The sequence below is a fragment of the Spinacia oleracea genome, chromosome 5 (assembly GCF_020520425.1).
Source record: "Spinacia oleracea cultivar Varoflay chromosome 5, BTI_SOV_V1, whole genome shotgun sequence".
In the NCBI taxonomy this organism is placed as follows: domain Eukaryota; kingdom Viridiplantae; phylum Streptophyta; class Magnoliopsida; order Caryophyllales; family Amaranthaceae; genus Spinacia; species Spinacia oleracea.
In genome coordinates, this window is record NC_079491.1 from 116124091 (window position 1) to 116185038 (window position 60948).

The 60948-nt window shown below is 37.2% G+C and overlaps 4 protein-coding genes and 3 long non-coding RNA genes across 8 annotated transcripts in view; 6 read left to right on the plus strand and 1 right to left on the minus strand.

The window, feature by feature from the left end:
- The window catches only part of LOC110786217 (uncharacterized), a 2435-nt gene extending 1619 nt beyond the window's left edge, over nucleotides 1-816 (plus strand). For both annotated transcript variants that reach the window (XR_002532821.2, XR_008921816.1), the window contains one exon: nucleotides 593-816. This is a non-coding gene — a long non-coding RNA (uncharacterized lncRNA). The remainder of the gene's footprint in view (nucleotides 1-592) is intronic.
- A 9007-nt stretch (nucleotides 817-9823) lies between these two features.
- Nucleotides 9824-10882, minus strand: LOC130460661 (uncharacterized). Its single transcript, XR_008920609.1, has 4 exons — nucleotides 10835-10882; nucleotides 10596-10653; nucleotides 10081-10207; nucleotides 9824-9991 (listed from the first exon to the last, which is right to left on the minus strand). It is a non-coding gene; the product is annotated as an uncharacterized lncRNA (long non-coding RNA).
- Nucleotides 10883-12555: 1673 nt separating this feature from the next.
- On the plus strand, nucleotides 12556-13857 carry LOC110779031 (uncharacterized). The gene is made up of 2 exons (XM_021983563.1): nucleotides 12556-12663; nucleotides 13387-13857. The coding sequence occupies exons 1-2, from the start codon at nucleotides 12556-12558 to the stop codon at nucleotides 13855-13857; spliced, it is 579 nt and encodes a 192-aa protein (XP_021839255.1).
- Nucleotides 13858-14270: 413 nt separating this feature from the next.
- On the plus strand, nucleotides 14271-14866 carry LOC130461804 (NEP1-interacting protein-like 1). Its single transcript, XM_056830023.1, has 2 exons — nucleotides 14271-14334; nucleotides 14436-14866. The coding sequence occupies exons 1-2, from the start codon at nucleotides 14271-14273 to the stop codon at nucleotides 14864-14866; spliced, it is 495 nt and encodes a 164-aa protein (XP_056686001.1).
- Nucleotides 14867-32978: 18112 nt separating this feature from the next.
- LOC110805523 (uncharacterized RING finger protein C57A7.09-like) lies at nucleotides 32979-34073 on the plus strand. The gene has a single exon (XM_022011141.2). It carries the CDS (start codon nucleotides 33113-33115, stop codon nucleotides 33836-33838), a length of 726 nt encoding a protein of 241 aa, XP_021866833.2. The 5' UTR covers nucleotides 32979-33112; the 3' UTR covers nucleotides 33839-34073.
- Nucleotides 34074-50139: 16066 nt separating this feature from the next.
- Nucleotides 50140-56874, plus strand: LOC110805526 (uncharacterized). The gene is made up of 4 exons (XM_056830024.1): nucleotides 50140-50166; nucleotides 55456-55845; nucleotides 55951-56211; nucleotides 56304-56874. The coding sequence occupies exons 1-4, from the start codon at nucleotides 50140-50142 to the stop codon at nucleotides 56631-56633; spliced, it is 1008 nt and encodes a 335-aa protein (XP_056686002.1). The 3' UTR covers nucleotides 56634-56874.
- Nucleotides 56875-58765: 1891 nt separating this feature from the next.
- LOC130460636 (uncharacterized) lies at nucleotides 58766-59393 on the plus strand. The gene is made up of 3 exons (XR_008920526.1): nucleotides 58766-58810; nucleotides 58912-59010; nucleotides 59112-59393. It is a non-coding gene; the product is annotated as an uncharacterized lncRNA (long non-coding RNA).
- The last annotated feature ends 1555 nt before the right edge of the window (nucleotides 59394-60948 follow it).

Here is a 60948-nt window from a genome sequence, read left to right on the forward strand (position 1 = left end):
TACTTAATTCCAAGATAAAAACAGTTGTGAACAAAGGTGAATTGTCTGTCTTATGTAATGGTTGAGTCATAACGGAATCTCAATTTGTAAATCATGTAAAGTGAAACTGAATAGCAATAGCTTTAGACTGTGCACGTCTGAAGTGACGGACAAACAGGAGTTGGGGTTCATGGTGGTAGCCCATGGCCTTTTCTGGGACCGGATTGATCACCGTGTCCTATTTTTATTTAAACGTTCCTCGATATCGCAGGTCACTGAGGTTACGGAGTCGCGCCCGTACCTCGTCTTCCTTAGTGAAGACTTCTGGATGGTCAACTCGGTCCATTGTCTATTTCAACTAAAATAATATTATTGCTAAAAGTCTAGCCTAGTCTAGTCTGGTCAAGTATGGTCGTCAAACTATCATGTTTTATCTGCCCTTGTTTGTGTTCATTAGTATCATGTTAGGGTTGCTCGTTTAATAGAATCATGTTAGGATTATTATTGATTTAGTATGTAGTACTCAGCTTTGCTGATTACGTGCTTTTGCTTGTGCATGTTGATCATGGCTATGCCTTATTGATCCTGTGATGACCCAATCTTTGGTGAGCAGTCTCTAAGGATCAATAAGCATTGTCCATCTGCAGGTTTGAAGATGTTGCATCATTGGGATCGGGAATAGAGAGCTTGTATTTAGTTTTGATTTGCTAAGTTGACTTGGGTTTGTTTAATTGGACTTTAAACTGGTCGTACTATTTATATTTCCTTATTTTTTTGTTTATTGGTTTTTGGGATTAAACCTGTAATCGATTATTTATAAACCTAAAATTAGTTTTATGTTTTCCGCTGCAAAACTCTGAATAAGCCGTTACGTTTTCACACGGGCGATAATGCCTTGATAATTTTCTACGTTTTATATTAAAAGATTATTTTAGAAAAGAGAGAATTGTCGGGGTGTTACACAGATGGATGTCAAAACTGCTTTCTTAAACGGCGTTTTAACAGAAACTGTGTTTATGACACAGCCTGAAGGTTTTGAGGATCCAAAGAATGCTAAAAAGGTATGCAAGCTAAAGAAGTCAATCTACGGATTGAAGCAGGCATCCAGGAGCTGGAATATACGTTTTGATGAAGCAGTCAGTGACTTTGGTTTCATCAAGAACGCAGACGAATCTTGTGTATACAAGAAGTTCAGTGGGAGCAAAATTGCTTTCCTAGTATTATATGTCGACGACATATTACTTATCGGAAATGACATTCCTATGTTGAACTCTGTCAAGATTTGGCTTGGGAAATGTTTTTCGATGAAAGATCTAGGAGAAGCACAGTACATATTGGGCATCAAGATTTACAGAGATAGATCTAAAAAGATGATTGGACTTAGTCAAAGCACTTATATCAATAAGGTGCTTGATAGGTTCAAGATGGCGGACTCCAAGCAAGGCTACCTACCCATGTCTCATGGAATAACTCTAAGCAAGACTCAGTGCCCAAAAACACTTGATGAGCGTAGACGAATGAATGGGATTCCATATGCATAATTGATTGGTTCAATAATGTATGCTATGATATGTACACGCCCGGATGTTGCGTACGCACTCAGTGCTACGAGCAGATACCAGTCAGACCCAGGAGAGGCGCATTGGACAGCTGCCAAGAATATTCTGAAGTACCTGAAAAGGCACAAAGATGACTTCCTGGTCTATGGTGGAGAGGATGAATTAATTGTTAAAGGCTATACGGACGCAAGTTTCCTAACCGACAAAGATGATTTCAGATCACAGTCTGGGTTTGTCTTCTGCCTCAACGGGGGTGCAGTAAGCTGGAAAAGTGCTAAGCAAAGCACCATTGCGGATTCTACAACTGAAGCGGAGTACATTGCTGCACATGAAGCAGAAAAGGAAGCTATATGGCTAAGGAAGTTCATAGGTGAACTTGGTGTAGTCCCCTCCATTAAAGGACCAATAGCCCTGTATTGTGATAATAACGGAGCTATTGCACAGGCAAAGGAGCCTAGACACCACCAGAGAGTCAAGCATGTACTTCGTAGATTTCACCTTCTACGAGAGTTCGTTGAAAGAAAATAAGTCGAGATAAACAAGATTGGAACTGATGACAACATATCAGATCCATTGACTAAACCTCTGCCGCAGGCGAAGCACAACTCGCACACTGCAGCTATGGGAATCAAGCATATTGGAGAATGGCTTTGATATCCCTGTTTAATGTTTTAAAGTTTTAGAGTTTAAATCTTTGTAAAACATTATTGGTTAATCATTCACAATAAATGAAAAGAATTCATTTTTTCCATTTAATTTATGGTTTATTAAATGATGAGTGCCTTCAATTTGACGATGTATTCAAGATAGACTGTCAGGACCAGTCCTGTGACTAAGAAATGTCTATCAAGTGAACTTGAATGTCAAAGGTTGAAAATGGTCCCTATTCGGAGTTTTCTATAAAATTGGACGCATAGAAAACGTTAGACGACTAGAATGCAAGATGACTAGTAGTTCTGTTTCTTGAACTATGTGGACATGGCAATGTCATAATCATTTGCATAGATACTTACTTTGGGAAGACTAGTATCGGACAAGACCTATGAAACTTTACTGTAAGAGATGAAAATTTGTCATAAGTAAATTTCATTAAAATTATTAGACACTAAATCCTCAATACCTGAGTGATTTGAGATTACTTGTTTGAGAACTGGTTGCTTTGACGTTAACCAACCGTCGCACCGTAAAAGGAGGCTATAAAGGCAACGCTCAGGTAATCACCTATCAAACGAAGTCTAATCTCAAGATCGCAAGATTGGGATTGTCCTCCCATAAATCGGGATGAGATGCTTAAAAGTTGTACAAGGCCACTCGGAGAGCTAGAAACTGTGAAATGCATGGCCGTGCTCGGATGAATCATAGGCTATGATTATCTGTTTATTTGATCAGTTGAACTCTGAAACCGAGGAACACCTCTGGACATAATAAGGATGACAACTCTTACCTTATGTTCAAGAGCAAGCATCGAGCGACAAAGGAATTAGGAAATGCACACTTGTCCCTAAGGACAAGTGGGAGACTGAAGGAAATAATGCCCTTGGTCCAATTATGCATTCAATGTTAAGTCTAATAAATGCGGTTCAGTATTAATTAACAAGTTAATAATTCAGTGAGATCAAGTGAGCTGAATGCCTGACTAGAAGCCGCTTCAGTTCAAGTGGAATTAATTATATTAATCCAGAGCTTACTCTTGACTGAACCCGTAGGGTCACAAAAATAGTACGTAAACGGATCAAGTATTTAATGGCATTAAATACTCCATCTATGGATATTCGGAATCGACGGATCTTGGTTTCAGTGGGAGCTGAGATCGTCACAGGCAAGAAATGAATACTCCGGAAACGATGATATTGCCGGAAACGGAAATATGGATCGTATCGGAAATATAAATATTATCCAAGTCGTAGATGTTGCCGGAAACGGACACATGGTATGTATCGGAAAATATTATCGGAAATGGAAATATTGCCGGAATCGGAAATATTGCCGGAAACGGAAATATTGTCAGAATCGGAAATATTATCGGAATCGGAAAATAATTCCGGAAACGGAAATATTAAATATTTGTTCGAAACGGAAATTGATTCCGGAATCGGAAATATTAAATATTGTTCGTATCGGAAATGAATTCCGGAACCGGGAATTTAATCGGAATCGTATCGCACGAATAAACATCGGACGAGCTTGCTAGACGCAAGGCCTAGCACGAAGCTAGGCCCAACGCCTAGCAAAGCCCGCGCGCGACCAAAGCAAGCAAAGCCCAAACGCGAGAGCAAGGCCAGCAGGCGCGCGCCCCTCGTGGGCTACGAGCACTTGCTGGGCCTGGGCTCAGCGCGCGCGCGCGCATGGCGCCCCTCGTGGGCTGCTGCGCCTGCGTGTGTGTTTGTGCTTGCGTACGAAACCTTGATCGGTTAGGATTCGTATAAGATTGATTTCCTAAGTCTACTAGATAAATTAAGTGATTGAATTTTAGATTAATTCAGATTCACTAAATCGTTTCCTAGTAGGATTCTAATATCCGATACCCATGCCCTATAAATAGGTGATCAATGCTCACAATTTATATCGAGTATTCAAGTATTCAAAGTGATTTTTGAGAGCAAAAATTCAGTCATACAATTGCCTATATGTGCCGAAAATTCTAAGTACCTTAAGGGCGATCCTAGTTGGTCAAGCTTAAGGCGGATCCGGACGTGCTGTGGACTATCTACGGAGGGACGACACTTGGAGTCCTAAAGACTTGTTCTTGTTCGGTTCGGGCGCAGCTAGGGAAGGCACGCAACAAAGTGTATGCATCTAAACTATGCTAAATGATTATGTGTAAATAATATGCTTTCCTGGCTTTATGGTTTTTTCGCATGATTTATGAATTGTCATATGTATCAAAACCTCACATCTTTCCTATCCAAAGCCATATTCTTCTCAATCCCAAGCAGGCTCATATCGTGCTCAATCACCTTCATCCAAGTTTTCTTATGTCTTCCCCTACCCCTTGCAATTCTATCACTTTGTCACCCTTCTAGCCTCCTAACCGGGGCATCACTTGATCTTCTGCTTACGTGCCCAAACCAATGTTAAACGGTTTTCCATCATCTTAAACTCAATCGGAATTTCGGGTATTCGTTCCGAAAAATTCGGATATCCCAAAATTTCGGATGTCCCAAACTTCCGGACTGGATCCGGATCATCACATTTATCCGATCGGGAAATTTCGGATCGGACCAGATCATATATCCGAAAATTGAACACCCCTAATACATAGTATATGTTCTATTGTGTTATTACGTTAGATAATTAGGATACAATAATGACATAAGGCTATCCTAATTTCAATGTATTTTTCCTTTTTAAAAAAAAAGAGTTGACAAGTTGGATACTCGAACTCGATACTATACACAGTACATGTTCTACATTTCATTTGAATACAAAATGGCATGCAAACGTATATAAGAACTTTTATCTTGTTCCCAGATTTATTTGTACTTAGGTTAACTCATAATCGATTTTTTTTCTTATTGATCGGTTGTACTAAATCGTAAATAAACAAAACCGATAAAGTTAGTACAAAAAAAAGACATTTAATACATGTACCCAACTCTAAATATACTTCGTACTTAGGAGCAAGACTTATTAGATTAAGGTGTATGAGTTGAATGAGTACCTAAAATATATACAGTGATGTGTTTAGATTAAGGTCTCAATAAGACTATCGCCTTATGTTTTTTTTTTTTTTTTGGTGCGAATGAGCCAAACGGTGGAGATGAGAATCGATCTCAAGATCACCTGAATCGGGAGGGAAGCTCTAACCAACTGAGCTATCCCCCACTCTCAATTTCCCTTAATAAATATAGTTGACGAATTAGTGAAAAAAGAAATTATGATAATTAGTTAAAAAGAAGTAAAATGAAGTTTTGACTTTACTTAGCATGATCACGTTTGTTACAATACATATCAAAGTTTCATGACCTATTTCAAATAAATTACAAATTCACAAGAAAATATATAAAAGAAGATGAAATTGTATGAAGTATATTATTCGTGTATAGTGATTTAGTCATTTAGTAAATGAATAAGTTGTAGGCCATGACAAACGGATCAAAGACCCAGGATATGGTAAACCTAATTAACTAAGCCCAGCCCACTAATAATAGGTAGTTACTGTTCATAAGGAATAATAACATCTCCCACTTTTTAAAGGGTAGAGAGGTATGTTACTTCTATAGTTTAGACATGTTACCTTTTTTTACACGGAATAGTTTTAGGGGAGGTACATTTTTAGTTTAGGTATGTTACTTCTATAGTTTAGACATGTTACTTTTTTTTATTTATTTTAGAGGAGGTACTTTTTTAGTTTAGGTATGTTACTTCTATGGTTTAGATCTGTTACTTTTTTTTTTATAGTTTTAGGGGAGGTACGCTATTGGTTTCGCGCTCGTCACACCATCAAGTTAATGGTGTGACTGGTCTCACGGTAGACGCGCTGGTGGATGACAAAGAATCTGAATTATTGATTGAGATAGAGCATTAAGAAATTTCATTCGTTTCTCTTCACCATTATCTGCGTTAACATAATTTTCTCAATGAAACACACGATTACAAAGAAATCCATTTCAATTAAACATTTGAATCATTCGATTATCAAGACGAATCTCAAATTAAACCAGTAATTTACAACAAATCAAAAAAAGAGTAATTAAAATGGTATTATGAGGCTTTCATAGCGATTCACATTATTTCCTTTTAATAGCCCTAGGTTCTAGCAGCTTAAACCTGAAAATTCAGATGAAACAAATAACGACATTTTTTGTGTAGGACCGCCTTACCGGAAAGACTACTTTGGTTGCTTAACTAATTGGTTCCATTTCTTAACTAATTGGTTACATTTCTTAATTAATTGATTCAATTATTTAACTAATTAATTCTCTTGCTTAACTAATCGATTTCAGTGCTTAACTAATTAGTTCAAGTGCTTAACTAATTGGTTCCATTGCTTAACTTATATGACATCAAGGTGGTCTTTTGTATAAGACCGTCTTATAGAAAAGTTTGTAAACAAACTAAGCAATTAAATGGGCTATTACTTCAATATATGCATTGCGAAACAGGAATCGGGTTTCATTCACTCGGGGGAAATGAAGGTATCTGCGTAGGAGATCTTTTTTCTGTTATTCCGACGAAAATTGCCCCCCTATATTCCATGTTCTAAGTTTACACATTTTGGGTGAAGTATATCTAACAAGAACCAAGATCTGTTTGAAGATGTATGCTATTAGCTTGGATAGTTGAATTATTATTATTGATTTTTTGATTTTTTTATTGTGAGATATTTGGGACTTCTTAAACCATGTACGGAAGGAATTATGTCCTAAGATATTTCCATCAATTACTAAATACGAAGTATAAATAGAAAATATTATGGAGATAAATATTGTTAAATTAATAATTTATAATTATTTGCTAGAGAAAAACTATGATAGTATGCTATAATTGGATTCGGCCTACAACTAATTTAGTTTGATTCATATGAGGTCACACATCGAAGCATTATAAAATGAGCCCAAAAAGTCCTATGGCAACCGACCTACTAAGATAAACAAGGTTGGGCTTTGTTTTCCTATTAACCTAAAATTCTCACATTATAAGAGTTATAATGTCAGAGATTTTGGATAGACGTTCGTTCAATATATGACACAAAAAGGAAAAAACTCAAAACCCTAACCGATTATCTGAAATGCTGTTATTCCCAAACAAAGAAAGATATTGATTGTGATCGTTCTCTTCCGTACTAGCATATGTGAGATTCAATTGGTGCTTGTGGCCTAAGTAGAGGAGCAACAAGGGTTGTGAGATTCAATTTAGCACCTTTTTTTTAGAAGAAAAAAAAATGTGTTTAGTTTTCCTATCATCCCCATAAAACATGAAAGAAATTTAGCCCATAAGAAGTTGGAATTAACCGAGCTTATTCTTTAACAACCAAGATTAAACATCAATGATTTGTATATGGATTAAGAATAAATTAAAGTACAAATCTGAAAAAAGAAAAAAAAAAGAAAAAATCGCTGTTTAACATGACTTCAAATTTACAAAAAAAAAAAGTGTAGTACGAACATTAAAGGATATAACAATAAAAATGATAAAGTATCGTAATCTTATGGCCTATTTGGTATCTTGAATTTCATTTGAAATTTTGGAATTGGGCCAAATAACTTGTTTGTCTAGTTCAAGAATTTGGATTTATATTTGGCCCAAATCCAAGCTTTCCAAAAATAAGAACAAAATAAATCATTTGAAATTATAACTGAACACATGTCATTTGAAATTCCATATTTCTCTCCCCTTTCTCTCTCCTCTGCTTCACTGGTTCGTCTTTTCACCTATGCCATTTCTCTCTCCTCGACACCATTGCTAACCATCCAACAACCTCTCACCATCCTTAAATTCTCTTTCATCTCCATCCTTAGTTCTCTTTCTTTCTTCACACGTAGCTTGATTTTTTTTTATCTCCCTTCTCTTGCAATTTCTTTGCTGTTTAACAACTCCGTCGCCGCCGACGGCTACTGTTTCAAGATATCCGGCTTGATACTTATGTCCACCTCAAGATTCACGTGGAACTGTAAGAAATCGCAAGTAATAAGATCATTAGAAGAGTTAGGGTTTGATTTTCCCCCAAATTTGAACCTTGTTAACAATACGATTTTGATTATCCTTGTTGATTAATAAAATAATTTCATGAACTGGTTTGTTTAATTGTTGTTGATTAACAAAAATTTTGATTTTAATTCAAATCATGTGGATCTGATTTGGATGAGAGTGATTAAATTATTGAAAAGTGAAAAAGATAGAAAATAAAGAAAATAAAACAAGTTGGGCAAGAATACGCACAAACAAATTTATCTTCTTTGATTATCATGGTAGGATAATTAATAAAAACACAAGAGGTAATGTTTTGGATGTTCTAGTTTTATGAAATAAATAGTGAGCAGAGCTTTAGAACTAAACTTCTAGATTTCAATTGAAATTCTTTTAATTTCCAAACAACATGTTAACATTTGAAATCCTGGAATTGAAATTCTCATGTTTTTCAAACACAAAATTAGGAATTGAATTCCAACATTTCAATTCCAAAAATTGAATTCCATAATTTGAAATGAATTCCGTGTTCCAAACGCAACCTTAAGTGTTTTAAAAAGAGACCCCTTCAGAAATAAGAAGCATAGGGCTAAGAGAGAAAAAAAAATCTTCGAAGTTTCTGATTTCCATGCATTACATGTTAATAGTACATTTATAACACTAATTAGTAGTGATATGTTCCTCAAAAGAACAAAAAAAACTAATAATACTCCGTTGATATTCTGTAGTGATATTGATAATAAGATTAATATTAAATGTACTATGATAAGTTTTTATTTAATGAAACACTAGAGTTTAATTTTCAAATCACAAAATATCATACATACAAATGATTTTTTGAGTTTTATTCATACTCCTCTAAATTAATATTGATTAAACGATTTGTGTACATATAATTTGTTTTTATATAAAGTGATGATATATATTTACTAACTAGTCTTATATGCACGCGATGCGTGCGGGATTATATATAAAATTAAAAATTTAGTTAATACAACTAATTATAATAAATACTATGCAATAAAAATTGTTCAAAAACTAAACCAACAGAAAATGTCATGCTTTGCAAATTTGTGTTATTGAAGATATTGTATGGCTTTCTATTAACAACATTTTCCCTATGTAAAGGGGAAAAAAATATAATAATTTCTAGCTTAATATCTAAAAAGAAGGAAAACATCCTTTAATTCCTATTCAAGGAAATCTGCTAATCGCCCTTTCAAGCAAATTATTCACAGCTAGAGTGAATGCATCTTCAAATTTCTCCAACTTGGTGTTAGCAGTTGCATAAACCAACCTAGGCATCAACTCATTAATAATATACTTCCTCATTTGTTGCGTTTCTTTTCGAGGGATCTTCATAAGCCTCTCTATCACATTCACCCATGACAGCTTGACCTCGTCTTGGTCTATAAACACGAAATACTTCCAGGATAATGTGCCGTGAATGGATCAAACACAACAGGGATGCAACCAACAATGAGAGAATCAAACATGGACTTTCTCGTTGGACTGTCCCCTGGAGGCTGAAGGCAAAAATCCGATGCCATGAAAAGTTTCTCAACATGTACTGATTTAATACATGATTCTCCTATACAGTTTAAGAAGTTGCAGATTTTATTTGGAGCAGAAATGCATTGTTCAATGAGGATCGATCTTTCAAGTGTGAATTCATGGAGTAAACATGAAAAAGGTAAAAAACGGACTTACCGGTATACCCAAGGCCCAAGATTTAGCCGCAGCAGCTACTGCCTTATTCGAACCATTCATCCCTTGACCATCCTCACTATATCCTCCAAAGAAGTATGCACTAAGAAATCATCCTGCACCAAATTTCAACACTAATTACCCCGAAATCTAAACACTTTACATGGATAGTCAATAGCTCAACTGTTAATAAAATCTAACAAACCCGCGATGAATGGGTGACCAATACGCAACGTTTCAGCTTCGAAAACAGGAAATCATGGCTAAATCTTCCAATTGCAGCAAACAGAAGTATCGCCAATACATCCCCACCAGCTAATAACGCAACTTTCCTGAAATTTTAACAAAATAGTAAAGTATGCTGAGTTTTTTCGCAAAATAATCAACATAACCAATTAAATTCTAAGAACATATATATATGCACGCTTCTAATTCATAAAATAAGAGTAAATAAATTTAGTCAAAAACAGAAAAATCGAAATATGCACTGAGTGAGCAGAAATTAGAACGATAGAAACCCATCATGTGAAGATACGTATCGTGATAAAATGAGTAAGGTACAAAATCTCGATAATCCACAATTAGAAGGTGAATAAAGGTTTCAATATCGAATAGGTTAATTCCGATAAAAATTAACAGAGTAATTTAATAATAGAGATAAACCGATGTCTCTAGTCACTCCAAACCTCGGGTAATTGGGCACATAATTGAGTCATATACCTTCACCATCAGCAGGAACATAAGCTGAGCGCCTTGATTGGACTTGCTGATATGTCGGCTGAGAAATTAAAAACATAAGTAGCATTTAGACTTTTAAAATAATGAAAGGAGTAGGTCAAAATAGCAGATTTCCTTCTTAATGGAAGTTATTTAAGCACTTATTCAATTTTAGGACGACAACAGGTTATATATTGTTTTGTTTGTTGTCATCAGAATATATTTTTTATTTCGGTACTTACTCATAGAGATTACTTATGCACACCAAACAGAACAGACTGCACCTGAAATCAAGAACATCCAATTACTGAAATGCTGCACACTAACAACATCACTCCACACAACAACAACTGGAGAGAAAACCTTACTTGAAAGCACCAGCAAAGCAACAGTAGAAAGTAACAGCAGCAAGCCAGCAACAACCAGACACTGCACACTGTAAACCACGGCAGCAGACAACCAATAACAGACGCAGCAGCTACACGAACAAACACTCAATTATAAAACTTTGAATGAAGCAAAATTAACAAAATTAAGAAACGAAATGGGCATCAAAATCAATGCATTGCGATATTCTGAATGAGTCAATGCAATTCAAATAAATTTCAGCAACTATTAACACTACAACAAAGAAAGTAAAACTTATGGCTAATTATAGTGGGGGAGAAAGAAAGCATACCGAATTAGAAGAGGAAACAACGCTGGAAGAGAAGAGACAGCGAGATAGAGAAACTTAGGGCTAAATATACTCTGCACACCTAAAATCAAGATCAATCAAAAGTAAGAAAGAGAAAGATGCAATGGAAAAGATCCAGGAGAGTGTTAATATTTTGAGAGGGAAGAGATACGATACCTCAAAAACCAAATCATTGAGGACGGTGGCAAGAAGCTCAAACATTTAACATGATTCCTTTTCAAAATGCTTATTGTAAGCTCTAAGCACATTAGACGGGCTTGTCCTTGCTATGTAAATGTTCTCCTTGTTGTCCTCTATGTCTGCTGGCACCTGTAGATTCATCATCATTCATTGAACACCACAATTTACCAACAATTTTAGCTGCAGATTGTATGAAGATTGATCACCTTAGATAGCCACTGGAGGCTATACGAAGAATGAACAAAATGCAAGTGGTTGGTGGGAAAAAGCCTGTCATAAAAAGAGCCAGGGACACCATTCACAAAACAATACCCAAAATCCATATTCTTTAGTAAATTACCAATAAAAAGACATCTTATTTAAACAAATATCCATGTTCATCACCATTTTTAAAAATTTACTGTGAAAATAAGATAAATCCAGATCCACAACAACAATTGACAGGCGAAATTTCAAAGCAATTGAAAAATTAATCAAAAAACAGAGAAATTGGAAGAAATAATTACCTTAATATTCGACGGAGATAATGAGGGAAAACGGTTGCCGAGAAGTGGACGTCGATGGAAACTAAAAATTAACCTCAGCAGAAACCTCAGCAAACTAAAAATTAACTAAAATCCTGAAGAAAAAAATCACGAACCAAAATTAAATTACCAACACCTAATTCAAAAGAAAATCAGAATATTGCTTGAAAATAATCACAAAACGAAATTAAATTACCAACACCTAATTAAAATCGTAATAATTATCAAAACAGAAAGAAAAAAATCCCCAGAAAAAGAAATGTAATTTAAACAAACAGAAAAGCAAATGAAGAACTGTTACCTGATAATCGAAGAAGATCGATCAAACTCGTCGATTAATCGAATATTTATTACGAAAATTTCATTTTCCTTCCCTAAACCCCTAAATTCAATTATTTATTACGAAAATTTCAATTTTCCCCCAAATTTGAATCTATCTCCTCCAATTGTAAATCGATCGAAGGAGAGGAAGAAGATCGAGGGATAGGATGAATAAGATCGAAGGCATCTTTAGAGGAAAAAGATCGAAGAAGATCAAAGAGGATTTGAGTGGTATTCGTAGATGAAGAAGATCGAAGGAGAAAACGGGAGTGAGGAAGGAGAGATCAAACGGGAAGGAGGAGAGAGAAAACGGTGGAACAGGAAGCCAGAAAGGGCTCAGGGCAGTTTAGTATAGAGGGTATATTCGTATTTTTCCTTGGGGACACGAAAAGTTATTTTACCAAAAAGACCTCAGCTATTCCTTTATATAATAGAGATAAGAGTTTATGATCCTTACAAACTACTACTATGATACACTAAAAATTCGTAAAACTTTTTTTTTTTTGACGGAAAAAAAATAATCGTAAAACTTGAAATCTAGTTGATACAATTAATAAGAGTAACCGGACATCAATTCCAGTTATAATTAAAATTTAAAAGTATAAAATCCTAGTTGAATTAAGAAAAGTACGTACATTAACCTTTTCCTACCGAGTATTTAATTTTGCGGAAGCTCCCCTATAAATTATAAATTATAAATTATAAATTATAAATTATAAATTATAAATTATAAATTATATTGAATCATATGATTTATTCACAAAATTTGAAGTATCTCGATCGATCGATCGATCTCCCATAGATATGGATAAAGTAGAGATTCCCTGCTCGCACTTCTCCTTTAAAAACATGGTTAAAAAACCCTTTAGTTTTTGTACTCATCCTCGCCACAAATAACAAATTCCAAGTAAAAATACTCCATTATAACTCACAACGAACTTTCTATCATTCTGTTGATGGCAATAGCCTACCATTGGTTATACCCTATCGTTCTTCCCACCCTGACACCATTATCGGTCCTATTAACCCCTTTTGTACTCATTGTCAAACTAATATTCTTAACTTCTTTAAGTCTTTGGGCATTGGTGAGGCACGATCTTTTTACGAGGTTAAACATCTACAACAATGTGTTAAAGATGAATTAATAGATTTATCTGACAATAATAATCTTGATCATGATTATGTTTATGGTTTCCGTATTGAGACTTGTGTTGATCGTTACATGGAATATGATGAGGAGGTAATGATGAGGGCGGCGGTAGAACAGTCGTTATTCGAGAATGGCGGAGGACGACGACCTACACCAGCAAACGAGGCGGCTATCAAGGGATTAGAGAGGTTGATGATCAAAGATAATGAAGATACTAATTGTTCAATTTGTCTTGAAGAATTTGATGTTAACAAGGAAGAGAAAAGGTTCAAGGTAACGATGCCGTGTAAGCATGAGTTTCATGAGAGTTGTATAATTCAGTGGCTTCATACTAATCATGTTTGTCCTCTTTGCCGATATCAGTTGCCGGTTATGGGTGATTCTAAGGAGTAATCAATGTAGTATTAATTATAGTTGATGGAATATTTACGTGATACGGATTCTACTGGAATTGGGAAATATATATGAAGTTGGAATTGAACATCCTAAATTCCTAATCAGGTTAGGTATATATATATACTGGCATGGTCATGGTATGAAAAGCCTTATAAATTATGTGTAATTAATTAAGCTTATCGATCCATCGAGTGTACGGATTGAGAATAGAGATCTTGTCGATCCCATGGACATGGATAAAGATAACAACGCATGGATTCCATGTTCCCATGACTTGTCGTCTAAGTTCTCTTGTTTTAAGTTTCTCACAAAACCCTTTTCTATTTGCACACCTCATCGCAACAAGTTCGAAATTGAAATACTCCATTATGAGGTACAACAACGTTTCATCTATCATCCTCTTAATGGAAATGGCAATGGCAATGGCAATGGCAATGGCAATGGCAATGGCAATGGCAATGACCCACCATCGGTGTTAGTCGATCGTGTCTCCAACTTAGACAATATCCTTAGCCACGTTAACCCCTTTTGTACTCATTGTCACCCTCTAATTCTTAGCTTCTTCATTTCTTTAGGCTTCGATGAGGCACGTGCCTTTGATGAGTTGCAGTGTTTACAATACAATGTTGAGGAAGAATTAGTTGATTCATTTACTCATCTTGATGGAGATTATGTGTACCCTTACGTAATTCTGACTCATGTTGATCATCATATGGAGTACGATGAAGAGGAAGAATCGTTTGAGGATATCGTGGGGCTTACTCCGGCAAGCGAGGCGGCTATCGAGTCATTGGAGAGGTTGATGATCAAAGATAATGAGGGGGATATTGATAATTGTTCAATTTGTCTTGAACAATTTTTTAATAACAACAAACACAAAAGCTTCAAGCTCATCATGCCATGTAACCATCAATTTCACGAGGGTTGTATAATTCAGTGGCTTCGTAAAAATCATGTTTGCCCTCTTTGTCGATATCACTTGCCAATCGTCGATCATTCTAATTAAGACCATTCATTCATATATTTCTTTCAAATGTCATTTTTTGTACTATTACTCATTACTCATAAGGTTTACGAATTAATTAATACTAAAATATAAATTTCATTTTCTAAATATTTGTGCTTTACATACGTAAATTACAATCTGTTGACGGTTGTGTAAACAAAATTGTCTATGTTTTATTGACTAAGTACTCCCTCCGTTCCTTTTTGTTGTATCCGTTTTCTTTTTAAGCGTTTCTTTTTGTTGTATCCGTTTTTATTTTTGGACATACATTTTATTCTAAAATATCCTTACATTTCTATCTAATTACTCCTAAAATACCTAAAGATTATACCCATATTCCCACCTAAATTTCCCCACCCCTATTATTTAATTCTTTTTCTTTCCCCATATACCCACTCTCTCACCTCCTTTATCACCCATCATTATCACTCCTCTCTCTTACCTTATTTCTGGATGATGATAGAAGTACACAAGGTGTGCAAGAGCATCTTGCACACCACCACTTATAATATGCCACCTCAATTTTAAAAGATTCCTCTATTTTAAAAATTTCAAACTGAAATTTGAAATGTGTTTTGAAATTTTAATTTTGAATTTCAAATTTGTTTTAAGTTCAATTCTCAACAATCAGCAATTAATTATCTTTAATTCCCCATAAATGCAATGAGTGCATTCCCCATAAAGGAAACGAGTAACCAAAAAATCATCTAATATTTTGATCTTTTCATGACTAAAATGATCCCGTAAAATAGTTTTGATCCGCAATTAAAAAAATTTGGTTATTTATCCTCTTGAGAAGAATCGAACACGGGTTTGCGCAGATAGAGTAGATGTTGTAACAGCTTAGTAGAGACCATTGTAGCAAGGGGTATCAGCACGTAAGTCATTGCAAACATAAATCTTTTAATCTAATTTTACCGAGTTTGAGAATTCTACATATGATTTATGTAAAGGTGAAATGATCATTTATAATCGTAGATAATATTATAACACATTCATGTGTTCTATTTATCTTTTCTAATCTTGGTGGTGGGTCATAATTTTGTATTATAACAAGAAGTAAACAACTTACTAGGTAGATGTTTATGAAAATGTTAGGAGTTACACATCTATTTTACTTGAGTTTTTAGCGGCGGGTGAACCGTGACTTTTAGCGGCGGCTTTAGGGTTCATTAACTAAATTCCATCCCCAGAATTTCATCGCGCCGATGCCCAAAAACAAATTTCTCTCTTCGATGGTCGCCACCTTCATTTTCCTCCTCCACAGACAATCGAAAATTATGGTGGTGCTATTTTTTGGGCGGATTCATGGTGGTTACTTGCAATTGATAAATCCCAAATTAACGAATTTGCAATTGGAATTGGAATGTCCCAAATTTATGAATTTGCAACAAATCCCTGATTAAATAAAATCAGATTTAATAAATTAACAATTTATACTGCAACATAAAATCTATAATTGCAATTGAATTTCAGATTAATCTTGGAAACGCAGAATCAGATTTCCTTTGTTCATGCTCAATAAAATATATAATGTATTTAGAGGATCATTTTATTGCCATCTAACACAGTAGGATGTAATTGAAATCTTATCATAAAATCTATAATCATTCTTGTTGTATACTTTGTATTGTAAATATTCAGGTGCTGATACCCCTTGCCAAGATGGTCACCAAGACGCACCTTGATTATGTACCCTGCACCCGTGTTCGAATCCTTGCAACTGCGTAACACAATATTTTTTTTAATCTGAATAGATAATTATACGGGATCATTTTATCTTAGAGAAAATCAAAAGCGAAACTGAAATAACTTATTAAAATAAATACAATAAATATATTTATGATATTGTTGTAGATGTGCTGATACCCCCTTGCCATATTGGTGACCGCAATACATTATGTTATAGAGGTCTTGTGTTCGAATCCTTGTAAATGCATAACACAACATTTTTTTTAATCTGAATAGATAGTTATACGGGATCATTTTATCTTAGAGAAAATCAAAGAACTATTCATTGGACTACATGCCGAGTATGATAAACAAAAATTATGTACAAGGAACTATTTATTGAACTTTCGATCCTAAGAGTAAAGTTTTTAAAATAATTTTCTAGAGTAAATATAAATCCAATGTTATATTTCCAATATACCTCTTTGATAATAGGGACATTAAATATTCGCGTACTCCCGATAAAAGTAACAAGTTAGCAAAAAATTGTACGGAGTAGAACAAAATTAGCTCAGTTCTCTGATTTCTTTATCACTAAAATAATCTCGTAAATGATCTGTGACAAATTCAAATAATATGTTATTTCCTTGTAAATAATCATGGTGGCAAGCAACGAGTCTTTATCACTCACTAAAATGATACCTAAACCCTACTATAATCTAATGACATTTTAATTTTTATCTATTTAGATTCAGATGATTTCACAACAATTATTGATTTTTCATTCAATTATAACATTTGTGTACCGTTATACAATTAGGTTAGCGTAAATAAAAAATATATATATATATAGCTTAAAACAAATCGAGGTGATTTCTAAACAATTATTTAAATATGTGTGTACCGTTATAAAATTAGGTTAACATAAATAAAATATATATAACTTGATACAAATTATTGTCATACGAACATTTTCGCGTATTATTAAATATTATTTTTTACTATCAATTTGGGTTTTCTTAAGATCATGACTTATATTTATTTTTTTAAATTTAATATTTATATTAATTATTTGTTATAACCAATGTTGATAAACAATATGGATAATAAATGTTGTGTTAGTCCCCATAAAAAAACTTTACGGCTGCACATAACATGAAATATAGGTGTGAAAAATTAACTCATACTATATATAGTTAAATGATACTTATAATTATATGTTGACGGTTTTTACACTAAATTTAATAATTTCCATAAAAGTAATGAGTTACCCAAATAACATTCCAATTCTATAAATATGATTTTTTTTATTAAAATGATCCCATAATTGATTTGTAATATTTGCAACATAATTTTTATTTATTTTTTATTTTTTTATATATAGGACTTAGATTGAAATTATTTCTAAACAATTATTTATTTTTCATTCAAATTATAATATTTGTGTAACGTTATACAATTAGGTTAATGTAAATAAAATATACGGAGTATATAACTTAAAAAAAAATTGAGATGATTTCTAAATAATTATTTATTTATTTGTGTACCATTATAAAATTAGGTTAGCATAAATAAAATATATATAACTTGACACAAATTATTGTCGTACGGACATTTTTCGCGTATTATTCAATATTTATTCTTTACTATCATTTTGGGTTTTCTTAAGATCATGACTTATATTTTTTTTAAATGTAATATTCATATTAATTAATTGTTACAACCAATGTTGATAAACAATGGGGATAATAAATTTTGTGTTAGTCCCCATAAACAAACTTTACGGCTACACATATCACGAAGTATAGGCGGTTAAAAATAACTGATATTATTCATAATGATACTATATATAGTTCAATGATACTTATAATTATACATTGACGATTTTTACACTAAATCTAATCATTTCCATAAAAGTAACGAGTTACCCAAAATATATTCTTAATTCTATAACTATGATTTATAGTTTATTAAAATGATCCCATAAATGATTTGTTAACATTTGTAACATAATTTTTATTATTTTTTATTTTTTATATAGGATTTAGATTGAGATGATTTCTAAACAATTATTTATATTGATCAAAGTTTTCCGATTTTTTGGGAGTGGTATATTTTACGTAAATCTATTTTTTTTAATAGCACCACAAAATATTTAGTTTTGAACACTACAAATACAATTAACATGGTGTTAATTTTAGGAGGGGTTTGTTTTACATATAATCTCTTTTGTGTAAATGATCAAAACAATCAACTTTTTACATATAACATGATTTTAGTTTCAGAGAAGGGTTTATAGTACATAGAATATGTTTTGTTTTTAAAGGATCAACTATAATTACTTTTGAACACAACAATAAAATTCATAATGATTTTGGTTCATCAATTGAAAGAAACGTGGGATTTTTTAAAAATAAAATCCTAACCTATTGTTAAGATTCGAACACGAGTGAATGTTAGGCAAAAGCGTTGAAGTTACCACCACTATGACAAGGGGTATCAGCACGTCTACAATTGCAATACCAATTTATACGACTTATAAAAATCAATGATCCCATAAAAAGTTGTCATTTTTTAAAAACATTGTTTTTGCTAGAGCCAGGATTGGAAGGCATGTTGATCGCAAATATATTGAAGTTCAAGCGGTAAAGCAATGACCATAAGTCCATGATGACAAAGGGGTATCAGCACGTTAACATTTGCAACATAAAACATTTTTATCTATATGGAGGGAGTATGATTTTAGTTCTTTTAATCATATATATATTTTTTAAATTCTGATGGTATCAATTAACAAATCACCTCTTCGTATAATACAATAAAATAAGAAAATAACTTCATCACGAATGAATTAAGTCGTGAAAGGCACTTGACAAATGAATTAATTTCATCACGAGAGTCTTCACCACGTCGAATTATGAACCCAAGTTGATTCCTGATGCACAAAGGGTAATTCAGATAAATTTGTTTTATTTTTATTTTTTGATGAATAAGTTCAACAAACACGAGTTTATTTTTTGACGGAGTGTTTTAATTGTGAAATATCTTGTTAATAAATGTTGCATTTGAAGAGACCGTGTTTTAATTTGTGGGATCATTACATGTATACTGAAATCGGAATACATACTGTTTATGAACTTCATTAGCTATCGTATCTTGTATAAAATTTTAGGTAGCCCACTATGATGTGCTGATACCCCCGTTAAATTGGTTACTTGATTACCCTTACACTAGCTAAACCCGTGTTCGAACCTATGTGGTTGTTGAAAAATAATATATTTTTTCCCTATTCATTTTTTATTTATTTTAATGAGTATTTTTTATACAAATTCTACAACCAAAACACATTTAGGAGTATCGTCTATACAATTTCTAGAATCAAAATCATAACTTAATCAAACATGTTTATTGCTATACAAAAGGTTCAACATTGTAACTTCCAATTCATCATCTCCAGATTCGTAGAAGACGAATAATAGTTACATCCCTTGCAATATTAACTATTTTTTCCAGCCATTGCAATAGGTCCAGCTTTTGTCACTTTCAATTCATCATTTCCAGTACATCTCAACTGAAACACTATAATAAATATGATTGAAAATCTCTTAGTAATTTCATCAAACAGGTTATATGCATCACTAAATCCATGGAAGTTCTTTTAATGACAGACTTTTATATGCCTCGAAAAAAAATTATAACTCATTTAGATAGTTAATGCATTCGAAAATGGCAGAAAATAGAATGAGAAATAGAAATTCAGAGGGTGGGAAAAATGAATCACATACTTTGCAGTTGCTTTAGCAATATAAACCAGAAAAAATGGCTCTTTGCAGTTCTCTTATTATTAGTGGAGGTGAAAGATGAAAATTTGAGGTGAAGAGGTGTTTGGCGCAAATATGAAAAATGGGTATTTTGGCGCAATTAAATCCCGCTCAAAGAACAGAATGGCGCAAATGGCTGAAAATATTTGCCGCCCAAAAAAAATATTTCAGAAAGCTTTTCCCTCTCTTTTTTTAATGGGATTTGTGAGATGGCATTGTGTAATTGGTGGTGTGCAAGATACCTTTGCACACCAAGTGTATCCCTAGCCTTTTCCCTTATTTCTTTATTATTTTCTCTATTCTTTTTTTATTATAATCTCTTACATACAATCATTTTTCTTACACTCAATCATTACACTTATACCAATACAAACCAAGATTCCAATTTTCTTAAAAACCTCCCACTTTCCCAAATGGATACAACTTAAAGGAACGGAGGGAGTACTGTTTTATACTAATAGGATCAGGCCATGATAAGCGACATTTATGTCGCTCTTAGCTTAGGATTTTAGTTTATTTTATTAGCTTTTTATTATTATTTTCGCTTAGTTTTATCGTTTTTAGTTCGTTTGTTACATTTTTGCATTTATCGTTACAATCTCTCGTCTTGCGTATATTCTAGCCGTTTTCACTCTAATTATGTATTTTATGCTCAATTTAATAGCGTGGGGTCATTTGGAGTGTTAACGTGCTAAATAATGCGACTTTTGGCTTAGACGATGATTTAAATAGCTTTACGATTTGCGAAAATGTCAAACGAATTAAATATGTGATTTTCCGATTCAATAATGCGTTTTCCGATTTTAATAATGTGCTATACGATTTTGTTCAATGTGCAGCGACGAAGCAAAGCAGCCACAGCAAGGCAAGGCACACAGCCAAGAAATGCAGCTACACTTGTGCACTCACAGTAACACTCGTGCACACACAAAGCCACAACAATACAGCGAGTTCAGTAGCTGTACATTCAGCCTTGTTGCAGCCAGTTCCAAGCCCACTGCAGCAGCCTTGTGCTCTCCTTGAGAGCCTTGACAGCAGCCCTTACCTTGCAACAACTATGGCACAGCAATGTACACAACCACAGCAGAGTAGTGCAGCAATACGCAGCAGGACATTGCAGCAACAGCACGAGAAAAATGGCGCAGCAGTAGCGCGCAACAGAATAGAACTGTTGGCGCAGCAACCTCGCAGCAGCCTGTGCGATCGAACTGCCTGCTGTGCGAGCGAATTTAAGCTGCTGTGCGGTTGAACAAACTGGAGTTTTCAGATCAGAATGTCTTGATTTTGCTGTGCGACCGAATGTAATGCCTTGTTCGACCGCACAAGTTTTGTGCGACCACACAACACCCAGTGTGCGATCGAATACGGCTGCGGGCTGCTCCTATATAATAGAAAATCGCAGCATTTTGTAATTAGGCTTTCATTTACGTAATTTCTAATTTTCAGATTTTAGGCTTAGCTTAGAATTCCCTCTCTAGAATTAGTTTAGGGCTTAGATTAGAGATTAGAGATTAGGATTAAGGATTCTTAGCCTCAAATTCTTGATTCTAAATTCAATAAAATCATCTTTAATTTTCAGATTTCTTTCCTTTTGCTTTGAGTATTGTTCTTCATTTTGTGCTTCAAGTTTAATGCTAATTCTTCAATTCAAGGTATAATTCTTCATTTCTTTTGATTTTGTTCTTTTGTTCTTTAATTGCTTCATTAATTTCGTTTATGCTTTGATTTCATGCTAGAATTCTAGAATTAGTTTCATGCTTTGAATTTCATTGAATTTTCCCCAATTTTTGTAGTTTGAATTTTCTGAATTTTATTGTTTCAATTAGCTTCATTATTTCAATTAGTTTCATGATTAGGATTAATATTAGTTTAATGTTGATGTTAATCATGCTAATTGAGTAGTTTAGTCTAGAGGTTAGGGATGAAGCCTTGGCATCGAATTTGGGGAATTTTAGGGAAAATTCATGATTGATGTTGTGATTAAATGTGATTTAGTGCTAGGATTTTCCATGATCAATTGAGTAGTAGTTGCAAATGCTAGTTGATTGAGTTAGATTGGAATGTATGATTTAGGTTTGGCAAGACATTGTGAGCCTAGTTCATGCAAGTGAATGATAGCTCCTATTATATGCTAGCTAACCTAGCTTAGGACTATGCGAAAGCTTTTCTATAGGCTAGGTTGCTTAGCGTGCTCTATCCGAGAGGTGGCGAATACGTCATTAGTTTTCATTCCCCTATGCATCAAGTCTTTGCATATTCATGAATGTCTTTACCTTGTTATTTCTTTGATTCGATTCCATAGCCGATTCCCGAAGTCTCTAGAGTTTCTTTATTTGTTTGCATTTCTAGATTTCATTAGTTTAATTCAAAAACTCAAATTCCATCCGAACTAGCTTGTGAACGCATAGATTGATAAGTCAAACATATCCATTCCTATGGGAAGATCCCTATACTTGCCGCTATAGTCCATATAGCCGGTTAGTTAGGTGTTTTATAAATTTTGTTTGGTGAGGTGTTGTTCTATTCAACGACGGAAAAACACCTTATCAGGCCATTACTATTAACTTATTATAGGGGTACTCATTACACTTAAATGATATGGTAAATTCTATTGAAATTTACAGCAAACACATAATGTAAAAGAGAATGGTCGGAAATGACTATACATGCGGCCGGAATGGAAGGGGGAAATTAGAAAAATAATTTTTATTTTTTGTTTTTCATTTAGACGAATATGATCTGTTCGGGCCCCCTGTGAAACCCACTTTTACAAAAATTACCAAAATACCCCTCATAAGGGTAATTACTCAAATATCCTCAAACACAAACCCCTTGATGGGCTCAGACCTTAATTTCGGGGCCCATATCCCAGGCTCCTGCAGGCCCATGATTTCATACCCCTACAATTGCTCATATTTACTAATAATGCCCTCCGGTATTACTATAAATATGACCCACTTAATCATTACTCAGGTATGCAATTATTCTCAGACCTACTCTCTCACTACTTTCTCTCTCTACAAGGACTGACTTGAGCGTCGGAGAGGGTTTTCTCGGGAACCCCCCCGAGCCAGTTTACGTTTGCCGTTTTTGTAGGATAAACCACGACCGATCGGAGGAAAACAACAGCCTGGTTGACGAGGCTTCCCCTATTTTCATACTTAAGCATTTTCTTCACAGAAACAGTTGGCGCCGTCTGTGGGGAAGTCAACTACAAGCCATGGTTAACACTCGACGAACCAGGCAACACTCCTCCTCTCATCGATCAGAGTCCCATCCCAATTACGTGTTGATGCCTACTTCGAGGAACGGATATGATCACGATGGTGATCAGGACCATGAGAATCAACAGCCCCATGTCGAAGGTCGCCCTGAGAACTTGGTCACCCGAAAGGATCTAGAGAATTTGGCTGCTCAAGTCAATGAGGCTATCCACAACCTCCAAGGAATGGGTGAAGGTGAAGGAAATAATGCCCTTGGTCCAAGTATGCATTCTATGTTAAGTCTAATAAATGCGGTTCAGTATTAATTAACAAGTTAATAATTCAGTGAGATCAAGTGAGCTGAATGCCTAGTTAGAGGCCGCTTCAGTTCAAGTGGAATTAATGATATTAATCCACAGCTTACTCTTGACTGAACCCGTAGGGTCACACAAATAGTACGTAAACGGATCAAGTATTTAATGGCATTAAATACTCCATCTATGAATATTCGGAACCGACGGATCTTGGTTTCAGTGGGAGCTAAGATCGTCACAGGCAAGAAATGAATACTCCGGAAACGATGATATTGCCGGAAACGGAAATATGGATCGTGTCGGAAATATGAATATTATCCAAGTCGTAGATGTTGCCGGAAACGGAAACATGGTACGTATCGGAAAATATTATTGGAAATGGAAATATTACCAGAATCGGAAATATTGCCGGAAACGGAAATATTGTCAGAATCGGAAATATTGCCGGAATCGGAAAATAATTCCGGAAACGGAAATATTAAATATTTGTTCGAAACGGAAATTAATTCCGGAATCGGAAAAATTAAATATTGTTCGTATCGGAAATAGATTCCGGAAATGGAAATTTAATCGGAAGCGTATCGTACGAATTAGCATCGGACGAGGCCTGCCGGACGAAGGCCCAGCACGAAGCCGGGCCATCGCCCAGCAAGCACGCACGCCACAAGCCCAGCGCGCGCCAAGGCCACGGATGCGTGGGCCGCGCTGCATGGGCTGCTGCTCGCATGCGCATGGGCAGCCCTTGTGGCTGCCGTGTGTGTGTGTGAGTTTGTGCTCATGCGTGATTCCTAAAACTGCAAGAGTTAGTGTGTGATTAAATTCCTATTCCTAATTAGATAAATTAATTAAATAGAATTCATGTAGGATTCTAATTTCAATTAATTCGTATCTTACTAGGATTGCGATTCCTTTTCCATAACTCTATAAATAAAGGCCTAGGGGTCATTATTTACATACAAGTTTCAAGTATTCAAAACTAAGATTTTTAAGCAGAAAAATCAGCCAATATTCTTGCCTACCTAACCGAAAATATTAGAACCTTAAGGGCGATTCTAGTTGGTCAATCTTAAGGCGGATCCGGACGTGCTGTGGACTATCTACGGAGGGACGACACTTGGAGTCCTAAAGACTTGTTCTTGTTCGGTTCGGACGCAGCTAGGGAAGGCACGCAACAAAGAGTATGCATCTAAACTATGCTAAATGATTATGTGTAAATAATATGTTTCCTGGCTTTATGGTTTTTCCGCATGATTTATGAACTGTCACATGAATCATAACCTAACAGAAGGACCTTCAAGGAAACATCCAAACCACCCTACCAGCTCAAAGGTGAGCACAACATCTCATACCATCCACAGGGCACAGCCTCGAAGTGTGATGGACAAGCTAGGTGACAGGGGTGGGGCACAGCTTTTCCCTCGTCAATCAAGGGCCAGTCAAGATGCACGCCAGGTAATTGAAGATCGACAGCTGCACAGAGGAGACCTTGATGCTCGAGACCTCTTGCACAGGAGGCGCCTCAAACAAGCCAGAGAAGCCATTAGGAATGATAGGATCACCCGAGGTCTACCCCCCTCTAGTGCCAAGACTACGGCCTCCGCACGAGACCACCCCACTCCTTCAAAGCCAGTCGGACCGATCGAGGTCAGCTCCCGAAGGACATCTCTCAGGAGGCACTCACCTTCTCCCACAAGGAGACGTCACTCACCCCCTAGCCGGGCTAAAGGCCATTCCCCCAGGACAAGGGTTTCACTCCCCGATCAACAGCCAGGGGCTCATTCATCCTCTCATCGCCCTAGGTATCGTTCACCCTCAAGAATAGGAAGGAACCCTCCACGCCGTGAGCGAACATACTCGCCTCTCCTAGAGAGTAGAGGTAGGCATACCTCCCCAAGGGGAAGATGGGACTCCCCTCCACCAAGAACTGATAGGCACATGCATACCTCCTCATTGCAAGAGGCTCTCACTCCCTTCTCCCAAGAAATAATGAACACCCCTCGCCGAGACAAAGTGAAGGTCCCTACCATCGAGCTTTTTGATGGAACTACGGATCCAGAAGAACACATGGCCGCCTATGCGGCTCAAATGAACGTTCAGACTGGATGCGGAGCTGCTTGGTGCAGGTACTTTCCAACCACCTTGAAGGGTCTTGCCCTTATATGGTTCAACAAGCACGTACCAAAGGGAAGCATCAAGAGCTACAGTGAGCTTGAAAAGGTTTTCATCAGCCAATTCACGGTGGGTCGGAGGCACCAAAAGACAAGTGTCAACTTAATGGCAGTCAGACAAGGAGAGACGGAGACCCTTCGCGATTATATTAAGAGATTCAATGAAGAAGTACTAAAGATACACAATCTCAAGGACGAAACCAAGTTCGCAACCCTCTTGGCAGGTCTTCAGCCAGATGACTTCAAGTTTGAATTGATCAAGTTCGGGGTGTCCAACCTCGAGGAAGCAATGGAGAAGGCCCAAATGCACATTCAAGCCACAAATATTTGTAAGATCAATTGGGGTGGTGAGAGTGGAACAAGGCAAAAACAAAAGCCAAGACCAAACAGCAGCCACGACCAAACTCAGCCCTCCTTCAAAAAGTCAGTTATGGTTGATGACCGTGGTAAGGATCCGAGGTACAACCGCAATAGGCGGGAGATTTACCTTGATCTCAAAGGAAAAGACATCCTCCCTAAGCCACCTGCAATCCGTACGCCCGAAGCAAAGCGAGACAAGTCACTTTGGTGTGACTTTCACCACGAGTGCGGGCACACCACAAAGAACTGTAGGGAGCTGAAAAAGGCACTGGATCACTTGGCTGACAAGGGCAAGCTGAATAATTACTTAAGGAAGAGTCCTCCCCCAAAAGCAAAAGCCAAAGAAAAGGAGTCCCTTAGTGATAATACGGGAGACTACATTGGAGTGATAGCCGGAGGCTTGGCAACAGGTGGGTCTGTGAGCAAGGCGAAGGATAGCTTATGGGCACTGGAACATCAAGTCCTAAAAGTGGCATCGGCTTCTCAAACAGCCCCGGTGATGACATTTGGTGGGAACACTAGCCATCCAATTCAAGAGTCCCATGACGATCCGCTCGTCATTGAGATGAAAGTCGCTAACTCAACGGTAGGGCGAGTGTTAGTGGATAGTGGATCATCTGCCGACATCATTACTCTAAAGTGTCTAGAAGGGCTCAAGTATTCCAAAGATGATCTGAAAACCATCTCCCAGCCACTCATTGGATTTGGAGGTCAAGCCGTCCATCCTCAAGGCACCATCAAGCTACCTGTCAGGTTGGGTCCTAAAAACAAGGGAAGACGGCTGTTGGTAGACTTTCTTGTCGTGGACATCTCCCTACCATACAACATCATCTTAGGCCGACCTCTACTAAGCAAAATAAAAGCCGCAATCTCTGTGTACCAACTTCTCATGCAGTTTGAGTTAGAAGATGGCTCCGTGGGAAAAATATTTGGGGATCAACAAGTGGGCAGGCGATGCTATGTTAACAGCCTCAAGAGAGGGACAAGTACCCCCCAACCACTGGCCAAGAAAGCAAAGCCATAAGAGACTCGAAACTCCTGAAGGCAAGCCCCTCCCTCGCCTAGGGAACGCCGACAACCTTAGAAGGTTTTATGTTCAATCTCCTAAGAATTTCTCCCTTTCTCAAAAGTACTTAGCTTTATAGCTCACAACCATAGTTTTCAATGATGGAAGTGGGGGTAAGATACATGTAATCCCGCCATAGGCTAAATAACATCCCATCATTGTAAACAAAGCTTTATATCTTCAAGGCAATAGTAAAGAGCTCGACCAGTAATATTACTTATCAAATTTCGTTTCTAGAATGTTGTAAGTAGAAGCCAAACATTGGCCATGCAAGCGCAACACACGTCAAAAGGAAAAGACAAGCCAAGTTCAAGCACATGAACTCATACTTAGTGAAATAATCTAAGTCATTTTCTAGAATGGTGCTTCATCGTTCGCCCAAGCATGGGGCTCATTAGTCCCTTTGGAGAACAACAGCCCATTCTCATACTTAGCAAAATAATCTAAGTCATTTTCAAGAATGGCGCATCATCGTTCGCCCAAACATGGGGCTCATTAGCTCCTTTGGAGAACAACAGCCCATTCCCATACTTAGCAAAATAATCTAAGTCATTTTCAAGAATGGTGCATCATCGTTCGCCCAAGCATGGGGCTCATTAGTCCCTTTGGAGAACAGCAGCCCATTCCCATACTTAGCAAAAATAATCTAAGTCATTTTCAAGAATGGTGCATCATCGTTCGCCCAAGCATGGGGCTCATTAGTCCCTTTGGAGAACAGAAGCCCATTCCCATCCCAAGCATGGGGCTCATTAGCTCATTTGGAGAACGGCAGCCTATTCCCATACTTAGCAAAATAATCTAAGTCATTTTCAAGAATGGTTGCATCATCGTTCACCCAAGCATGGGGCTCATTAGCTCCTTTGGAGGACAACATCCCATCCCCATACTTAGCAAAATAATCTAAGTCATTTTTTGTTCGCTCATGACTTGCACCAACAGCCCAACGTAAGGCCATCAAGCTATGGTCATGAAATGGCACCATCATGTGGAGCAAGTAGAAGCCATGACACCATCATGTGCAGCAAGTAGAAGCCATGACACCATCATGTGTGACAAGTAGAAGCCATGGCACAATCATGTGCGGAAAGTAGAAGCCATGGAACCATCATGTGCAGCAAGTAGAAGCCATGGCACCATCGTGTGCAGCAAGTAGAAGTCATGACACCATCGTGTGTGGCAAGTAGAAGCCATGGCACAATCATGTGCGTAAAGTAGAAGCCATGGCACCATCATGGGCAGCAAATAGAAGCCATGGCACCATCATGTGCAACAAGTAGAAGCCATGACATCATCGTATGCAACAAGTAGAAACCATGACACCATCATGTGCGGCAAATTAGAAGCCACCTAGCCTTGGCCTGCTCTCACCTCGCACACAAACCAACCGCCCAAGCTGGAGCTCATCACGCAAGCCTTGCACGGAAAACAAACCGCCATACAAGGCATAGAGCGCGTCGCTAACCTAATGCCTAGCCAGGGCCATATACTTAGGAAAAACCCTAGTCCTTGGATTATGAAAAACAACCGCCCAAAATCGGGCTCGGATTACTCGCCAACTCCATATTTTCTATCATCCATGTCCGCGAAATAGGGGCACGATAGGTGAGCATTAACAGCCCCGCCCAGCTAATACGCGAGACAATAACCCCCAACTAAACATCAACCGCCAAACACATGGCCTTACAAAATGTCGTGCATCATCCGCCCAAATTATCCAACCATAATCGCCCAACAATTATCCGCAGAAACCTGGCTCCTCAAATGCCGTGCAACAAACGCCCGAGCGAGAAATACTCCACGCGCATGAACTCAAAAGCCAAAAGCAAACTACTCGCCTCACTCAAAGTACATTGAAGGTTGTCAGCCACGTGGTTTATTTGTCAAAAATGATGCCACTTGGGGTTCCCACTAGAAAGAATATGATATCCAAATTGTCAGCCCACAAAAGTAATACCTCTCGCCATTTTTTAGGCACATCCATTTGCCACATCCTAATGGACCCACAAAAGTACAATACTCCTCACCAATTGCAAATTAAAAGGCATACAACATACTGCTCCTCGCCCTACTTTTGAGACACACCAAAGCAATATTTCTCATCTATTTTATCAAACACTACTACAGAGTATTGCCACTAGCCATAAGAGTATTATCATCGTACAAAACCAAGTATTATATTTTACTCCGCCAAATACACAAATTTTGAGACGACCAGACTTATATATTTGGCCTGGGGCTAATGTTTGGCCCCTGTGAAACCCACTTTTATAAAAATTACCAAAATACTTCTCATAAGGGTAATTACTCAAATATCCTCAAACACAAACCCCTTGATGGGCTCAGACCTTAATTTCGGGGCCCATATCCCAGGCTCCTGCAGGCCCATGATTTCATACCCCTACAATTGCTCATATTTACTAATAATGCCTCCGGTATTACTATAAATATGACCCACTTAATCATTACTCAGGTATGCAATTATTCTCAGACCTACTCTCTCACTACTTTCTCTCTCTACAAGGACTGACTTGAGCGTCGGAGAGGGTTTTCTCGGGAACCCCCCCGAGCCAGTTTACGTTTGCCGTTTTTTGTAGGACAAACCACGACCGATCGGAGGAAAACAACAGCCTGGTTGACGAGGCTTCCCCTATTTTCATACTTAAGCATTTTCTTCGCAGAAACATGATCAATGAAAGGTAACAACTCTCCTGCACTTCCATTTTTACCGTTGAACTGTTACATTTAATTACATAGTAACAAGAACAACATATTGAGAGTGGAGACAAGATTGGATTTTTGTGATTTAGATATTATCTATTACTCTCTCCGTATTTATTTAAGGGATATACTTGTCTTTTCCGGCCGTATTTATTTAAGAGATACACTTGCCTTTTTTAGTAACTTATCAACCCCACCATCTAATTAAATAATACATCTAATTTACCGTATGACCCACCATCCTATTAAACAAATAACTTCATAAACCCACCCCACCTCCTATTCCTAAAATGAATGGTCCCCACTTGTTCATTATTAAAATATCTACCAAAACCCCCCTTGCTTTATTATTTTATTTCATACAATTTTTTTTCTTAATACCCGTGCTCTACCAAATGTATCTCTTAAATAAATACGGAGGGAGTAATATTATAAAAGAAAGGTAGAAGCGCTTGAAAGGCTCAAGTGTATTAATATTTGGAGAGAAAAAGAAGTCAACTACCAACATGTTGACTTTTTGGCCAGATAGTACAAGCTCATAATTGGATCAAAACAAGATATTTTTGGATAATTTTCCATTTTTTCCCCAAATAAAATAAGATGTACTCCGTATTTTCGTAAATCAATAGTAATATTTTAAAACACAATGTTTTACTTGCCACGTGTCCTGTCTTTAAATTTTTTAGTTTTTTTTTTTTTCTTTAATAGATTTACTCTTGAAATCCTATGTTTTTGAAAAATAATAATTATAATTGCATGACTTTCTGTATGTTTTTCATTAATGCTATTTACGTTCATAACATCCTATTTCATCATTTGTGGAATGAATGGATCATTCTATCATCCATTTAACTTCTATATCAAAGTATATTATCTTAATTTGATTAAAATATTTACCCGTGCATAGCACGGAATAAAAACTAGTTTTCTCAATATGCCAAAAAGTTACAAAATCTCTATTATATAAGTGAACAGGGGAGGGGTATTTCGGTAACACCACTTTTGGTGTCCCCCTAGGATAAGACTATATTACCCTCTAAAATTTAACAATTAAATTCAATTAAAAAGCTAATTATTTATTGATTTAAAAATCTGATTATTTATTGATTTTAAAAACTGAAAATCTATAACAAATCAGGAAAGCTTTTTGGTGCCAACATTATGGGCTAATCCCCATACGTGTAAAATTTAATGGTCTAATATTTGAATATCTTTGACTTTCTATAAAATTTGGAAACTATTATGTCATTTATTTTCCATAAGAATAGTAGGATATGGTTATGTAGAAAAGACTATAAGAATATAGTTGCACGTAGTATGTACAAGATCGTTACTTACGAGTTACGCCCATACATCAATATTAAGTGAAAATACAATTTTAAATTTTTAATAAATTCGCATGCATCGCGTGCATATAAGATATATATCTCTATTTTATAAGGGAGTTTATGAGGTCATTTTAGTAAATGGCCTTTTGTTGTCCCCTATGAAATAGACTATAATATCTTTAATAAATTTTAATTTAATTAATTATAATAATTCTAAAAACTGATAATTAATATCATATTGTAAAAAATAAAATTTAGGAAAATTTGGTAATATTAATCCAACCTTTGACCGATTTTCTTTTATTAAGCCCACCTACGACATATTTTTTAATAATCCCACCTTTATTACCCAACAACTTTTATTGGGCCCAACAGGTCATAAAACTGTTGTAAGCGGCATTATTTCTCTACATGGCAGTACTCTCTCTTGATATATTCAGTCATCATCATCAATTCATCACCATCTCGTTGACTTTTTCACCGATTACCGGCCACTTAAGCCCAATAAAAGTCGTCGGGTAGTAAAGGTGGGATTATTAAAAAATATGTCGTAGGTGGGATTAATAAAAGAAAATCGGCCAAAGGTTGGATTAATATTACCAAATTTTCCCATGCACGTGACAACCAAAAGTCAACAACAATTTATTTTAATTCTTATAGCACACATGAAAGCAATTATTAAGGCAGTTGAAAAGTTGGAATCCATCCCTTCAATCTTACATTTTTTTTATTACAAAATCAAACTTAGTCTTATTCTTAATCATACCCTAATTTTATATGGTTATACAAGCACTTTGCGGCAAACAAACGCAAAAAAAAAAGGAACAAGTAAAAAACACAATCTTTTAAGTTTATTTTAGTTAACTTGTTATTTCATTAATCCTAAATAGATTTACATATAAATATGTATGTTTTTTTCTTTAGTTTTAAATAAATTTGCTTACATGGTTTAGAAAATGTACATACTTTTAAGAATGTGTAGTGTGTTAGTGTGTATATAGGACTATGTTTTAAATAATAAATTAGAGAAGAAAGACATGGAAGTATTATTTTAGTTCATTATGATCAAACTTTAGTTTAATAACTTAGCATTTAGGTGTCCAAATAAGATATCGATAATACACTTATAAAAATTGTTAAAAAAATTATAGAACATTAGAACTTACTTGCGTATATATCAAATCACATTTTTAAAAATATCTGCACGCAATGCGTGCATAGAATACTAGTCTAACAAATTGAAAGTGGCATCGTTGGAGGCACTCATTAAATTAATTCACTAATGTACTCCGTATGACCGTATATTATAGCCTCCTTGAAGTTGGAAATTGAGGGAATATTTATTTGTTAAAATGCGAAAAAGAGGTTACTCAAATTAGGGAAGTGGTAGTTTCAAAACAAACCAAAAAAAAAAAAGGAAAGTGGTAATGTACTTGGGGCTTACGTTAATGTTTGTATTTAAACCCGGTTTCCCTGTCTAAAGAGTCTAAACTCTATATTAAAGCAGCCAAACCCCAGACGATTTTACAAACCTTTTAGCAAATTTCTCTTGTCAATTAAACTAAACCAGCAGAAACGTTTGATCTTGAATTCTTCAATGGCTGTGGTATTGATTCCCTGCCCGCACAACCGCGACAATAATACCTTGCTTCCGAAACTTGAAGTCCAATTGATCCACCATATGTTTGAACGATTGATCTTTCATCAAGTTAACGGCCTCGACCTCGATCTCGACGAACCTTTAATCACAGAATATCGTCAGTCCGGCCACGGAACTATAACCCGCACATATAACCCTTATTGTCGAAATTGCCACCATGAAATTGTGGATTACTTTATTTCCTTGGGCTACAGTTATGATCGCATCCTCCAACTTTTGCAGTCTCAACGGAAAAAAGTTGAGAGAAAGTGTGGCGAATTGGAATCAGGTAAAATTGATAACTGCCGTGTATTAGTATTACCACCTTTGATTGCAGTGACTCGTCGGAGTCGTGTTTTGAGACATTATGATGAGGTGGTGTTGACGGCGTGGAGGGAGAGAGAGTCGTTGGAGGAGTACGAGGCGGCGAGGAGGAGGAGGAGGTCTACACCAGCAAGTAAGGAGTCTATTGAGGCGTTAAAGAGGTCAATCATACAAGGTAATGAGGATACAATTTGTGTAATTTGTCTTGAAGAATTCAAGAATAACAAAACAGAGGGACCACTAATTAAGAAAACAATGCCTTGTAAACATGAGTTTCATGAGGCTTGTATTGATCAGTGGCTTCACAATGCTCGTTTTTGCCCGATTTGTCGATTCCACTTGCCTGCGGCTGATGCTTGAATTAACTACATGTATTAGGTACGTTATAAGTCTTGTTAATGTAAGAATATTAGTATTAGTTAACAATGGTTTTCTTCTCTTAATTAAGTAGCTTCAGACTTGAGGTGGCATGTTTTGTTTTATGAAAGCCCCTCTTTAGGTATTTGTTCGGGGAAGGTTTGATTTCTTATACTCCCAATTTATATTGCAAGTACATTATCCCGGCCACTTCTTAATCAAATCTAATTTTTCTTTTGCCCAATTCCCAAACACATTGTTAATGAATAACACGTATAATTGATAGATGAAATTTCAAAAAAAATATCGAAAATGATAAAGGTCGCAACATGCGTTGACATGACATGCTTATGTGTCATTATTTAAATTGGAAAATAAAATATTTAATTTATATATCCTACTTTAAATGTTTCAAAAAAAACTAGGAAAATCTTAATATTCTAATTTATTTTCTTATTTATATCGAATACCTTATTTACATATTTTCATAGTGAAAATATTGAATTGATAGTAAAAATATTATTCTGACTCATAGCTTACGTGTCGCCTATATGTACCAATTAAACTGCGACACGTAAGATTGCGACAACTAAATGTTGTCGCAACTTGCGACCTTTATCATCACCCAAAAAAATTGTATTGAAGCCGATTTTCTTAAAAATATGATCATTTACTACATTGTAAATATTGATTCCTCGATTAATTATTACAATAATTTGATCTAACAAAATTAACAATTAACTATAATAATTATATTACCACCAATTCTTGTTAACAATTTTCTTGGATTGGTTTGACTTGCACGTAGTTGGTGTTGGATCCCACGTAACGGAATCAACATCAGTATTTTGCCGTATATTCCTTGCTGTACACAGTACACACCTATATAAGCATATATACATAGACATTCACCAACAAAAATTAAACAAACTAGAAATTATTAGTAGGTAGTTTCGCTATAATCTACTTATAGTGTGCTTGTTAAAATAAGTTTAAGTTCATAACTACTCTATAATATTTATAGTCTACCAGCAGGGTTCAACCCTAAATGTATGCATAATCTAGTGGAAATCAAGCTTAATTCGAACCAGGGTTAAAATAAGTGGAATTGGACAAGAAAGAATGTCTAATTAGACATTTGGACCAACTGATTCCCTAATCCATAAAAAAAATGTTGATATTCTGACGAATGATATGTAGGAAGTCTTGGCCAGTTGGCCTAGTAGGGTACTAATGAGGCCCAAGACAAAGGATATGTATTCACTATTAAGTACTCCGTAGAAATGTAGAATAGTAGACTAAGGATTTTTTATTTTTTTGGTTACCACCCGGTTCACCTTTAGGATTAATCCGGATTCGGAATGAGTTTTGGGTGGATAGCCGGATAGCTTTCAATCCCCTCCCAATTGTTGTTGCGGGGGATCGAATACGAGTCCTCCCTATCAAGTTTAGCCCCAGTCAGCACTGAACCAACAAATAATTGGTAAACTGTTTATGCCAAATTTCGTCTTGGGGCCACCTTTTGCTCGGGCCGACACTAACTAAGCAAGAATCAAATAAAGAGAGACAAGAGAGACACGACACAGAGAAGTGGTGACGCGGAAAACCCAGGAATAAGGTAAAAAACCGCGGATAGCTATGAGGCTATCAATCCACTAAGTATTCTATCTGATTGTTTACGTATTTTTCTAAGGATCAATATAAGGAATTAAAGAGCAAATACAAGAATTATATGAGCGCTTGATAGCTTGAGAGTTTGAGTGCTTGAGTTAACTTGTCTTCTGATATGCTATCTTTCTCCTTTTATACGTCGGACACAACGGCTTTGTTTGTTGAGAGAATCCCTACAAGGTCGGGATTTCCTATGGGTCATTGCCCATTATCCTCTCCAGTCTCCAACGAATTCCTTATTCTTTGGTCAACCCTTGGACTCCTTCTACCCTTATAACGGCGCTGTCTACTTTGGGCTTTGGGCTTGGTTTTTGACCTATCTCCGCCCGTTTGTTTGTCGGTCGTCGTTACTTCCTCGTTGCTAGTACTTCGTCACTGGCCCTGCGTCGCCTCTGCCTCGTCGCTTATCTTATTATTTGACGCGTCTGCTTGGTGCGACGTTATCTACGACACGACAGTACCTGGGTGACACGGCATGATCAAACATCAAAGCAGTTATGTCGTTAGTCCGAAAAGTGGGATAACAGTTTGCCCCCAATTGTGAATTTGCGGGGTCACACAGAGCAAAAGAAACAATTCAATTTCAAAAAATAAACCGACTGCAACTGCTTAGTTCGTGGGACAAAAACCGTTCAACATTCCAGAATAATAAATACGGATCTACGACATGCAATAAAGCTCTTCACACAGAGTTTTTCGAAACTTTACAGATCTGAAAACAAGAGAGAGAAAAGGAGAAAGAGAAATTCGGTTTTCGCACTGAGTTCGTCCGAATTCAGGTAAAGTTCACTTATTTTTTTCGATTTTCCTGTAGAATTTCATAAGTAAGATGGTTAGATCTAAGTCGACTGTAGCTAAAGGGAAGGGGGAGTCGGGATCTGTTCGGGTTAATTCCCTTAAACCGATATATTCTACCGTGTCGGACCCGGCGGCGTTTGTTGAGCTTGCTGGCTTGCCGCCGTCAGCGGAGGTGAAGATTCCAGATCCAGATGAAGAAGCTCCCGACTGTCCGGAGGGGTACGTGGTTATGTACGAGTACCCGTTCACAATTGGTTTCAAATTTCCTTTTACTCCGTTAGCTAGGTCTTTTATCGAAGTTTTTCACTTGAGTCCGGGCCAGTTAATGCCCCAGATCTGGCGGGTTTTCGCGGTGGTGCAAGGGGTTACTGCAGACTGGCAAGTGCCCTTTGATTTGTCCGACTTGATGTAATCGTATGATCTGGCGCTGAAGGAGTGTTGTAGGTATACACTAGTCACGAAGAAGGGGAAGAAGAATTTAGGTGTTGGCTTAGCTGTGAACGACAGGGGTTGGCAGAGTCGGTTTGTCTATGTGAACAAGGATTCTTTGGGAGAGAAAGGGAAATTTTTGGTTGAAAGGTGGACGATGGAAGGTAAACGTGGTTTTTATTTTGGTTTCTCGTTGTTTTACTGAACATCGCGTTACTTGGTTTTGTTTTACAGTTGTCAAGGCGCCGTCGCTGGCTGAGTTGAACGCTGACTTGATCGACAAATATCAAAAGTTTCTAAGTTATTCTATCGAGGCTAGATCGTTTAGTCGAGACGGTGGTTTCCTAGACGGGCAGGAGGAGGCTTGTCTTGACGACGTCGAAGGTGCGGAAGAGGAGGTAGAAGAGGAGGTAGCTCCCTTGGTTCGTCATCGTAAGAGATTGGATTTGGTTGAGGAGGTGGTAGCGAATTCGTCGTCTGCTGAGGAGGAAGAAGATATGGATGATATTTCAGGTTTGTATGTTATCATTTTATTTTTGTCTATTTGGTTACGTGTTTGGGGACTTGTGTTTTATGGTGTTATGTTTTTGTTTTGAAGAGCACACGTTGTCGAGTAGGCCAGTGTTGCGGATGTCGCAGAGTGAAGTGATGGAGAGGGCGAGGAAGCGTCTGAGGTCGACGGCTGCCGCTGGTGGGCAGGGTTCGTCTGCTGCGTCCGGCAGTCGGGCCATGTCCGTCGTCTTTCGCCATTCTAAGATAGGGGCGTCGCCTGACACGCCCGTCGTCATAGGTGGTGAAGGTTTTCATCCCATTGCTTCGTCGTCGCCTCCGAAACCGTTCAAGGCGCCGTCGCCTACTGCTGTTGCTGTTGGTGGTGTGTCTGCCGGGTCGGCCAAGAAGTGTCCGGCCGAGAAGAGCGCTGTCGAGGATACGATTATTTCCTTGCCCCCAAACTTCTTGGGCGACGGTGAGGCGGCCGTTACTTGGCCCTACCACTAGTGGAAAAAGGCTTATTTGCATCCCCGCATTTGCCACGCCATTCTGAACATGTGACTGCAAGGCAAATGACTCTAGGATGCCCCCCAGAGTCATTTGCGTCGCAGATTAGTAAAACTGCGACGCAATTTACTCAATCCATTGCGTCGCAGATTTACTAATCTGCGACGCAAATGACTCTAGGATGCTCCTAGAGTCATTTGCCACGCATATTTGTAAATATGCGACGCACTGGGTTTTGAATTTTTTTTTTTTCGAATTCGCGCTCTACCTTAATTGCTTAGGAATTCATTCTGACTTAGGTTATTGCTCGACAAACACTGCGCCCTCCCAAACGAAACCACCACCAACACCAACACTAGCTGCTTCGTTCTCACCGGCGGCACTGTCGTCGTTGCTTCACCGCCTTCCGTCTCGCCGACCGTTCCTTCGTGACGGTCGTTCCTTCGCTACTTAATTCACTGCTTCGCCTCACTGCGCGTTTCACGTACTGCTTGTTCCCTTTTTAGAGCCGCCGCCCACGGCCAAGGAATTCGTCCACGGCACGGCAGCCGCCCACGCCGCCACCCACTCAGCCTCCCTTGTTCATTGTCATCTCTCCTCTCTTAGGTATTGGATTTTAATTTTGATATTTATTGAATTTTAATTGTGCATTTTAATTTTAATTGTGGACATTATAATTGAATTTTAATTGTGGACATTATAATTGAATTTTAATTATGCATTATAATTGAATTTTAATGGTTGATATTATTTGTTGAATTTTACTTGGGTACATTTTAGGATTTAGGTTTTGATGAATTTTAGTTGTAGGTTTTGTTGAATTTTAGTTGAATTATATTTTAATTGGGTACATTTTAGGATTTAGGTTTTGTTGAATTTTAGTTGTTTATTACATTAAGGTTTTGTTGAATTAAAAGTTATGAAATGAAGTTTTGGGTTTGTGTAGTTTTATGAGATGGTTTGTGTAGGTTATGAAATGAATTTAGGCTATGAAATGAATGTAGGTGATATATGAAATCATGTTTTGGGTTTGCTACAAAATTTTGGATTTATAATGATATGAATAGCCTAGTTTATATTCTAACCTTTGACAAAATTTGGTCATATTGTTTTTGAAGGAAATAATGCCCTTGGTCCAAGTATGCATTCTATGATAAGTCTAATAAATGCGGTTCAGTATTAATTAACAAGTTAATAATTCAGTAAGATCAAGTGAGCTGAATGCCTAGCTAGAGGCCGCTTCAGTTCAAGTGGAATTAATGATATTAATCCACAGCTTACTCTTGACTGAACCCGTAAGGTCACACAAATAGTACGTAAACGGATCAAGTATTTAATGGCATTAAATACTCCATCTATGAATATTCGGAATCGACGGATCTTGGTTTCAGAGGGAGCTGAGATCGTCACAGGCAAGAAATGAATACTCCGGAAACGATGATATTACCGGAAACGGAAATATGGATCGTATCGGAAATATAAATATTATCCAAGTCGTAGATGTTGCCGGAAACGGAAACATGGTACGTATCGGAAAATATTATCGGAAATGGAAATATTGCCAGAATCGGAAATATTGCCGGAAACGGAAATATTGTCATAATCGGAAATATTATCGGAATCGGAAAATAATTCCGGAAACGGAAATATTAAATATTTGTTCGAAACGGAAATTAATTCCGGAATCGGAAATATTAAATATTGTTCGTATCGGAAATGAATTCCGGAATCGGAAATTTAATCGGAAGCGTATCGTACGAATAAGCATCGGACGAGGCCTGCCGGACGAGGGCCCAGCACGAAGCCAGGCCATCGCCCAGCAAGCCAAGCGCGCCACACGAACAGCCAAGGCCACGCCAGGCCCAGCGCAAGGCCAGGCCCAGCAGGCCGTGGCAGCGCGCGCAGGAGCTACGCGGGCTTGTAGCTCGCGTAGGCCTCGCTGCGTGGGCTGCTGCTCGCATGCACGCGCATGGGCGGCCCATCGTGGCTGCCGTGTGTGTGTGCGTAAGTGTTTGTGTTCATGCACGATTCCTAAAGCATGCAGAGTTCGGTTAATGATTAAATCCCTAATTCTATTTGATAAATTAATTAATTAGAGTTCTTGTAGGATTCTAGGTTTAATTAATTTGTATCTGAATAGGATTCCAATTCCCTTTCCATACCCCTATAAATATGTGGCCTGGGTTCACAATTTATGACGAGTTTAAAAGTATTCAAAGTGAGTTTTGAGAGAAAAATTCAGCCATATTTCTTACCTAAGAGTGCCGAAAATTCTAGTACCTTAAGGGCGATTCTAGTTGGTCAATCTTAAGGCGGATCCGGACGTGCTGTGGACTATCTACGGAGGGACGACACTTGGAGTCCTAAAGACTTGTTCTTGTTCGGTTCGGGCGCAGCTAGGGAAGGCACGCAACAAAGAGTATGCATCTAAATTATGCTATATGATTATGTGTAAATAATATGCATTCCTGGCTTAATGGTTGTTTCCGCATGATTTATGTATTATCATATGTATCATAACCTAACAGTGGTATCACGAGCCCCTTATTATTTTCATAATCTAAATTGCATGAACATGGTTAAATATTACAAATTTGCAAGAATTAAAAGGGGTGATTAATTTTCGTAATTGTTAATTAATTGCAAATTGCGTTTATTTAATTATACGTACGCAGTTTTTCGGCAGTTTCTTCGTTACTCATCCAAATCGAGTGATTTTTGAGTCAATTCCGCATGTAAAAGGCATTCTAAAATTTTGACAAAATTAATATTTTTCTGCCGAACCCAGAATTCTCAAATTCGAAGCCTAACTATGAGTTTTCGAAGGTTTTAGTTTTTCGAATGCAAAATTTCGTAAATTTAAGATGTTAAATTAAATATTTGCGATTCTTGTTGATAAATCTTGAATTTTTGATTGACCTACTGTATATGTTTAACAAGTTTGAATGCCTAGCCTTGTTAATTATGCAATCTAATTTGTAATTATGATTAATTTGTTGAAAATTATAATAATTTAGAATTAATTTGATTTTCATAATTAATTATAATTTAATTAGAAACCTATGATTAAAAACCACCATAAAAATTGTAAATTTATGATAAATTTTATATTTTTATGACCTAGACTTGAATCCAAGACAATCGGAAATCAATTGAATAATAAATTTTCGATTTTTCGCCCTAAAATTATGAAATTAATATTATTTATTAATTTGTCATTAATTTTAAATATAAATTTTAAATTTTTATGCGATTCGTTCATATAACTTGCACGCACAAAGCAATGGACGCTTCGTGTTACCCTTAAGGGGTGTTGTATAGTGCGGGCATGCGACGACGAGCAAGGGAGCTCGTCGCCCGTGCGGCACGAATGCAATGAGCAAGGCATGGTGCACGAGCACAAGGCAGCAGCCCTGCCTTGTGTCGTGGGCCACGAGCTATGGACGAATGGGCATGGGCGAAAGGCGAGCCATGGCAGTCGCGTGTGGGCAGCAAGCGAGCTGCGCCACGACGCGCACTGCCTCGCGCAAGCGCGCGCAGCCTCGCGCGCAGCGAGCGCAAGCTCGCGTGCCAGGAGCGCTGCGCCCAGCGATTAATCGCGCGCAATTGCTCGCGCGCACAGCAAGCGATGGCTCGCGCGCACAGCGAGCGATGGCTCGCGCGCACATCGAGCAATGGCTCGCGCGCACAGCGAGCGATGGCTCGCGCGCACAGCGAGCAATGGCTCGCGCCCACAGCGAGCGATGGCTCGCGTGCGTCGAGCGCTGGCGCGCGCGCAGCAAGCACCATAGCGTGCGATGGCTTGCGATGGTAGATGCAGCAGCTATGCGACGAGCGCATGGGCTGCGCGCACATGGCCAGCGATGGCTGTGTGCGTGCGGCCCATGGGCGTACGATGCGTAGGGTGTTTGCGTTACGATTAGATCGTCTTGAATGTTTAAATTTTTCAGTTTACGTAATTTTAATTAATTTTAAAATTAATAATTTAAATTATTTTCTAGGATTTTAATTTTGAATATTGTAATTATAATAAATATTATTTATTCTAATTATTTTACTAAAATTAAAATCATGAATTAATTTAAATACGACTGAAATTAAATTAAACTTTTTGGATTCAATTATAAATTTATATGAGCTTTAAATTTTAATTAAATTTGTATGTTTCCGGTTAGACTAGAAATACATTTTTATGTTTAAAATTAGTAAAGCATATGAATTTATTGGTTTAAGTGGGAGCCCTTTTAGTCATAAACTCTTGATTAGGTCTACAAATCCTTAAGGTTAAAACAACTTGATTAGAATTAATAAGGACTGAATAATTGGTAGATTATTGGTGCCCTTGATTAATTGCTGCAAATGTTTAAGTGATGCATAATGTGTTTTACTAACCAGCTATGTGGGCCATTCATGATAATGAATGGGTGAATGGTATATATTGTATATGTACTGTTTTGCAGGTTATGAAGGGACTAGTATGGCCCAAATAGGATAGAAAATATGGTCTGCGTACCATTAATTTGAATGTAATTGGTCTAAAGTACCAAAGTTGTTTTTTAATTCAAATATGGTCTGCGTACCATCAAATAGTTGTAATTAGTTTTAATTATAGCTTATCCTATTTGAAGAAAATGGTGCCTCCCACGGAGATTTTCAAGACGGACTTTGAAGTCAAAGCTTCAAGATGAAGTCGGGCCATACTAGATCACCTTTATCTTATGCATGCTTTAAGTTATTTATTGCTTTAAATATGTCTTAATTATGCATAAGATTATGGCTTGATTATGTTGCATGATTAAGGATTTTAGTTCACTTAAAATCTAACCAACATAGTAAGAGCCTTAAGTTCCAAACTTAAAAAAAATTGAGTTAAAAGGTGCCATGCCAAAATATACACTTGCTTGGATATCCTTTACATCAATCTAGTAATAGTTTTCGCTCAGCGAGGTGTTACTTATTGGTCCTAAAGGGGCAAGGTACACAAATAATTGTGAGTACATGTTAGTTTTGGTGAAACTCAACGATATAAGTAAGGAGTCCTTTTATGTCGTGGCAAAATCGATAGGTTTACCTAATAAGTTCTTAGACGTACCTATCAACCAAGAATAGTTTCTAGACTATTAGCAAAAGGCTTTTGCTTACCTAAGATGTTCTAGGATTAAGTCGACAAACTGTGCTTAGTTCTTCAATGATTTTAGGATCTTGGAATCATTTTATTCACACCTGCCGGAACAATAAAATCGAATAAAATGCTAATAACTTGTTTGAATTGCATGGTTGCTTTAATTTCAAGTTATTATTCATGATAAATGTTTAGACTTTGCATGCTTCAATGTATGTTTTAATTATTGTTTATAATTAAATATCTTGCACTGCAATAAATCCTTTTAGAAAGGTAACAGTAAATTTCCTCGATTGGTAGTGAATCCAAGAACGATTCACGGAAATGAGAGAAAGTGAGCAATTTAAAATGTACGTTTCTTATAGCGACTTTTATGGTTGTTTTCGAACATCAAAATCGAATGGCAAACCAATTGGTGCTTGTGAATTCAAAATACAATGTAGTTTTGAGATCATAAAGCATTGAGCTTAAAACGCTCAGCTTTACCAATGGTTAACAACCTAATATCTTTGTCCATTTAATTCTCGAATGAGTCTAGTCCCTAGACATTCGAATAGATCGATGCTTAGAGAACTTTAGAAGCTTCTAGTAAGATCATCTAGTTGAAACTTAATATTCAACATAAATTAAATGGAAAGAACCTTGTTGGTGACATTGGACATGTCTAACAAAGTATAAAAGTCAACACTAAAGAATTCAATTCTTAAGACTATAAGAAAGGGTACAAGAAATAGGAAAACGAGGAACAAATGAAAGGAATTTACGATTCCGTTTCTACCTATAAATTTATGTTTAAAGAGAAGTGACCTAGCAATCAAACTTCCTTGGTATCATATACCGCTTGAGGTTCTTACTTCGGTAATAACTCAAACAATGGAAGCTAGGATACACTAATGACCTACAAGTGGGAAATGAAGCATGGCAATGCTACATTAGTTGTAGGGTCATCTAGTTTGTTTTAAGACCTTTCAAAGGCTGGAACTTAATGGCTATTTTGTTCCATAATCAGCATACCTAAATTTCTGCTTCAAACACAGAAAGACTCACATTCAAGAAAAACAAAAACAATGCATGTTTGTTTGTTTGTTTATTTGAATGAAATGGTCATTTACGGGTTGAGTCAATATGCTTGATTAAAACAAACAACTCTTTAACAATAAAAACTTTACTAGGTTCAAATCAACCCCTTGATTTGAGTTCCACTAATCTTTGGCATTGTTGCTTAGACCATATCAACAAGTTTTTTTTTTTTTTGAGAAAGGTAATTAGAATTATATTAAACAAACCAAAAATGTCAAAACATTACAGCTACATGCCACAAAACTAACAGAACACAAACAAAACTTCACCACTAAGACGTTGCTCCAGCATCATAATTCTCCCCTATTGCCACCTTCTAGGAAGGGTTCAAAAAGGGGGAATTCAATCATATGCAGCAACATCTTACAAACATTGATTACTCAAATCTCTAAAAGACTTATCAAACCACCGTTGATTATTCACACTAATCTTTCTAGGCTGAATCTGCATGATCCTCCAATAACATTGCCACTTTATGAAACGAATAAGAGCTTCAGGTCTTCCTAGCTTCTTCTTCCACACTACTTCATTTCTTTGTATCCATATCTGGTACATGAGTGCCGTAAAGCAGGCCCTTATAACTCCCACCTTAAATCTTCCTTCAGCTGGCCTCCGTAACCACTGGTCCATATCAGGAAGTTGCGCCAAACTCCTACGAATCCCCAGCTGATTGCACAGTTCAGTCAAGCACATTTGCGAGTAGTTGCACCTGAAATACACATGATCAATACTCTCCACTTCCTGATTACATAAAGGACAGGTATCATTATCAATCACTCCAAAACGATGAAGTTTGTCTTTTGTTTGCAACCTGTTCCACATAATGAGCCAACATATGAACCTGGTTTTAGGAATGTTAAAACGACTCCAAACCCAGCATGCCCACTCCACTTTCGGCCTCTCTCCTCTAAGCCACTGGTATCCGGTTTTAGCAGAATAACCTCGGGGGTTGAAGACCCATCTGTCCTGGTAGTAACCAGACCTGAAATGGTCCTTCACTTTGCACAATGTTTTCCAATACCAACTCGCATTGGCTGGAGGACAATAGCTCATCCAAGTTTGTTGCTTTAAGTATACATGATTAATCCAACGAACCCACATATTATCTTCCTTTTTCGCAATACTCCACACGTATTTTCCAAGAAGAGCCAGATTCCATGCATGACTTTCTTTGAAACCAAGACCTCCTTCATTCTTTGGTCTGCACACCCAGTCCCAAGCTAAAAGTGCCTTGGACGAGCCTACTTGACCAGCCCAAAGATAGCTCCTGCAACTAGCAATGACCATATCTATCACCTTTTTAGGGATAATAAACATCGAGGCCCAATAAGTATGAAGATTAAGCAAAACAGAATTCACCAACTGAGCTCTCCCAGCATAAGAAAGCGTCCTACTCCCCCAGGTCCTGATCCTGGCTCCAATCTTATCAGCCATGAATTCACAATCAGCTTTCGAAAGCTTCTTGGCACTAATCTTTACCCCAAGATATCTAAAAGGCAATTTGTCCTCCATGAAGCCTGTTTTATCCAGAATACTGCTTTTGATCTCATCAGGAACATTACAAACATAGAGCGCAGATTTACCAGAATTTGCTGCTAAACCTGAAACCTTAGCGAAAGTTGCCAAAGCCCTCATATTTTGCATAATAGAGAACTCATCCCCTCTGGAGAACAAGATTAAATCATCAGCAAACACAAGGTGATTGAGCCTCACACCTTTGCACCTGTAGTGAAACTGGTACCCCTGTTGACAGCTAGCATACTGCAAGAGTCTAGACAGGTACTCCATACAAATCACAAAAAGCAATGGAGACATCGGATCCCCCTGTCTTAGTCCTTGCTTACCATGAAAGAAACCCTTGGTAGAGCCATTAATACAAAGAGAATAGGAGGGAGTAGTAACACAGGCCATTATCCAGTCTATAAACCTATTAGGAAAATTCAGCTCCTTTAACATCTCTTTCAAAAACTCCCAATGCACAGAATCATATGCTTTCCTAATGTCCACTTTCAGAAGACATCCAGGAGGAGCGGATTTCCTATTATACACACCTACCAAATCCTGAAGGATACTAACATTGTGAACAATTTGCCGACCTTCAATGAAACCAGATTGGTTAGGGGAGATAATCTGAGGTAACACTCTCTTCAGTCTCATACAAATAAGCTTGGTAATGCATTTATACAATGTGTTACAACAAGCTATAGGTCTGAATTCAGTCACAGAAGTAGGGTGACTCACCTTAGGAATTAACGTGATTTTGGTGCAGTTCAATTCCTTCAACATTTTTCCAGAAGAAAAGAAATCTCTGATAGCCGTACATACCTCACCTCCAATTTCACCCCAAGCTGTCTTGAAGAAGGTAGAGTTAAACCCATCCGGTCCCGGAGCTTTGAAATTGGGAATAGAGAACATGGCACCTTTTATCTCATCATCCGAGAAAGCCTGTAATAGCAAATTAGCTTGCTCATCATTAACAGTGGGCCCCATCTTGATAATATCCGGTTGAATATTCTGCCTCTCAGTAGATGTGGAACCAAGCAGCTGCACATAGAATTGTTGAAATGCATCAACAACCTCATCAGGAGTGGATCTTACAGTACCATCCATTGCATTAACTTGCAAAATCTTCTGTTGGTGTTGCCGCACTTTAATAATCTTATGGAAAAAGGATGTGTTTTCATCTCCCTCCTTCAGCCACTTCACCTTAGCCTTTTGTGCAAGATAACTCCCATAGGCCTTGTTAGCCTCTTTAAATTGCTCAGCCACGTATCTTTCATAAGAAGCAACAATGGGATCAGCAGGCCACCTGTGTAGTAGCTGTTGGATGTCCTCCAAATCCCCCCTAGCCCTTGCATGTTTATCAGCAATCTTATCATAATGCTGCTTATTCAAGTTCTTCAAGTGATATTTGCATGATTTTAGCTTCCTAACCACTTTGAACATAGGAACTCCAGTCACTTCAATGTTCCATGCCTGCTTCACAGTGTCCAAATACTCTGGATGAGAGGTCCACATATCAAAAAATTTAAAAGAAGCCCTCCCCTTACCACACTGCTTGTCAAAACGGATAACCATGGGACTATGATCAAACCAGCCCTCAGGTAAGAAATGAACAATCGAATTAGGCCAATTCTCAATCCAAACATCATTAATTAAACTCCTATCAATCTTGCTAAGAACACGGCTGCTCCCCAATTGCTTGTTGTTCCAAGTATACCGAGGCCCCGTGCAAGCTAAATCTACCAAGTTACACTTATTTACCATTTGTTGAAAGTCTCTAATCTCAGCATAACTCACAGTGCTCCCCACTCTATCATCATAATGTAGTGGACTGTTGAAATCACCAACTACTATCCACGGCATCACCATATTTGCACCAATTCTCTCCAAATCCCTCCACATAGCCAACCTGCTAGCATTGTCATTATGACCGTACACCACCGATAACTGAAAAGCTTTCTTGTAGACCTTATTATACACCTCGACATGGATAATTTGATCCGAAACATGGACTATATTCACACCAAAGTTCTGTTCTACCCACGCCACCAGAATTCTACCACCTTTATGCGTATGGAAATTCGAAGTAACACACCACTGTTGAAACAAGTTCGCATAAACCATATCAAAACTTGCAGACTTCAACTTGGTTTCAATTAAACACACAATGCCCGCCTGCTGCGTAAGAAAGAGGTTTTGTACCTCTTTCTGCTTTTGGGCGCTGTTAAGCCCCCTTACATTCATCACGAACAGATTGTCCATCTAACACATTCATTTCTTGATCTCCTGCATCCATATCATCCACACCGATCACCGGTTCATCAGCTTGAATTAATCCAAACATATTCGATGTGCCCACTTCCTCTCTATTGCTATGATTCCTCCTGGCTGACATTGTCTTCTTATCTAAGACAAAACCATCCCCCTCATTCGTTGGCTGCTGTTCTGGTTGAGTTGTCTCTTCTTCTTGACTTACCACTGCCTTCTTTATAGGTCTCCAAACCTTTTTCTGCTTCACATTGTGTAGCCCTTGACCATCATTCTCCCATTGAGTAGGAGGCTTCCATTCAAACTCTAGTTCTTGACTGACCACTACACCCTTTTCATTCTTGAACTGTATGTTTTTGGGGAACACCTTATTAATATCCATTTCCACTAGCACTCTCGCATATGCAATTCGATCCCTATTAGTAGTAGCCTGATCTGGGTGTAAAGGTTTACCAACCTTACCTAGCAATTTTAACAAGCAGCCCCAGTACCTCAGGGGAAGGGCTGGAAGTTGCACCCATACTGGCACCCTCTTAAATTCCTCAACATCAAGCACCATACCATCATGCTGCCATTCTTTAATGAATACAGGTTTGTTATCGAACAGTAGGTACTTAGCATCAAGGGCCTTTTGCATTGTCTCCTTATTAAGGAAACGAATCATAAAAAAACTCTTCTTAATAGGTATGATCTTGTCAACGTTTAAATTGCCCCATAATCGCCGTGCATAACCATCAATCATACCTATTCTAGGGTTTGCTCCATAAATACACATGATCACGCTTAACGACCAATATTCCAATTCATCTTTTATGTCATTATCGCAAATTTCAATCAAATCATCATCATAAGCATCCATATTATCCACATTCACATCTGCACTTACGTGGGTTTGAGCAATTACCTCTTCACATGGAGTAGTCTGCAGGACCTCTATCGTTTTTGCCCTCGATCCTTGCACAATCTTCTCCATCGCTGCACTTGGAGATAATAACACACTGTCATCTGCTGGTGTATCAAGTGCAAATTTCGAAATTGCACTCCCACTCTCCGTATTTAGGGTAAAACCTTGCACCGGTGTTTTTGGTGAATTTGGTGTGCGCTGCTCACCAGGCTTCTTACCCTTGCCAAGAACATCCATTGACTGAACAGTAGCATTACTGTTATTCTTATTCTTGTTCCCTTTCCCCTTCGCCATTCGCAGAAGAAGGATAGGGTACTAGAATTTTGCCCTCTTTAGGATAAGAATTGTTTGTGATTTGATGGAATTTTGAAAGTTGATTGATTTCAAAATCTCTGTTTTGATGGAATTTTGAAAGTTGATTGATTTCTAAATCAATTTAAGACAACTAGTCTTACTTGTTGAAAGTAACAAAAGATATGAACTATTGTTAGAACGCCTAGACAATAGAGTTCAAAGCTAAAGAAAGATTTTATGACTTTATTATTTCACATGGATTTGAGTGAATATAGGTTTATTTACTCAAATGTGATATAAGTTGAATCTGTTTGGCTAGTTCAAAGATTCAGAAGTATAAAATCCACTTGGCAAGAAATCATAAAGATCTAGATTAGATCATGTTGATGATTACTTGAGACCAAATATGATCATCAATGATTGTGTGTTATAATTTCACAATCTAGGTCCATAAGATATGGCATATCTACGTTGGAATGATCGAAGTCAATTAGTACTTGATTCGATCAATGATGAATCATAAAAACTTTTCCTATAATTTCTAAAACAAAATGCTCAACTACCACCAAACTAAACCAAATTCGTCAAAGCTATTGAAAAGTAATTTCAGAATAACTTTTCATAAAATATATCTAAAGAGTTCCTAAACTCAGTGGGAGCTTAGTGTTTGTTATTCAACAAACTAAGGCCCAAGTATAGATATATGTTTCATTGTGATTTATTCAAATGAGACACAAAGGTATTGTTTCTACCACGAATTTTTGAGAACATAATGTTTGTTTGCTCAAAATAATGTCCTTTTGGAGATTCGTTTCCAAAATGACAAGTGGGAGAAAATAGACCTCGAAAGTCTTCGAGGCGAACAACAAACATAAACGGACATTCCGGAGGCTTTTCGAAGTGCTTCAGAAAATCCGAACTTATTCTTTAAGGACTTTAGAAGTGGTTTTAAAGAATAGACATCTCTTAGAAGACTTTACAAGTGCTTCAAGGAGAACAGAATATTCAAAGGACTTTCAAGTAGCTATTGATATTCTATTGTTTGATGTTCTATACCCAAGTAGGCATAGAATTCAAGTCACTGAAACTATGAGATTCTTCTATTAGATAGTGAAGAAACATAGAGATCAGGTCAATGAAACTATGAGATTCTTCTATTAAATAGTGAAGAAACCTACAACTTGTAGTCAAACTATTATCATGTAGATTAATGAGTTTGTGACTTGTAAGAAAGCTATGACGAAACCCAGATTCCCTAAAAGGGTTAGAGCCCATATATAGACTCAAATGTTTTAAATGGTTAGAGGCCATAAAACATACTCAATGTTTTGATGACAAAATTGAAATTTTGTTGATTTGCAAGAATAGTTTCACACCTATTGGTTGCAAGTTTGTTTTAAGGATAAAAACCATCAAACATGGAATTGTGTTCACACACAAAGCTAGATTAGTTGCTAAAGGTTACAAGCAAATTCATGGCATGGATTGTGTTGAAACCTCATGCAAAATCGTAATGCTTAAGTCTATAATTCAAGCAATGATTGCATATTGGTACATATGGCAATTGGATGACAAAACGTATTCCTCAATCAAATGTTGGAATATAATATGTACATGGTATGTCACAGAATTTGTGGATCCAAATAAATGCTTGAAAAGGAAAGCTAGCTTATAAAATCTAAGTACAGATTTAAGCAAGCAATTGGGAATTGGAACTGTATTTTAAGTGAAGCTAATAAGCATTTTAGTTTCATAAAATATACATGATTCTTGTAGATGTATAAGAAGTTTAGTGGGAGTACATAAAAACTTATTTGGTCCTATGTGTATCACACACATATCTCTCTATTGTGAAATAACATTCAAATGCTAATGACTTAGATTTGAAATTATTCATCAATAATGGACCATGGCGAAACTTAGTACATACTGGGTATTAAGATCTATTTACAAAGATCTTATGATATTGTTTTAGATTAAGTAATGGCATTTACTAAATCAAACACGAAAGTCTCCATTGGAGATATTAGACCCATGTGAATAAATCTAAGTAAAGGATGTTTGAACTATGTATAAGCATTTACTAAGTTAAACATCAAAGAGTCTAAATGAGATTCTTAACCTATATTATATGTCAAAGAATTTAGCTGAATTTAGTATCTACTGAAACTAGATAAGCTAAAGTTACATGAATAGAATTCAATTGGGAATTATTCTGCAAAAGAATTTATCATGTATGATATAATATGAGGATCTCCAAAAACGTATCGTATGACTTTAGCCATGACGAACATATACCAATCTCTATTAATCTAAGTAAAGATCAACTAGATTGAGATCAAGAATACTTATGGTACTTGAAAAGGTACATAGGAATAGTTCTTGATTCAAGGAAAAAAAGATATGCTAAATATTGATGCTACACGCATAAACACTGGCAAAGAATCAAGCAAGACCCTTTGGAGTTAACCATTGATAAGGACGAGCTATAGAGCATCGTGTTTAGAAAATGGCAACATGGGTTGGAGACCATGAGTTGTTGCGTGGGAAATTAAAATAATAATTTCTATGTTCTAAGATATAGTTGGAGAATCTTCCACATATCTATGAACTGCCTGGAGAGGTAAATCCAAACAAAGCATCACTAGCAACCTATACAGTTGAAGTAAAAGTAATTATTGCCTAAGAAGCAATAAAACAGGGTTGTTTAAAGTTCTTCACTGAACTTGGGTAGATCACCTATCTGATGGCTTGATGGTTCTTCATTGAAAAATGCGTAGAACCACTATTGAAGCAAGAAAAACGTCTGCTAACTTGATGGTTCTTCATTGCAAAATGAGTAAAACCACCATCGAAGTAAGAAAGACTAGATCACATAATAAACAAACTCGAAAAGATCTTATCATCATATCTCGAAGAACATTCGATGAAAAGGATATTAAGATTGGCAAAGCATGATAACTAAACCTATGCAACAAGTGAGAAGCAACACTCACGTTGTAGCACTGGAAATCAAGCATAGCTTTGAATTCCATGAATTGTTTTAGAAGATGGGTTTGAGGCCCATGGTTATAAAACATTGGGGTTGAACATTTATCATATATGAAATGTATTTTCATATTCCATTTAATCTTGGTTTAGTATTAAATGATGAGTCCCTTCAAATTTGACGATATATTCAAGATAGACTGTCAGGACCAGTCCTGTGACTAAGAAATGTCTATCAAGTGAACTTGAATGTCAAAGGTTGAAAATGGTCCCTAGTCGGAGTTTTCTATAAAATTGGACGCATAGAAAACGTTAGACGATTAGAATGCAAGATGACCAGTAGTTCTGTTTCTTGAACTATGTGGACATGGCAATGTCATAATCATTTGCATAGATACTTACTTTGGGAAGACTAGTATCGGACAAGACCTATGAAACTTTACTGTAAGAGATGAAAATCTGTCATAAGTAAATTTCATTAAATTATTAGACACTAAATCCTCAATACCTGAGTGATTTGAGATTACTTGTTTGAGAACTGGTTGCTTTGACGTTGACCAACCGTCGCACCGTAAAAGGAGGCTATAAAGGCAACGCTCAGGTAATCACCTATCAAACGAAGTCTAATCTCAAGATCGCAAGATTGGGATTGTCCTCCCATAAATCGGGATGAGATGCTTAAAAGTTGTACAAGGCCACTCGGAGAGCTAGAAACTGTGAAATGCATGGCCGTGCTCGGATGAATCATAGGCTATGATTATCTGTTTATTTTGATCAGTTGAACTCTGAAACCGAGGAACACCTTTGGACATAATAAGGATGACAACTCTTACCTTATGTTCAAGAGCAAGCATCGAGCGACAAAGGAATTAGGAAATGCACACTTGTCCCTAAGGACAAGTGGGAGACTGAAGGAAATAATGCCCTTGGTCCAAGTATGCATTCTATGATAAGTCTAATAAATGCGGTTCAGTATTAATTAACAAGTTAATAATTCAGTGAGATCAAGTGAGCTGAATGCCTAGCTAGAGGCCGCTTCAGTTCAAGTGGAATTAATGATATTAATCCACAGCTTACTCTTGACTGAACCCGTAGGGTCACACAAATAGTACGTAAACGGATCAAGTATTTAATGGCATTAAATACTCCATCTATGAATATTCGGAATCGACGGATCTTGGTTTCAGTGGGAGCTGAGATCGTCACAGGCAAGAAATGAATACTCCGGAAACGATGATATTACCGGAAACGGAAATATGGATCGTATCGGAAATATAAATATTATCCAAGTCGTAGATGTTGCCGGAAACGGAAACATGGTACGTATCGGAAAATATTATCGGAAATGGAAATATTGCCAGAATCGGAAACGGAAATATTGTCAGAATCGGAAATATTATCGGAATCGGAAAATAATTCCGGAAACGGAAATATTAAATATTTGTTCGAAACGGAAATTAATTCCGGAATCGGAAATATTAAATATTGTTCGTATCGGAAATGAATTCCGGAATCGGAAATTTAATCGGAAGCGTATCGTACGAATAAGCATCGGACGAGGCCTGCCGGACGAGGGCCCAGCACGAAGCCAGGCCATCGCCCAGCAAGCCAAGCGCGCCACACGAACAGCCAAGGCCACGCCAGGCCCAGCGCAAGGCCAGGCCCAGCAGGCCTTGGCAGCGAGCACAGCGCGCGCAGCGCGCGCAGGAGCTACGTGGGCTTGTAGCTCGCGTAGGCCTCGCTGCGTGTGCTGCTGCTCGCACGCACGCGCATGGGCGGCCCATCGTGGCTGCCGTGTGTGTGTGCGTAAGTGTTTGTGTTCATGCACGATTCCTAAAGCATGCAGAGTTCGGTTAATGATTAAATCCCTAATTCTACTTGATAAATTAATTAATTAGAGTTCTTGTAGGATTCTAGGTTTAATTAATTTGTATCTGAATAGGATTCCAATTCCCTTTCCATACCCCTATAAATATGTGGCCTGGGTTCACAATTTATGACGAGTTTAAAAGTATTCAAAGTGAGTTTTGAGAGAAAAATTCAGCCATATTTCTTACCTAAGAGTGCCGAAAATTCTAGTACCTTAAGGGCGATTCTAGTTGGTCAATCTTAAGGCGGATCCGGACGTGCTGTGGACTATCTACGGAGGGACGACACTTGGAGTCCTAAAGACTTGTTCTTGTTCGGTTCGGGCGCAGCTAGGGAAGGCACGCAACAAAGAGTATGCATCTAAATTATGCTATATGATTATGTGTAAATAATATGCATTCCTGGCTTAATGGTTGTTTCCGCATGATTTATGTATTATCATATGTATCATAACCTAACAGTTTTATCTTTAGTGGTTGAAAATGGATCGGAGTTGGATGTATGGTAGTAAACGATTTTCTACAAGGTTCTTACAAGGGATTCAAGAGTTCATTAAGGTTGCCTTGAAACATCAATCAGAACATGAATCTAGTTTAATTCTGTGTCCTTGTTGTGATTGCAATAATTCAAGGGGGTATCGGGATATTGATGATATTGTTGATCACATAGTTCGTCGCGGTTTTAAGGGTAACTACACGACGTGGACATGGCATGGTGAGAGCATAGATCATGGGGCAAGTTCTAGTATGCCGAGCTCGAGTCAGCATAATCATTGTGATAATGGTGATGATAATGAAATTGAGGATGATATTGGTGTTGAAAGTGAGGAAGAAGAGGATAAAGATAGGATAGATGATATGATGCATGATGTGGAAGACCATCATTTCGTTGAGCCATTTACTACTGGCAAAACTGCACTGACTTGGGATCATCAGCTATTTTCAATGTCTTTGAATATGTAGCCAACCAGTCTTCCAAGTTTAAGGGCACCAACACTCAGGTATACTATTATCTTTCTCTATTTCAAAGCCGGACCCCTTTAATAATTCACTATGATCAACTGCTATTCTTGAAAACAAGTTTGGTCCCGGTGATGATTCAGTATAGAGCACACTCAATAAGTAACATCATTGAGTCAAGTGTATAAAAAAACATGTACAAGTAAAGTAAACATGACCAACTTAAGTTGACGTGCAAAAGAGAGACAATTTAAGTAAATTACTGATCAAATGTAAAATTGTGGCAAACTTTTGTTGTAAGTCTAGGATTACTCTTGACAATCTCAGCTTCAATTATATTGTATCTCAGGCTCAGGATATATGTTGAAAGCAAGACAGAGTCAATCTTTCAACATATATCCTCATCATATGGGACAGAAATCATATGCTGAAATGACAAGTGAATGGCAGAGAAAAGGGTACGTTCCCTCAGTTTCTTCGTCATCTGAAGGTTCCTCTGCGTCTACAATTTCTTCAAGTTTGCCGAGTAGGACATGTTTATGGCTTCTTGCAAGATCGGTACCAGATGAGAAAGGAAATCCTTACTTGCCGGATGAGGGCACACAAAAGGTCAAAGAAAATATTGTAAGTTCATTTAACAATTTTTCGTAATGTTGTCATTCCTCTAATTTCATTTATGTTCTTAAATATGAAACCAAGTGTTGAACTTTTCTCAAAACCATTTCATTTCATGTAGGATGAATGGAAAAGGAAACAAGATGAAGGGGAATTTGTTCCTAAAAGGCTTGATGATGTCTTATCTCGTGCACTTGGTAAGACTAAAGAAGGGAGACCAATAACATTTGGTGGTGGAGTAGGCATCAAAGCTGTGTGGGGGACCGGAGAGCGGCGTAGCTCTCGACGGTATGGAGATGCGGAGATGGAGGAAATGGAAGCAAGAGTGACCAAAAGGGTCAAAGATGAGACAATACAAGAGATGAACTCCAAGATGGATGCCATGGTTATGGAGAAATTTATCACATTTGCTAAAGAACTTGGTGTCCAAATACCAAGCCAGATGAGGATAGACGCAAATGTTCATAGTAGTTGTCTTTCCGGGGGTTTAGATCCATTTGCCGACATTACGGTATGATAATTTGTGTTTTTCAAGTAATTTGTTTCTAGTTAATTCTATTGAACTTTTCTAACATGTTACATTGTATTTGCGTTATTGTTCAAAATAAATAATAAGGAACCTGTCCCGTGCCATCTATACCTGAACATAGGCTCCGAGAAAGTCTTTGTTTCCTATGGTACCATATGTCCAGAGTTGCTCCTTGATCACCACAACGACGTCACTTCCGATAACGTGAAAGTGAGCGTTGATGATTTTGAGCCCGTGTACAAAGAAGCTCCCGTCCCCGTGCCTTCTCAATATATTAAGAAACTTGCTCAAGCTCATGGTACCTTCACTCAGTGGCCAAAGCATTTGGTGTCGCTTACGAATGAGGAGGTAACTAACATATGCATGATAATTTGAAGTAGAACTATTATACCATGTATGCTCACTAATATGTATATCGTTATTTAAAAATCATACCTCAGGTAAACAAGCCTACAAGTAAAGAGCCTAAAGGGAAAGGGAACAAAGGGAAAGAGATAGTGCTTGGGGGAAGTGGAACAAAAGCATCCAACACTAAATCAAAAACCTATTTCCTTGAAAATTATAAAGTGCAAAATTTGAGTGGTAAGTGCAATGTGATGAAAACTATGATGTTGGGATTAAAAGAAGGGGAGCACGTTAAGGTACATTGCACTAAAAGGACATTCAATATGGAAAAGGACTTTGAAATTAGTGTCACCGTTGAAGACACCGATCAACTTCTCTCGGGAGCATGGCTCAATATATCAATAATACAAGTTTTTGTTATGTGAGTTACCTAAATTCATATCTTGCCCCTAAATTTGATTTTTATGATTGTCTTAACGTTCTTACACTATATATTATAGGGCTTTGAGTGAGTTGTGTTTTCACGATGATTGTCACCCCAATAGTATTGGATTCATGTGCCCGGAGATGATCTCGGCCACCATGTTAAAGTCCGATGCAGATCAAATTCTATTGTACATGACGAGGTCCATGAGTGCACTTAGTTCTAAGACATTCATCTTATGTCCATACTACGAAAAGTATGAAAATTACTTTGAACTTCGTTTTTAATTGATTGTTATAAATTTAACTTTTTTTTTCTAACTACATACGTTTATTGTTTGTATGTAGGAGTCACTGGATGCTTTTAGTTCTTTGCTTGTCTAAACATGAGGTCTACATATTTGATTCTCAACAGAAGAAGAGAAATTTGATGATTAAGGAGCCACTAAACAAGTAAGTAAAGTATGCATATGAAAATGCCATTTTTGCCTAAATTTTTGCCTAAAAATGACCTAGAACGACCCAATTAGCCTTAAATGTGAAATAATAGATTGTAAAGAGCCTTAAAAAGTTGTAAATATGCATATTAAACGTGTAATAAGTTTGAAAACGTTCCTTAGGTTCTTTAGTTCAAAGTTGGGTTCGAAAACTTCATTTTTGCCTAAAAATGACCTAGAACGACCCAATTAGCCTTAAATGTGAAATAATAGATTGTAAAGAGCCTTAGAAAGTTATAACTATGCATATTTAACGTAGAATAAGTTTGAAAACATTCCTTAGGTTCTTTAGTTCAAAGTTGGGTTCGAAAACATCATTTTTGCCTAAAAATGACCTAGAACGACCCAATTAGCCTTAAATGTGAAAAAATAGATTGTAAAGAGCCTTAGAAAGTTGTAAATATGCATATTAAACGTGTAATAAGTTTGAAAACATTCCTTAGGTTCTTTAGTTCAAAGTTGGGTTCGAAAACTTCATTTTTGCCTAAAAATGACCTAGAACGACCCAATTAGCCTTAAATGTGAAATAATAGATTGTAAAGAGCCTTAGAAAGTTATAACTATGCATATGAGACGTGTAATAAGTTTGAAAACATTCCTTAGGTTCTTTAGTTCAAAGTTGGGTTCGAAAACTTCATTTTTGCCTAAAAATGACCTAGAACGACCCAATTAGCCTTAAATGTGAAATAATAGATTGTAAAGAGCCTTAGAAAGTTGTAAATAAGCATATTAAACGTAGAATAAGTTTGAAAATATTCCTTAGGTTCTTTGGTTCAAAGTTGGGTTCGAAAACATCATTTTTGCCTAAAAATGACCTAGAACGACCCAATTAGCCTTAAATGTGAAATAATAGATTGTAAAGAGCCTTAAAAAGTTGTAAATATGCATATTAAACGTGTAATGAGTTTGAAAACGTTCCTTAGGTTCTTTAGTTCAAAGTTGGGTTCGAAAACTTCATTTTTGCCTAAAAATGACCTAGAACGACCCAATTAGCCTTAAATGTGAAATAATAGATTGTAAAGAGCCTTAGAAAGTTATAACTATGCATATGAGACATGTAATAAGTTTGAAAACATTCCTTAGGTTCTTTAGTTCAAAGTTGGGTTCGAAAACTTAATTTTTGCCTAAAAATGACCTAGAACGACCCAATTAGCCTTAAATGTGAAATAATAGATTGTAAAGAGCCTTAGAAAGTTGTAAATAAGCATATTAAACGTAGAATAAGTTTGAAAACATTCCTTAGGTTCTTTGGTTCAAAGTTGGGTTCGAAAACATCATTTTTGCCTAAAAATGACCTAGAACGACCCAATTAGCCTTAAATGTGAAATAATAGATTGTAAAGAGCCTTAGAAAGTTATAACTATGCATATGAGACGTGTAATAAGTTTGAAAACATTCCTTAGGTTCTTTAGTTCAAAGTTGGGTTCGAAAACATCATTTTTGCCTAAAAATGACCTAGAACGACTCAATTAGCCTTAAATGTGGCTACTACGTATATAATTGCATTTACATGTGTAAACAAAGTATATAATTGCACTTACATGTAAAATATTCTTTGCATTTACATGTGTAAACAAAGTATATATAATTGCATATTTTATCGTATGTGTAGTGCTTTTCGGAGTTACAAGAGAGTAGGTGGACAATCTAAGGGAACTAAATTAACATGGATTCCAGCACAGGTATAATTAGTTTATTATTTACCTAAGAAGCGAGTTTTTCAAAATTATAACATACAATGTGATAGAAATTTTACCTGTGTTATTTATTTTAATGCATTTAGTGTGCTCAACAACCGGGATCACTAGATTGTGGCTACTACGTCATGCGTTTTATGTACGACATAATAATGAATCATGGTAATAGTCAAGATCTTACTAAGGTATGTTCTCATAAACTACGTACTTTATATAATAAATTGAAGTACACAAAACTATTATATTGATCCATCGTTGATAAATTGAATTATTTACACTTTTTTAGGATTTTTCAAGAACATTGCCTTATTCACCGGAGGAGATTAATGAGGTGAAAGATTTTTGGGCAGATTACTTCATGAACAATGTCGAATTTTTAGCTTAATTTGTAATATGAACTTGATCTCTAGCTAGCTACGTACCTTTGTTGTAATAATTTTATGTTTGTTGTAACATGTTGGTTGATCTATGACGAATTTAATTGCCTTTTATTGGGAACGTTAATTACGTTGTAAACTTTTGTGACAGGTATTATTTATAAATGTATTCCCGGTATTGGGAATGAAGCGTCTAATTTCAAAGACGATCATGTCGGAATTTCCAACTAAAATATTAAAAAACGAATTTTTTTTTTTAAAAAATAAGTCATTTGCAACGCACGTTAGCTCAATGTGCGAGGCAAATGACTTAATTTTTTGGCGCTAAAATTGTCATTTGCCTCGCACATTAAGCTAATGTGCGTGGCAAATGACTTTTTTTTTGGCGCCTAAAAGTCATTTGCGTCGCACATTTAGCTAATGTGCGTGGCAAATGACTTTTCAACATGGTGCCTGAAAAGTCATTTGCCACGCACATTAGCTAAATGTGCGACGCATATGAAAGTCATTTGCGTCTCACATTTAGCTAATGTGCGTGGCACATGACTTTTCAACATGGTGCCTGAAAATTTATTTGCCACGCACATTTGCTAATTGTGCGACGCAAATAAGGGTCATTTGCGTCGAGAGCTTTTGCCACGCACGATGTGCGACGCAAATATGCTTAAAAGTGCGATGCAAATGACCCTTTTTCCACTAGTGTATACGCTGATCGTTTGATTTTGCCCATGACATATCAACGATACCACGGGGTGGATCCTCTTCCTGTTGTGTCGGACGCTGCTGAACTTAGCTTGCGGGTGAGTGTTATGTTATTTTCGCTTGTCGTGTGTGAAATGTTCATTGTGTTGACTTGTTTTGGGTGTGCGTCGTCGCAGGCGTCTCAAGCCGCGTTGGCTGTGCGCAGGCAGTGTTCGCTATTGTGCGACGAGTTGACCAACAGTGGAAAGCGGTTGGCGGCGACGAAGAAGGCGGCTGCATCGTATGAGGCTAAATGGAAGGTTGCTGAGAAGAAAGTGGTCGATTTGACTGCAGTGGTTAAAGCGAAGAACGAGCAGCTAAAGACTAAGGACGAGCAGCTTGCTGATGCGGCTAATGGGTTGAAGAAGGTGAAGGAGGAGTTGGTCTCGACTTCGGAGGAGATGGAGGGGCTGCGGAGTTTGTATGAAGCTTTGCAGGAAGAGGCTAAAGATGTCGAGGCTTTGGCTATATGGAGGACAAGGGCGCAGATGATGTACTCTTGCATGATTGGGGAGACCAGTATTTGGTCGTGTCAGAAGGAGGTGGATGAGTTTCTGGCTAACGGTGGTACCATGGCGGAGTTATCGGTTCCGGTGGTGGACGTGGAAGAGGTGGAGGCGGATACTGTCGCGACTGTCGCGATTGACACCGACGTCACTCCTCTGGTCGAGGATGTTCCCATGTTGGAGCAAGGGGGGGAACCTTTAGAGGGGCAGCACAAGGGAGACGCACTCGTCGTCGCTGCTCAGGAGGTGGTTTTGGCGGAGAAGTCGGACGTGGCTGACGTCGTCGTGCCCCCAGGCCAGGAGCAAGGGCAAGAGATTCTGGCCCCTACCCAAGAAGAAGGAGTGTAACAGTTCGTAGTTTATAATTTTCGGTTTGTTTTTGTGTTGTACTTTTGAATTTCTTTACTTGTCGTTGATGGCGACGACGTGGTGCTTTGGATAATTTTTGTTTTCGTAGTTTGGATGTTTTTACTCGTCGTCGATGGCGGCGGCGAGGTGT

Excerpts from the sequence above, each read along its gene's own strand:
- LOC110805526 (XM_056830024.1), top strand. The coding sequence starts at position 50,140 with ATGACGAAACCCAGATTCCCTAAAAGG. Across the intron at positions 50,167-55,455 it reads AACCCAGATTCCCTAAAAGG|GATGAATGGAAAAGGAAACA; the intron begins GTTAGAGCCCAT and ends CATTTCATGTAG. Across the intron at positions 56,212-56,303 it reads TGTCGCTTACGAATGAGGAG|GTAAACAAGCCTACAAGTAA; the intron begins GTAACTAACATA and ends ATCATACCTCAG.
- LOC110779031 (XM_021983563.1), top strand. The coding sequence starts at position 12,556 with ATGAAGAAGATCGAAGGAGAAAACGGGAGTGAGGAAGGAGAGATCAAA. Across the intron at positions 12,664-13,386 it reads AAAGGGCTCAGGGCAGTTTA|TCTTTGGGCATTGGTGAGGC; the intron begins GTATAGAGGGTA and ends AACTTCTTTAAG.
- LOC130461804 (XM_056830023.1), top strand. The coding sequence starts at position 14,271 with ATGGCAATGGCAATGGCAATGGCAATGGCAATGGCAATGGCAATGGCA. Across the intron at positions 14,335-14,435 it reads GGCAATGACCCACCATCGGT|GCTTCGATGAGGCACGTGCC; the intron begins GTTAGTCGATCG and ends TCATTTCTTTAG.
- LOC110805523 (XM_022011141.2), top strand. The coding sequence starts at position 33,113 with ATGGCTGTGGTATTGATTCCCTGCCCGCACAACCGCGACAATAATACC.